Genomic DNA, 72,089 nt, shown 5'->3' on the forward strand with positions numbered 1-72,089 from the left:
CACATCTATTCTTTATGTGTATCTGTTATCTATTATATAAACTGTTAGATATGTAAACATACGATGTTCACTGCAGCATTACTTATAACTACAAAGCTCTGAAAACAAACTAAATGTCCATCGATATACTTTGGAATCCTTCAAAGCACTTAAAAAAGATGATAAAAATTATAAACAGTCACATGCAAAGAGGTCCGTACTGTTGAATGAAAAACAAAAGCCACGTGTAGTGGCACATGCCTGTAATCCCAACACTTTGGGAAGCTGAGGTGGGAGGATCTTTCGAGCCTAGGAGTTCGAGACCAGCCTAGGCAAAATAATGAGACCTCGCCCCTACAAAAAATAAAAAGAAGCAGGGCATGGTGGTGCATTCCTGTAGCCCCAGCAACTCGGAAGGCTGAGGTGAGAGGACTGCTTGCACCCAGGATGTTGAGGCTGCAGTGAGCCATGATTGTGCCACTGCATTCCAGCCTGGGTGACAGAGTGAGACCTTTTCTCAAAGCAAACAAACAGCCCGGGTGCAGTGGCTCATGCCTGTAATCTTAGCACTTTGGGAGGCTGAGGTGGGTAGATCACCTGAGGTCAGGAATTCAAGACCAGCCTGGCCAACATGGTGAAATCCCATCTCTACTAAAAATACAAAAATTAGTTGGGCATGGTGGCAGTGCCTGTAATCTTAGTTACTTGGGAGGCTGAGGCAAGAGAATCACTTGAACTGAGGAGGCGGAGGTTGCAATGAGCCGAGATCATGCCACTGCACTCCAGCCTAGGTGACAGAGTGAGACTCCATCTCAAAAACAAACAAACATGAACACAGAGCCAAACAGAATATGGGTAAGAGGTTACTTCTGGGGAGGGAAGTGGAATTTGGAAGAGTGAAGTAAAGGGGAGGCTTCTGTTTATTTTGTTAAATGTTTTATCAAAAAATATAAATATATTACTTGCATATTTTAAAGAAAATTTTAAGATAACCTAGCTCAATGGTTTTTAAATGATTGTACCTGATGAGACAGATAAAGTGTCAAGTAGCTCAGAGATAAGATGACCTGATAAAAACAGATCTAATGGAAGCTTAAGGTGCTATCTCTGCAAACAAGTCTAAATGACATCCTTTATTTTGCTGTACATGGTTCACATAACTTTACTAGTCACAATTTTAAATTACTATTAAATAAAGTTTGTAGCAATATCTAAAGCAAAGCATGAAAAGATAAGAAAATATTTCTTCTAAATAAATTTGTCATAGGCACATAGACCAATGGAATAGAATAGAGAACCCAGAAATAAACTCAAATGCTTACAGCCAACTGATCTTCAACAAAGCAAACAAAAACATAGTGGGGAAAGGACACCCTTTTCAACAAATGGTGCTGGGATAATTGGCTAGCCACATGTACGAGAATGATACTGGATCCTCATCTCTCACCTTATACAAAAATCAGCTTAAGTTGGATTAACAACTTAAACCTAAAACCTGAAACTATAAAACTTCTAGAAGATAACATTGGAAAAACCCTTCTTGACACTGGCTTAGGCAAGCATTTCATGATCAAAAACCCAAAAGCAATTGCAATAAAAACAAAGACAAATAGCTGGGACCTAATTAAACTAAAGAGCTTTTGCACAGCAAAAGGAACAGTCAGTAGAGTAAACAGACAACCCACAGAGTGGGAGACAATCTTAACAATCTATGTATCTGACAATGGACTAATATCCAGAATCTACAACCAAGTCAAACAAATTAGTAAGAAAAAAACAATCCCACCAAAAAGTGGGCTAAGGACATGAATAGACAATTCTCAAAAGAAGATATACAAATGGCCAACATATGAAAAAATGCTCATCATCACTAAAGATTAGGGAAATGCAAATCAAAACCACAATGTGAGACCCCCTTACTCCTGCAAGAATGGCCATAATCAAAGAATCAAAAACAGTAGATGTTGGCATGGATGCGGTGATCAGGAAACACTTCTACACTACTGGTGGGAATGTAAACTAGTACAGCCACTATGGAGAACAGTGTGGAGATTCCTTAAAGAGCTAAAAGTAGAACTACCATTTGATCCAGCAATCCCACTACTGGGTATCTACTCAGAGGAAAAGAAGTCATATTCGAAATAGATACTTGCACACGCATGTTTATAGCAGCACAATTCACAATTGCAAAATCGTGGAACCGACCCAAATGCCCATCAATCAACAAGTGGATAAAGAAACTGTGGGCCGGGTGCGGTGGCTCACGCCTGTAATCCCAGCACTTTGGGAGGCTGAGGCGGGCAGATCACGAGGTCAGGAGATTGAGACCACGGTGAAATCCCATCTCTACTAAAAATACACACAGACACACACACAAAATTAGCCAGGCGCAGTGGCAGGTGCCTGTAGTCCCAGCTACTGGGGAGGCTGAGGCCGAAGAATGGTGTGAACCCAGGAGGTGGAGCTTGCAGTGAGCCAAGATCGCGCCACTGCACTCCAGCCTGAGCGACAGAGCGAGACTCTGTCTCAAAATAAATAAATAAATAAATAAATAAAAAATAAAAGAAACCGTGGTATGTATGTATGTGTGTGTATGTATATATATATTATGAAGTCAGTACCCTTGAAGGCAAACAAGTGAAAACTTTCCACATTGTTCCCACCCAGCAACTGTAACAGTCAGAAACAAAAATATAATGAAACTCAACTACTGAAACTTGATTTTCTATAGTAAGACAGTAAACTTAATTATCTAATAACAGAGCCAATCACTGGGTGTTTGCTTTACCAAGGAATACTTTTTCTTAGTAACTAAGATGAAAAGTCTTACTTATTTCATTTGCTGATATGTATGGTCCATTGTACCGAGCAGATGAAAAGCAAGAACTGGCGTATGCATCAAGTAATTTCCCCTTGGTTGTGGCTCCTTGGCATAAGGAGATTTCACTCACCCACACACAGCCTTGGACATGCATGGCCTTGCAGTTGACTTCTTAGTACTGCTACCTCTTATAAGATTTTGAAATAATGCTGTCAACCCTGCCTCATTATTTCGTATCCACAACATGGGAAGAGCAGAATTTGTGTAGGCCACTAGACTATCATAGAGCATAATGTAAATGTATTTTTTTTTCTTTTTAGTTGAGACAGAATCTTGTTCTGTCACCCAGGCTGGAGTGCAGTGGCGCGGTCATAGCTCACCGCAGCCTCCATCTCCCAGGCTCAAGTGCTCCTCCCGCCTCAGCCTCCTGAGTAGCTGGGACACAGGTGCACGCTGCAAAGCCCAGCTAATTATTTTTTGATTTTGAGTGGACATCAAGTCTCACTATGTTGCCCAGGCTGGTCTCAAACTTCTGGCCTCATGTGATGACCCTGCCTTGGCCTCCCAAAGTGCTGGGATTACAGTTGTGAGCCACCATGCCCAGCCTTACTATGTTTTTCTGACATTCAATGAGGGTTGGCATTGAACTCAGGTACTATGATTTCAAATTTAAACATATTTACTGTAAATCTGTGTGTGTGTGTGTACAAATTATATGTACGTGTATATATAAATTGTATATATGTATGAAACTCCGTCTCTACTAAAATATACATATTTTGTATATGTTATACATGTAGAAAATGTCATTTGCAGCTCACAGGCCACTTTGGAGGCATCTTGGCTACCTGCCCATGACTGCCCAAACTGCATGTGCTTTCTGCCAAGTAGAGCATCATTTTGAAATACTTGATATGAAAGTTTTGACTGGATTTCACCCATGCATGTGTGTGACTAACAAAGACTACAACGGTTCTGACGAGTCCAACCACACCTGGGTGTCAGCTCCTACTGGATTCCCTGTGGAACTGAGACTCAATTTAAATCTAGATTTATCAAGCTAGAGGAATCCTTAGAGAAAATTGGATCTAAACCCTCATTTTACAAAGGCAGATATGGGGATGCAAGGAGTTAAGTCATGTGTCACTGGTCACCCAGGCTGGTGATGAAGCAATGGAAACAATGAGAGATTTGTTATCTTTTGGCCTGTTTGTATGTCGCAGTACATACTGAAAAGGATAGTGTTTGTAAACGAGAAGGGATATATGGACTTGGTGAAAAATTCATTACATTTTCTTTACATGAATTATGAAATATTTAAGTAATGAACAGAAGATAAAGCATCAGGGGAGATATTACACATAAAAAATGCAAAACTATAGACTTTTTTTTTTCTTTTCTCTTTTTTGGACAGAGTTTGTTGCCCAGGCTGGAGTGCAGTGGCATGGTCTCGGCTCACTGCAACCTCCGCCTCCTGGGTTCAAGCAATTCTCGGGCCTCAGCCTCCTGAGTAGCTGGGATTACAGATGCCTGGCACCTTGCCCAGCTGATTTTTTGTATTTTAGTAGAGACAGGGTTTCACCATGTTACCCAAGCTTGTCTTGAACTCTTGAGCTCAGGCAATCCACCCGTCTCTGTCTCCCAAAGTGCTAGGATTATAGGCATGAGCCACAGAGCCTGGCCATTTTCTTAACATGTTTTTATAACCTGTTTTCTATTTGAAATCGTTATACACAATTCTTGGCCAAGACTTTACGAACTCCTCAAATTTTTGAAAAATCATTAAGGATCAATTTGTATGCCTAATTGAGTGATGCATTTAAAGCAGTGTTGTACAAGCATTCAAGGATTTACAGAAATTGGAATTATATTTGAAAACTAATTTTTTTTTTTAACTTTCATTGATACATGTACTACTAAATTATTTTGGGAAGAGTTTTGAATTCAATCAAAATTGCCGTATCGGCCAAGCGCGGTGGCTCATGCCTGTAACCCCAGCACTTTGGAAGGCTGAGGCGGGCGACTGACTCCCTTGAAGTCAGGAGTTCGAGATCAGCCTGGCCAACACAGTGAAACTCCATCTCTACTAAAAATACAAAATTTAGCTGGGCGTGGTGGTGGGTGCCTGTAATCCCAGCTACTCTGGAGGATGAAGCAGAATTGCTTGAACCTGGGAGGTGGAGGCTGCAGTGAGGCGAGATGGCGCCACTGGATCACTCCAGCCTGGGCAACAGAGCATGACTCTGTCTCAAAAAAAAAAAAAAAAAAAAAAAAAAAAAAAATTCCAATCAAGTATTTTAAAATAACGATGCCCTATTTTGCAGAAAGCACTGCAATTGTTACAACAGTCATAGGCAGCCAGCTGAGATGCCTCCAAATTGGCCTGTCAGCTACAAATGGACACAGGAATCAGATACATGTGAAGTAAATGTTTGGGCTGCTGTCTGGAGCTGAATCCACCAGGAGCCCGCAGTGCCTCTGCGCCTCCCTCCCACCTCTGCAGCGGGGCTGTGTGCTGGGCTCTGCGCACCTGGAACATAAACTCCAGTTGTGCCACAGGCCGCTCGCCTGTGAGATCTGCAGGCCAGGTGCTATTGCTCAACCTTGCAATGGGAGCAACAAGTTCCAGGTGTTATTGCTGCCACTGAGGACCGGGACGACCAAGCCAAGTTTGGGTCTTGGTGAAAAACAATCGGGAGGGCCCCCAATGAGGTCTGAATGGTTAGGTTTCTTTATGTGGATTTTGTATTTGACAGAGGCAAAACCTAGTTGGCTCAGGTCTCTTCTGGTCCACAGGGCCAGTGATTTTTACTAACTTTCTCCATACCTCGCATGCCCCACACCTCCCTTCCCAGCCTGTGAGACCACAGACGGGTGCAGTCTATCCCGCTGTGTCTATATTAGTCCGTTTTCGCACTGCTAAGTTATAAAGGAAAGAGGTTTAATTGACTCACAGTTCTGCATGGCTGGGGAGGCCTCAGGAAACTGACAATTGTGGCAGAAGGCAAGAGGGCAGCAGACGACGCCTTCACAAAGCAGGAGAGAAGCAAGTCGGAGAATGAGGAAGCGCCACACTTTAAAACCATCAGCTCTCGTGAGAGCTCACTCACCATCAGGAGAACAGCATGGGGGAAACCACCCTCATGCTCCAATCAACTCCACCTGGTCCCTCCCTTGACAAATCGAGACGCGATTTGGGTGAGGACACAGGGCCAAACCATATCACTGTCCCAGTCTGCCCTTCAAGGAGCCCCAGAGGAAGCCGGGGCTGTGGGAGGCAGCCTGGGGGCTGGCATGCCTAGACCCTGCCCAGCTGCCCCAAGGCTGAGGCACTGTGAAGGGCCTGAGATTTTACCCTGCTTGCAAGCTAATGACCAAGCCTGCCACAGCTTCCTGGATGCTGGCAGACTCCTGGGTCAAAGGCAAAGGACTGTATTACTCTGGGAATGCCATTTGCCACCCCCCCCAAGTCCCCCAAGGAGGTGATGTGTGACAACCCAATTTATGATGTATCATCTGTATCACAGCTGAGGAACCCCAAGCTCAGGAAACCCCTCGAGTTATAAGACGGGCTGCTTGTCCAATCAACTCATCCAACCTTTGCCCTGCAGGTAGACGATGATCTTTATTACCGTAGTCAGGAAACAAATCTGTCCTCTGCCTAGACAAGCATCCTTGAAGATGTCCAGAACCGCCACAGAGAACTGCCCAACACACACCAGTCTAGTATCCCCTGTGCCACCTGGCTGGGAAACCCACTTTATCAACACAAGAGGGAGGGAGTGCCCTAGGGAAAAAGAGAGGACTGATTTTCATGTGAGCTGAGCAACCTCCACAAGGTATGAAGGTTGAGGAGCCCAGCCACACTTCCCCAGGCTTGTAGACGGGGCCAGCATGCAGCTCAGTGTGGTCTGGAGCCTGCTGTCCACATCTGTTATATGTGATGCTAAGCTGGCAAGTATTTTATAAATTGTCACCAACAAACAAAAACTATCCCTCACTTTGTGAGACTAACTTAAATAATGACTGTGTGAGGTTTTATAGTGACTTTTTATAAATTTTCTAACTGTTCATATTTTTCACGTACTCCTGGGTCACAGCCACAGAAAGACTGAGGAGCTCTTAACGCGTTGCCCACAAGCTGAGCACGATTCAGACTCAGGGTAGTCAAAAACAAGTGACCAGTCAGCTCCTAACACCAAAGGGTTTCTGATCCCTATGGGAACACTAAGAATTGACACAGAACAAGTAAAAGGCAGTGACACAGTGGTGTCCAGGCTCAGCACGGTAGCCTGGTCCATGACAGCAGAAGTGTGGGTCTCACAGGACAGAGCTGTTTCTCAATCCTACTTGTAAGTTTAAGAATTCAGGTGTCATAAGAGCACAGGAGTTGGACAGACCTGGCTGAAACCCTGGTTCTAAGCCCTTCTGTTAATGCAACTTTCAGCAAGTTACCCTTTGTTCCGTGGTTGGCAAGTGTGATTACAAGTGATACCGGGGTTTGCTGAGGAGGTAATCTAGGTCAAGCGTGTTATCAATCACGAGGCCTGGTACATAAATGGATAAGCAGGAGCTCTAATTAAGATGATTGACTGAGGAGCTCGATGTGTGAAGGAATACAGGTAGGATTCAGCCTTCCATTCAAAATCAAACTCCTGAAAACTTTGCAGGGAAATTAGATACAGCCCATGGTTTGGATCCAACCTGGACCTTATTCTTGTACAGTATTTCTAAAAATAGAGTCTCATTAATGTCCAATGGCTACTAAGTTTTGTCCTCTCAAAATTAAAATAGCACTTGCCATTATCCAGTAGGAATTACAGTCAGCATTTTGGTTAATATCCTCCCAGTCATCTTTTGATATTCTAGATGTGTATCTAGTTATGCATAAGTACATGTATAAAGTGTTATATAAATAGGCTCATCCTGTATATCCTATTTTAAAACTGCTTTACCACTAAACAATTACTTCCTAAAATCTTAATACCTGTTATTTCTTGTAAACTTTGATTTACTCCTGAGAAACCGGTCTGAAACAATTAGCATCTCACCTCTTTATTATCAGGCATATCAAAGGTTATTACATTAACAAAAAAATACATCAAGTTTACCTGACTTCATTTTTATAAGAGGTAGAAAATCTGAGTAAAGTTTTTTTTTTCATTAATTGAATCCTATTTTAATGTAAATCCTCTAATAATTCCTCTTGTTTCACTAAAGTAATCTTGGAATCACTAAAGTTTTGTGGAAGCACCACCTATCTGGGGGAAAAACTGCCTTAAACACCTGCAAATTGGGTTGATAGTATCTGGTTAAGAGGTGGTATTAGTCATCTAAGAGTAAGATTGTGACCGTTTAGTCATATTTAATAACCCACTTACATAACCCTTGTTATTTAATTCAGATACGATGTTCAGCTTGTATTTCTTGATAATAACCCCCCACCTCCAAACCAACACAGATGTACACACCCAATCAGCGTGCATGACTGCTGACTGGCACTCTTTCCAATGACTGTTTATTGAGTGTCAGGAACACAACTGTGATTATACAAAATGAAGTGGACACATGGTCTTGCACAAATGGCATACATTTCACAGTTAATCGTGAAGGTTAGAAAGGTTAACAAGTTCTATTAGTAATTTTCATAAGTAGTTTGATTTCTGAAAAATAAAGTAACATAATTTTAGTAACTACTAAAATTTCTTTAAAACTACCTATCAATCTGAAGAACAAACTAAAAACCTGTTTATTACATGAATGCTACTTATGAGAATTTAAAATATGAGTTCACTTCCTATTTTCCACAAGTCTTTGACTTGTTTATGTACTAAATTCACAGAATCTGGGATGCGGTTTTTTAAGTTAGCAACTTCCTTAGGGTTACTGGGAGGTAGAGTAATTATGAAAAAGGGAACACTTCAATTATTGTATAAAAGACTGCTTTGCATACTGATTACTTCTTGAACCCCAAAAAGTGCTATTTAGAGTCAAAGGCCCATTCTGTGCCCATTAAAAGAAATATACAGGTGAATGTCTGTCTCATCCCTCTAATCATATGTAATAAAATTATATTGCCGTCAATAACAGCAAAGATAATGACATATTAATTTTAACAGTAGTTAGAATCAGAAGGAAAAGGCTGTTATACAGAAAAACATACAAATAGTAAGTAAAAGTGAAAAACTGAAGAATGTGGAGTGTTTACTGTTCCGTTACTCACACAGATGTGCTGGATTCAATACCCACGCTGAATCTCCATTTATTCCACGGAGGTGGAGCTCACCATGGTTCGACTGCCCACCAGATCCCCAAATGTCAAAGTGAAACAAAACTCAATGAATTCTAGATGATTGTTTTACTTCTCCTAAAGAAGTATCTGTAAATAAGAAAAATCAACTGATGGGGGGAAAAAAAAAGTCTGTCAATTGTCAACAGATGGAGGAAGACAAGCTTGTGACTCAAAGAGAACCTGCCCTGAGTCTTAGTCTTTGGAAGGTCAGACAGCTGCAGTGTTCGGTCACATGGAGATGGTGTCTTCATGTCTCAGAGGCCGCATTCTGTAGGCCAGATGTGTGCTCACCACCCTATACAAGGGTCAGGGCAGTCCCGCAGGTAAGTTTCGAATTGACCTTTGGTAACATCTATCAAGGTTGTGAATACGGTCAGCTGAAAGAAAAGTTATTTTTACTTTAAGGACGTTTTCAATTCAGAGATGTTCTGATATATATTAGCATTTCTATACTTGTAGAATTTGCTTTAGAAGTTATTTAATATTAAAAAATATAATTATGTTAATATATGCAAAGCATGTTACATAATGTATATATTTATATTACTATAGTATAATCATATAAAATTAGCTATAGTCTCATCAAATAATTAAAGCAAACAACTTCAACAGGATCACTGTTTCAGGTAATGCATATACACAGGCTCAGGAAAGAATCTCCAACTCCTTATAGGAGCTTATCCCTGACAGCACATTGCTTCATCCCCAATGCTTTAGGACTGCCCTAACCCTCCTTGATGCACAGCTGGCAGTCCTGGGAGGCCTGCCGGTGTCCTATGGAGTAAAAACCGTGGAGCTTTGGCTACCCCTATCCTTAAAGCATTTCCAATACAGCGGGGGAAACTGCAGGCACCCAGATCACAAGGCACACACCCAAACACAAGTCACAAGATTGTGACTTGCTCAAAGATGGTATAGGCAAAACGCAAGTATGGCAGGGCCCGTGAACTGAAGGCAGGCTTCCTGTGAGAGCCAGGATGACCCGGATGCTAAAGGCCAGAGGGATTTGTCCTGGCAGGGTAAAGGTGGCATGTTTACTTTAGGGAGAGCTGTGGAAAAGGACCAAGAAAAGAAGGAACAAATGGGATAATTAGGGGGGCATATTCAGAACGTTCAGGGAATGATTGTTAGCGAGTGGTGGGATGATTAGGAAACTTTTTGTATTTTTTTAAATCTATAGTGTAGGGAAAAGATAAACAGATGTAGTAAAGTTTAAGGGAAACCCTAACCCACCAAGACACAGAGCTCTGTCTGAAAATGGACTTCAGGCTTTGTTTTGTTGACATTTAGGTGTTAGTTATATAGTGTGAGATTTTTAATAGATACCAATAAGAGTAAAATGCTAGACTTAATTCAAATGCTATGTAAATAAAGCTATAAACAATACTCCGACCTATCAAGCCTCAGTGATCAATTTCTTTCTTGTATTCCAAAATACAGTTTTAGCCACACAAAAACATTTTTTAATAAGAAATCAGTCCTAAGCTGAACATAACTTCTGTGCTCAAACTGATCAAAGATAACAGAGAAAGATAAAACGTAGGGCCAAATTTTTTCCCTAAAAGGCAAATATACATATAACATTTAAAATACCTTGTTGAGGACAGGTTTTGTTGACAGGACATCATACATGGTTTCAAATGAGATATTCTAAAACACAAGAAAATAGTTTTGTTCAGTAAGTTAAATACAGAAGCCAACAGCCTTATATACACACATGGGTCACTAGAAACCAAGACATTCTTTAATCAACCTCCCCTCCATCCCCACAGCAGAGTTTCCATGGGAGTCACTGTTAGAAACACAGGTAACAGTTTTAATGGATTACTTTCCTCTCTCTCCTTCCCCTTTTTAAATTCTTGCCTGTTTGTTATTCAACTTCAGAGTGGTATCCAGCATTAGAACCAGAAAGGGAAAGTACAGCACAATTTTGCTCTTTAAGTTAAAAAAAAACAAAACAAAAAATCAGTGGAGAGTGGCTAGAGATACTATGAAAAATAGGAGGTTTATAAATTACTTGAAGGCCAAAGAAAAATGCCAGAACCAAGAGAATCTTTCATAGCAACAGTTTCTTTCTAAAGATGACCCTGCAAAGGTACCTCTTGGGTGGTGCGGTTCAGACACATCTTGACAGGCGTTCTGCGATCATCAAGGAAGAAGGGATGTTTCCAACGGTCATAATTTGTTTGTACCACATACCATCTACCCTGCTTAGCATCGAGTCTAGATACAAAAAGAGAGGTTCCCTCTTAGGCTACATGCCTTAAAACCTGAAGTTTATCAGTGTATGCTTTTGTTTCCACTTCTTTTGCTTTAACAAACCTACTCACTCATATACATCCAATGATTCCTTTCTGTCTCGTGTAATCACACAACCTTCCCCCGACTGGTTGCCTCCCAGGATAAAGTAGGCTGGGGCCAATATCTTGGTCTTGGTCAATAAATTCTTGGCTTCTTCATAACTATACAGAAACATTTAAAAAGAAAGATAAAGCGTTTTATTTTAGTAAATAACTTTATTTTTAAATTTTACTTTAAGTCCTGGGATACATGTGCTAAATGTGCAGGTTTGTTACACAGGTATACATGTGCCATGGTGGTTTGCTGCATCCATCAACCCATCATTTAGGTTTCAAGCTCTACATGCATTAAGTATTTGTCCTAATGCTCTCCCTCCCCTTTCACCCCACTCCCCGACAGGCCCTGGTGTGTGATGTTCCCCTCCCTGTGTTCACATGCTCTCTTTGTTCAGCTCTCACTTATGACTGAGAACATGCAGTGTTTGGTTTTCTGTTCCTGTGTTAGTTTGCTGAGGATGATGGTGGGAAACATTTTTAGATGACTTAGAATGGAAATGTTTAGCTCTGTAGAAACTAAAGGAAAACAAGTATCTAAGGAATGTGTTATTTACTTATTTTTATTTTTAGAGATGGGATCTCACTCTGTTGCCCAGGCTGGTCTCGAACTCCTGGGTGCAAGCGATACTCTTGCCTTCGCCTCCCAAAGTGTTGGGATTACAGGCATGAGCCAACACGGCCAGCCACAATGTGTTTTTTAAAAAAGGATGGTGAGCAATGACACTGGGAAAAGCAATCCCTGACTGTGTATGGTGAACACGGAGATGGGAAGTGGGAATCTTAGGAAGCCCCTCTAATCTGAAGGAGAAACAAAGTGGCCTCAAGAGATCATTTTCCACCCTCACTGTCCATGCCTTTCACTCAACAACAGAACAAAGGGAAATAATATTACAGTATATAGGACTTAGAGAATAGAAAGTAAACCTTCTTGAAAATTAGGACTATTCAAAATTGAAGTGGGTTATCAAAGAACACTGCTAACATTAAATCTTATTCCCTGGGAAGTATTAAAAACAGGATTGATGCCCATTTATTTGGACGCAGTGCTGGCTGAATGAAGGAAAGGCAGTTTTGCTATTGTAAGATTTCTATACCAAGGCAAGATATAACTTACAGGTTAATATGTACTACATTTTGTATTTATTTATTTTGTTTTTTTAAGACAGAGTCTCACTCTGTCACCCAGGGTGAAGTGCAGTGGATTGATCCCAGCTCACTGCAGTCTCTACCTCCTTGGGCTCAGGTGATCCTCCCACCTCAGCCTCCTGAGTAGCTGGGACTACAGGCACGTGTCACCATGCCTGGCTAATTTTTCTATTTTTTATAGAGACAGGGTTTTGCCATGTTGCTCAGACTGGTCTCACACCCCTGGGTGCAAGTCATCTGCCCATCTCAGCCACCCAAAGTGTTAGGATTACAGGCATAAGCCACTGTGCCTGGTCTGTACTACCATTTAAATGAAGATTTTACTGTATGATTGTTCTTTCGTGTGTGGGTGATTTTTTTTCTGTACACCAAAAATATTCACAGGTGCCTTTCATAATGTCAGTATCCCTAGTGCTTTTTAAGTAATTCATTTATTTGCTATAAAACACACAATCTGCACAAAGAAAACATGAATAATTCCACATGAGTGTCAGAGGTTCACCTAAGAAATTCTGCAGTAGTTCCTCAAAGGATTGTTAAGCTGGAGCTTGACAAACATTTTTATTTTTTAATATGAGTAATTTAAAATAAATATTTAATAGTAAAGCAACGAAACACTTTACCTTGTGCTATTTTCCAGAACTGTTCTAGTGAGGAACCCTATCCACATGGCATCTTTCTTTCCCAAAATCCATTCTAGAACACCTGGAAGAGATGAACACAATGTCAGGAACCGGAAGAGGTTACACTATGTAACCAGTCAGGACCCGGAAGAGGCTGGACTAATATAACCAGTCAGGAACCAGAAGAGGTTAGACTTTGTAACCAGTCGGGAACCGGAAGAGGTTGGAATTTGTAACCAGTCAGGAACCAGAAGAGGTTAGACTTTGTAACCAGTCGGGAACCGGAAGAGGTTGGACTTTGTAACCAGAAGGCACAGTCCAGCCTTCCTCATAAAAAAGCTCTGAGATTCCCATTTCACTTGAGAATGCTCTACTTACCCAGATAACCACCATTTATACTGAAACGTTCATTCAGTGTAAGACTGAACAGTCCCTGAGAAAAAGACAAAGCAACGAAGTCAGAAACATCAACCATGCGCTTTAAGGCCCTGTCGCTCACTGTACTTCGGAGTGGGATATAAAGGCCTAGCTTGGGTAATGGGGAAGGCAAAAATAAATCAAAACCATGCAAAGCTTTTTAAAAAGTTCGAAGCATTTTTGATTGTAGTATGTGAGATAAGTAGGTGGGGTACCACTGGCAACGCTTTTTGGACAGGAAACTGAAGGGCAGAGAATGAACGCCTGACTTGCCTAAGTGAGCGGAAGACCCAGGACTAGAAATCAGATTGTGACTCCGAGCCCTTGACACCCGGCCACATGCTCTTTATCCCAGAACAGGCTCAGAAACCTCCATTTCCTTTCTACTCTTCTCTACCACGAGATCTCATACTGACAAGAAGTACAAGGGGGTGAAATGGGGCTTCATATTCCCTTTAGGTCCTCATATTCTTAGATTTCAACTTTTACGTAACAGTAATAGGACAAAAAGCTACCCGTATAATTATGTAACAACAGACTCCTTACTGGTTTGAATCCTGTTAACATGCCCACATAGCCAGCAAAGCTTGAAGCCTTGAAGACAGTTTTGTTGTTTCTTCGGAAGTCCAAATTCACTGTTAAAGGTTTTAGTTGCTCAGTTATGACCCAGGTATCATTATTTATGTTCCACCTATAAAAGACACGTTTCAGTGACATTTCAGAAACACAGTGATAATAATGATGAACATGATGATGAGGGCCAGGCATTACACTAGGAGCTTTATCTACCGAGTCACCACGATCAATCCTAACAAGATCTTTACAATATGGTACATTTATGCTGTTTTCCAATGATAAAACTGAGGCTCAGAGAAGTCGGGTAACTCTCCCATTATCACACAGCTTATAAATAGTGAGCCTCAGATTCAAACATAGAATGCTAATTACAACATTCTTATTTTTTCAGAAAGGTAAAGATGGACACATAAAATAGAAGAGCATGTCCCTCTTGTCTCAACACTCAAGTAATCCATTTATCTTCACTTATGATCACATTTTGGGTGTGACTTGGGACTTACTTATCATCAATGTAATACAATCTACTCTTCCTACAGAACGAAACAGTTCTGTGTTCTTTCTTTTTTTTTTTTTTTGAGATGGAGTCTGGCTCTGTATCCCAAGCTGGAGCGCAGTGGCACAATCTCGGCTCACTGCAATCTCCGCCTCGCAGGTTCAAGCAATTCTCTGCCTCAGGCTCCCGAGTAGCCGGGATTACAGATGCCCACCACCATGCCTGGCTAATTTTTGTGTTTTTAGTAGAGACGGGGTTTCACCATCTTGGCCAGGCTGGTCTTGAACTCCTGACCTCGTGATCCACCCGTGTCAGCCTCCCAAAGTGCTGAGATTACAGGCGTGAACCACCATGCCTGACCCTGTGTTTTTTACTTACCCAAGAAATACTCCAAAATCCATGTTTCTCCCGTGTATTAGATGACCTTTTTGAAGGTAGACAGAAGAGACGTGTAATAGCAGTTAAGATTCTAAATCAAAGCTGGACAATTAATTTTGATTAATTAATTTATTTTTGAGACAGAGTCTCGTTCTGTTGGCCAGACTGGAGTGCAGTGGTGCAATCTCAGCTCACTGCAGCCTTTGCCTCCCAGGTTCAAGCAATTCTTGTGCCTCAGCCTTCCACGTAGTTAGGATTACAGACACGTGCGACCGCACTTGGCTAGTTTTTTTTTTGTTTTTTTTTTTGTATTTTTTTTTTAGTAGAGACGGGGTTTTACCATGTTGGCCAGTCTGGTCTCAAACTCCCAACCTCAGATGATCTGCCCGCCTCGGCCTCCCAAAGTGCTGGCATTACAGGTGTAAGCCACTGTGCCTGGCCTCTAATTTTGATTAATTTATATTCACAACTGTTTCTTCAAACAATAAGAAGTTAAGAAACATCCTAATATCCTAAGCCTTCACCAGATGGGACTGTTGTCACTGTCAATCTGCCAGATAACCCCACAAAATCTGAGAGCACGGGTTTCCAGGTAAGATCAGAATATGGGAAAAGGAATCGATGGTGATGTTTTAGTTCACTATCACATGGTTCTACCAGGACAGAGAAATCTGAGCCTCAATTACTGTGATTCATCAAATGTTTCCGTTCAGGCATTGTCCCCTAGAGCAGGACATCTCAAGGGTAAGGTACAGGCAGATTTATACCCAGAGTATATGTCGAAGACCAGGGTGAGTTAACGAAGTTGTCCTGTGCTTTGTACTCTGGGAACCAGTCAGGAAAAATACGGGAAAGTGAGGCTGGTATCCATTGGGTTGCCTGGCTGGGAAAGGATGGGAGAATGTGTGTTCTGGGCCTCAAGAAAAGGACAGCTGTCATGACATACACGAAGATAAGGAAGTACCTCCTGCGAGCACTTCTATCAAATCATGTGGATGGGTATAAGTAGACTATGAGGAAAAGAAGAATGTTTCTAGCCCTGAAACATTTCTTCCAGGTTTTTTGCATGTCTGAAATCAACTTTAATAGGCAGTATAGTAGTCTGAAAATAAGGAAAATTTTCAGTACAATCACAAAAATTTACCAAGAAATAAAAAGCCGTATGCAACACAACACAGAATTTACATAGCAAGCCCAAATTTTAGAAGTTCTAATTTTATTTAGAAGATTTTTCTTTATGTAGTGCTTCATGCTGCCCACCCTCCCTCAGTGCACAATTACCTTTTTTGTCTTCTGCTACTATTGAAGTACAAATGGTAAATAATTCATAAAAAATATTGAATGAAATAATCTCTCCTATGAGAAAAGAAAAGAAAATTTTGTGTTAATATACAGAACCATGACAATGGGAGAAAAATTTGTTTTAAGAAAAAGTTTAAGTGTTTTCATTGTGTGAGTGTGTGCTTTGGCCAGTGGGGCTGTGCTAGAACGGCCGGCTGGATGTGGTTTTCTTCCCCAAACCGGACTCTCTAGACTCAAGATGAAACAAGTCACCAAGGAGGCAGCCTCTGGGCGAGCTGAACATCTGGGCAGGTTGCAGTTGTTCTCCAACATCACGTCCAAAATGTTTATCAACATGCTTCATTTTGAATTTTCTTTTGGGAGCGTAAATATGATCATTTAATACATCTGGCTCTTGGCTGTTTGCTGGAAATATATTTTGCCCAGATTTTTAAAGTGTGACTAAAATTTCTAAAGTGAAAAAGGAGATTCAAGAACTATTAAAATTAGTACAGAGGTGCCAAGAAACTCCATTCTAGGGTATTTTATTTTTTGAATATTTTCCCAAAATGTATAATACTGCTATTTAGCATTTAATTCAAAGGTAGGAACACATTGTATTTCTGTCCCACTTAACATTAACATGTTAAGCTCAACATGTTTTTTTCACCCAAATCCAATGTTTATTTTATTTCCATTAAATTTCTAATTTGGTGAAATTCTAGTTATTTTATTATAAATTTACAATAATTTATAATAATCCTATAAATTTACAATAATTTATAATAATTCTATAAATTTACACCACTTATACATCATGTTATTCTTCTTAATCCATAAGGTATTTCTATTTGGTATTGAGTTGCTAGAGTTCTTTACATAATAAAGGAATTAGACTTGCTTTTCATAAAGGCAGCAAGTATATATTTCCAGTATGCTATCTTTTAAATCATATTTTTAAAGAAGCAGCACACAAAACTAGCCACTTTTGTTGATAAATACTACTGATTTTCACAAATTCTCAATCATCTCTCTTATAAAATGAAGGTACTATTGGCTATTTAAAATAATGACACTACTGCTTTGCTACGTTAAAGATAAGACTTTTGAGGTCGTGGGGAAAATCTTTTTCATTACACGCCATAAAGCTTAAATTGAAATTTTAAAAATAACTTCCCAAACCATCAATATCTAAGAATAATTTTAATGAATGACATGCAAGGCCTTCTCCCTGAAAATAAAAGATACTGCTCAGAGAAATCAGTAACTTAAATAAATGTTGAGAAAAACAAAGTTGGAAGAATTATACTACCTAATTTGAAGACTTACTATAAAGCTTTAGTAACTGAGGTAAAATAGTATTGATACAAGGGAAGACAAAAAGACAAATATGTAAATGAAACTTAATAATAGTTCCCCAAACAAAACAACATATATACTATCACCTGATTGTATATACAGATACACATTGTGTGTGTGTGTGTGTGTGTGTGTGTGTATATACATGTATTGTATATTTATATCAAAGACACCACTGCAATTTGCTGAGGAAAGGATAGCCTTTTGAATTAATGGTGTTTAACTAACTGGATATACCATATGAGAAAAACCTGAAGCTTGACCCGTAAGTCACAGTATATACAAAAATATTTCAAAATAGATCATAGGCCTAAATGTAAAAAGTAAACATTAAACATCTAGAAGAAAATATGTAAGCATATATATGACTTTGGGGTAGGCCAAGATTCCTTAAATGGATACAGAGGCACTACTCATAAAAGAGAAGACTGAGATATTAGACTTCACTAAAATTAAAAATTTCTGTTCATCAAAAGACACCAGTAAGAGAATAAAAATGAAAGTCATAGACTGGGAGCAGATATTCAGAATCCATATATCTGACAAAGGGCTTATGTTCAAAGTATGTAAAGAATTCCTTCAGTCTAATTTTTAAAAGGGCAAAAGACCTTCACAAGCCCTTCTCCAAAAGAAACAAAGAAACCAAAAAAAAAACAAGTCAAGTCAATAAACTGTTCAATCTCATTAGTCATCAAGGAAATGCAAATTGAAACTAAAATGCGACACTGTGACACTCAACAAAAAGGCTCAAATAAAGACTGACACTATCAAAAAAAAAAAAGGAAAAAGAAAACACTGACACTACCAAGAGAAGAATTTATCAAGTGGAGAAAACTGAAACTCTCATACTCTGCTGATTGTCAACTGCTGGAATCATTTGGAAAACCGTTTGGCAGAATCTACATGGCTAAACATACAATTACTCTATAACACAACAGTTCACTTCCTAGGTATATATCCAGAAAAATGAGTACATAGAACACCCCCAAATGTACTACAATATTTATAACTCCTTTATTGTTAATATCGCAAATCTGAAAACAACCCAAATACTCCGTTGATACAATAGCACACCACCCATAATGAAATACAAGAAATCACACAGGACAGTTCATATTGTTCAGTTCTATTTATACAAAGTTCACAAAGAGGCAAAACTAATCTATGATGACATCAGAATAGTGTTTACTGGAGGAGGCAGTATTTTCTGCAAAGGGGCATGATGGAGCATTGTGGAGTGCTAGGCTCTTCCGTATCTTGATCTGAGTCATGGCTACATGCATGCATGCATTTCTGAAGCTTCACTGAACTGTACACCTAAGACCTGAGCACTTTGCTGTATGTATATCACACCTCAATGGAAACTTATAAAAGAATTTAATTACTTTTTTTTTAAAGCTTCTAAGTGAACTTTACCTAAAGGTATATCAGTAACAGCGGCAATACCCTTCATTTCCTCTTCAAAAGGGCCAGGAAAGTTGCCAAGTAGGCCAGGCTGGAAAACAAATATATTAATAAAAGCATTTAATATAATAATAATAAAATATATACAATATAATATAAACAAATATAATAATAAAAGCATGTTTTGAAATCTAGTTCTTTGACATATCATTTGTTCTAGATACTGCTATCACAATAAGTGATAGGAATTATTTTTTAAAGCATTTTTACATCACGTATTTATAAAAAGATTCTATGTAATACTGAATATTGGGCCCCTATACAGAGACCAGATTCTCAGATTGTTTTTCCTCCCTTATTTTTCCATCATTCTCCAGAGAAGGCAGGAACGAGAGTAATTCCACTTGGATGACCTAACCTGACCCACACCACAAAAACATCATAACAAGCATTCCTTGTCTCTCTGCCCGAATTCACCCTCTAGCCATTGGCATATACTCTTCTTACCATTTCCTTCCCACACTCACAGAGATAAACCTTAACTATTGTATCCATAGCTCTGTGTCATGGTTAATGGCTGATCTTCAGCTAAGATGAAGTAACTGCATTCTTTTAGCAAACCATAGACATTGAGCAAATTCAGTGGTGGACATCATATATTTATTCTCAATGGCAACTACTAACATCTAGACCACAACTTCAGTTCACAGCCTTTTGCTGAGATAATGTGCTTAAAATTCACGAATCTCATTTTTTTAACCAACTTGGTAATTATATGTAATGTCACCTAAACATATTATTTTTTTTTCCCCTAGGAACTCAAAGCATTCCCCAAGTGGAATGTTCCAGCCATTTAACAAACAAATGTGATGTAATGGGTATTTATTAAACACTTATTACATCCAAGCACTATGCTTTATACACAGTATGTCATTTAACCCTTACAACCACCATATGAAATATATATTAGTAATTATTATTCTCCCTGATGAGAAAACTGAGGTTTCATAGGTTAAGAAACTTTCCCTAGGACACACGGCTAGTATGTGACTGATCCAGCCTTAAAACCCAGTATTGTCCGATTCCAAGGCGTGGCACAAAAACACTCTGCAATGTTGCCCTCCCTGATAACATTCAGAGTAGAGGGGAGATTAAGGCATATGGGGAACGTGGGGACCTCATCCTCTTTCGCTCCTGCCAGCATTTTTTGTTTTGAGGAAGTCCGGTAAGTATGAACATAAAGGATAGCCTGAAACAAAAGCTCCGAGAGCATGAACATGAGGAATAATGGGTTTGGTGCTTGGCAGGTACAAGTGTCATAGGGAGGATGTGGCCAGAGCACTCAGCCGCTAGGGCAATGATTCTTGACCACGGGAGATTCGGTAATATCTAAGGACATTTTTGGTTGTCACAACTGAGAGGGTGTTACCAGCATCCAGTGGGTAAGGGCCAGGGATGCTGCTAAACATCCTGCAATGCACATGACAGCCCCACAACAAAGAGATACCCACCCCAGGCTGGGCATCCTGAAATGTAGAGGACAAGCCCACGACAAAGAAATATCCAACCCAGGCCGGGCATGGCAGTTCACACCTATGATCCCAACACTTTGGGAGAACACTTTGGGAGGTTGAGGTGGGAGGATTGCTTGAGCCTAGGAGTTGGGAGACCAGCCTGGGTGACATAGCAAGCCTCCGTCACTACTAAAAATTCAGAAAATTAGCTGGGTGTGGCGGCACGTGACTATAGTCCCAGCTACTCAGGAGGCTGAGGCAGAAGGATCACTTGAGCCTGGGAGATCAAGGCAGCTGTGAGCTATGATCACACCACTGCACTCCAGCCTGGGCGACAGAGTGAGATGAGGTCTCAAAAAAAAAAAAAAAAAAAAGCTGCCCAACCCCAAATGTCATTAATACCCAAAACTTGCCATCAAGAGCAATGAGGATCCCTTTAACAGTTCTAGGGGCCAGGCCCTAGGTGTTTCATTGGTTCTGCGTAAACAAAAACGGGGCTGAGAAATGGAGTCTTCCTGCATGATCAGGATGAAAATGAAATGGTTTTGTGATTGCACAGAAACACTCAGCCCAAATGAGTTTCAGGGTCAGAGCTATTGAGGAACTCTGCAGAATATGGGGCCAGGCTGAGTATGTCATTTGATCACATCTACAAAAAAAAATCTCTGGATGTCCCTGAGATACTTAAGAAAAAAAACCAAGTCTTCAATAGTGAACTCACATAAAGGGAAGGAAATACGACACTCCCAGATGAAATATGTTTATCTGCCCAATGTCGTAATGTAGTCCCATCCCCTCTTACAAACCCATAATTTGCTATGCTGTTACCCTAATATTACCAATTCCCCAAATTTAAGTCCCTCTGAAGTTCTGACAGTGAGCTAGATTCATGCAGGTTTGCCCAGGTCCCTGCAAAGAGGTTGCTGAATTCTGCCTTTAAATAAATACCAGTGCATTTTCTATGTGCTTAACATTTATTGTGGGAAATAATATTTCTTACCAATTTTTCATCCACCACCTGCACAATTTTTCCACTTGGCACGAATGTATTTATCATATTCTTCAGAGAATTCACTATAACCTTTAGCTGAAAAATAAATAAAATGCTTACTAAAAGACATAATGAAATGCTGTCAAGATTACCTTTTGGCTTACCCATATTATATACATATATATATATTTTTTAAAACAGAGTCTCGCTCTGTCACCCAGGCTGGAGTGCAGCAGCACCATCTCAGCCCACTGCAATCTCCGCCTCCGAGGTTCAAGCGATTCTCCTGCCTCAGCCTCCCAAGTAGCTGGGATTACAAGCGTGCATCACCATGTCCAGCTAATTTTTGTACTTTTTTTTTTTTTAAGACAGAGTTTTGCTCTTGTCGCCCAGGCTGGAGTGCAATAATGGTACGATCTCGGCTCACCACAACCTCCGCCTCCCAGGTTCAAGTGATTCTCTTGCCTCAGCCTCCCAAGTAGCTGGGACTACAGGGATGCACCACCACGCCTGGCTAATTTTTGTATTGTTAGTAGAGACGGGGGTTTCACCATCTTGGCCAGGCTGGTCTCGAACTCCTGACCTCGTGATCCACCCGCCTCGGCCTCCCAAAGTGCTGGGATTACAGGCATGAGCCACCGCGCCTGGCCTAATTTTTGTATTTTTAATAGAGATGGGGTTTCACCATGTTGGCCAGGCTGGTCTTGAACTTCTGACCTCAGGTGATCCGCCTGCCTCAGCCTCCCAAAGTACTGGGATTGATTACAGGCATGAGCCACCGTGCCTGGCCTCGATTAATATACTAATACAGTAAGTCTAATTTTATCTTTAAAGTGAATTTGATTCTCAAATATTTACATGAAGGGAGATGACATAAAGGGAAAGAAACAAAGGTAAAGTTTACAAAAAAAGAACAAAGGCTATAGAGGAATGAACTCTTTTCCTCTGCTGTCACTTAACGTATACGGCAGAAAGGTATCAAAAGCACAATTTTAAACTATTCTGTGGGTAATTTCATGAAGTGTTCTTTTAAAAATACAATAATATTTAATAAAGTTAGAAGTAAAAGATTTAATACAGAATCTTCACGGTCCTTGGGGGGAAAATAAACAAATAAAATAAAAAATATGGCCAGGCATGGTGGCTCATGCCTATAATCCCAGCACTTTGGGAGGCCGAGGTGGGAGGATCACTCGAGGTCAGGAGTTTGAGATCAGCTTGGACAACATGGCAAAATCTTGTCTCTACTAAAAATACAAAAATTAGCCGGCATGGTGGCAGGTGCCTGTAATTCCAGCTACTCGGGAAGCTGAGGCAGGGGAATTGCTTGAACCCAGGAGGCGAAGGTTGCGGTGAGCTGAGATTGTGCCACTGCATTCCAGCCTGGGTGACAGAGTGAGACTCTGTCTCAAAACAACAACAAAAAAATCAATCAATCAATAAAAATAAATAAATAAAATAAAAAATAAAAATAAAGAAATAAAAGATTTAAGCATCATAGCATACCATTGATGCCTTGTCAACCATCAATTCATGCCATCTTTTGTAGGGTGGTAAATCAAGATTTATGGTGTACCATGGAACTGGACCTCTGTACCTGTAATGAGAGGTGTATCATCTTGAAATGATGAAAGGGTTTTTTGTGAAGGTCAGTTAGATACATCTATAAGGATATATGAGAGGCATAGTCTTAACAACAGTGTACAATTTGGTTACCCAAACCAAAATTTGGAAAGAAAGTTCATTCTCTACCTAGTGCTTCTAGGTTGAGAACACAATCATAAGTGGTCACAGAAATCTTGGAATAGAATGATCTACTAGGGAAGGTTCATGTGAATTGGTTTTCTATGAAAAAATCAACTATGGCTTAAGAGCTCTAACCTGATTATCACTGACGGGAAATACCTGCCATTTTTTTTCTCCTAAATATCTGCAAAGATTTAGTCTAGGCTCTAGACAATTCTCCAACTGGTTTCCAGTTTCAGAATTCTCTCTCAGAGAATGTAACACTATTGCCCAACCATTGTCTCCAGTGTTGCCTTCAGGAGGATCACCTTCTAAGCCCCAGATGGCAACATATATTATCTTCCCATGATCAGCTTCAAGAACCTTCATGATTCTGTCAGCCATCCTAATCTTCCCTACTATACACCTCTTCTCTTCTCATTTTTCTGTACAAAGTCCAAGCCCAAGCTGTATTCTGTCATATCCTTTCTCTCCAACTTCCTACTCTTTAACTTACGTGCAGTAATTTCTGAGGATAAAGCAACATCCAGTCACTTATCAGTGGAGCTGGGTCATATTTCTGGTGGATGAATTCTACAACTATTTTTGTTGCTATAGGAACATTATTTTCTGGCCCCGGTTACTAAACTGAAATAGCTTTTAAGGGTGTGCCATTTAGTGGTTTATCAGTATAAACCTATGCCTAAAAATAACCATCATCTGTTCCACTGATCTGCTCCTGAGACTGGCAGGGTGACTCTGCTATGTGCCACAATGATACCAGTCTCCTAAATAGAAATGTTATCTAGACTTATGTCCATAGCTGGGGATGGGTTATGACCTAAGTCATGAACTGTGGTTCTATTTATATTTCCACTGTCATAAATAATTACTTGGTTCTCTAAATAATGCTGTGTAACTACGGGCCCTGGTATATGTATGAGGTTTTATGAAACTGCTAACTAGCAGACATTCAGGTTGTGATTTAGACAGAAAAGAAAAGCATACTCAATTTTGGAAACGTACATTTAAACAAAATCATAGTGAACGAATTTTGTTCTTCTCAAAGCATTTTCAAGTTCCCCATTTTCTTAGGAGCTGACATCTACATGAAATACTACAATACTTATATTCTAGAAAAAAGCTTTTCATCACAACAAATTAATTCCATTTCTGACGGACCATAATTTCACATGTATAATTTTGTCCCACAATTCAGTAAGTAATTATTGTTCCCCATATTATGGGCAGGTGTTACTAGTCTCCCCTCTCCCTTCAAGTGTGCATTTAGATTTCTATGTCTAGTAGCAAAGATAACTCAGTGGCCTGTTGGAGCTATGCGTGTCGTACCTATGAACTCCAGTCAGCTGCTCCTCACCTCATAACATCCAACCAATCCCAAATCATGCCTCTATATCCGCCATAAATTCCTGATTCTGTTTCAGCCTAGAGTCTTGGGTAGGCTCATGGATCTCAGAGAGGCGATGAGAGGGAATGAACACAACACAACAGACAATGAAGGGATTACAATGAAGTGGGGATGATGAGACCCCACAAACCTCTCTACCATCAAACCTGCGCTAATTAGAACTCGAGAGAACTAGTTTATCTAATAAACCAAATTATTTTAATGACTAAAGCTTAGCCATAATTGCACATTTTACCTCTTGTTAAACAGTTTTCTAAAACATTTCAGTATTTAACTTGTGTGCCTCAATATCCCCATAAGAATAAAAGAGTATCCACCTTATGACAGCACGGAAGACACTATATGAAAAATGCAAAAATAAAAAAAACACTTAGCAGCATTGGTATTCAATCAATGGCAGTTATCACAGTTTATTTTCCTACTTCACTGCACACAAGAAATATCGTTTCATCATTTTTGAGACTTAGCGTTTGCAATGTCCATGCCATTCATAATATCAGCAACATCGCCTGAACCCACATGGCTACCCAGGTGGCATGGAAACTAGTCCAAGTGACACAACACACACATATACAAATAAGAGAGCAAGTGCTAGGCACCCCGTGAGCAGTGGGAAAGAAATGCTGAATAGGACTCAGATGGATTCAGGGGTGATCTGGCTATCAGTTCCTTTATCTCCAGCACTGATTTGACTAGTCATGCTGGCCAAACAGGTTCTTTTTCTTTCCTCATATTTGCGCACGGATGCTGCCCAAATCTACGCACTTAATTGAAAAGGATGATCTCAAAGGAACAGGACGTCTGTTTGTCATTCAAAGGTACACAAATACCACACTTATCTCCTAAATCTCAAGATCCATTGATAGAGTTGAGAGAGGAGAAGGATAAGAGCAAAGCTGAGGCTTTTTGTGTAGGAAAGCAGGCTAGTGAGGTAAAAAGAAACCTAGCGAAAAAATGAAGGCAAGGAAAGAAGCATACACGTTATGTCCATGTATACATGTGTATGTGTTTAGGAGTATATATGTATGTATACATGTGGGTATGTATGCACATATGTTGACACACACTCATATGCACATGGCAATAAGGAATCAGTGAAATGCCCAGTCAGGAAAGGTTTATGGTTTGCAGGGCATTCAATTTATAGACACACGTAAAGTGCACCTAAACGGGAGTAGAAACGGCCTCAAACATGGAAGGCACCTCATTAAATGTTCAATGAATCGGGGCAGTGAGACCAGCAGAAAGACATAATCAATCAGTAAGGCAGACATGTCACTGAAGGCCAGAATGATGCCAGTGATGACGGAAAAGAAGACTTTCAGACAGCAGGCCATTGAAGAAAGAGCTGGAATGAACACTGGCCCCAAACAACATCCAAACTGGTTACCTCTAAATTGCTTCCTACCAAATACTGGCCTCTTTCTACATAAAGGCGAGTAAGTCAAAAGAATTTAGTTTATTACAGTTTCACGCTATCTGGGACAGAGGCTATTTAAAATACATCGTTTAGACAACAGCGTACAACGTAAGTAATTTGGAACGTTGCAGAAACTGAAAATGTCATCTTGATATCACTAGATAGAGTTGTACTGTTTCCCCCTACAAACAGCAGGCTACTTTCAGTGAAAGGGCAGTGTAGGAGAAAAAGATCACCACTCCCTATACCTGTTCCTTCTTTTCTCTGTTCTGTACCCTCTGGGTCTGTGAGCTGTTATTATGGCTTTCTCACAGGCTCATTTAAACACTGAGGATTTGGAAAGACCAAAATCTAGACTAAAAATATTAATGTTAAACACACTGAATCATGACATTGGTCTTCCTCTTAGGTGTTCCAATCCTGTTTTATCCTCGACAGCTTTGTCGTGCCAAGGTTTATTTTGAGAACATTTCACATATGAGGTCCTATGCTTTTTTGTTACAATATAATTTGGTGGTTTATATCCAGGCACCATAGAGAATCACAGGTCATTTCAAATACAGCCCTTACATTTGTCAAAGATGAGAAAAACACTTCGTGGTAGACAGGAGAATTTAGTGGAGAATGAAAATCCTTTTCTTTTTTTTTTTTTTTTTGAGACGGAGTCTCATTTTGTCACCCAGGCTGGAGTGCAGTGGTGCGATCTCAGCTCACTGCAAGCTCCGCCTCCCATGTTCACACCATTGTCCTGCCTCAGCCTCCTGAGTAGCTGGGACTACAGGCACCCGCCACCACGCCCGGCTAATTTTTTGTATTTTTAGTAGAGACGAGGTTTCACTGTTAGCCAGGATGGTCTCTATCTCCTGACCTCGTGATTCACCCGCCTTGGCCTCCCAAAGTGCTGGGATTACAGGCGTGAGCCACCGTGCCTGGCTGAAAATCCTTTTCTTTCCGATGATTTTGATAGTCTAGCGACAGGCATTTGAATCAGAAGATATTTTCATATTTGTCCAAGTTCTCAGCCAAATGCATAATACACAAATCTGAGAAACAAGCCTCTGTCTCGGAATGGAAAACATAACTTAAGATTTTATTCACTATCATTAGTTTATGAGCAATTATTACATACAGAAAAAACTTCACAAAGGTCAAAGGCAGTTTTGATCATCTGATGTTTACTCACGTTGGTCCTGAAGGAGGATAGGTTGATTTTCTGCAGTCCTCTGTCCACTAAAAAGCAAAGAAAATGAAGTTTCAGAAAATAACAAATGCTTGCTAATGGAATAAGCAATTTCAAAAGTAGTTAACAATCTGTGAAGACAACATCAAGTCTGATTTTGCTGTTTTATACCATTTCAATGCCTCTTAAAATAAGTTTTTTCCTTCCAAGAAAACTTCTAAAATCCTAAACCATTAAGTGGATTTTCAGTTTCAATTCAATTTGCAAAAGTGCTAGGTGTTATAATTTGGCTCTAATATTGCAAATATATAGAGTAACGAACAAATATAACAAAGTAGATGGAAAATGTTTGTGTTAGAGAGGGTGACTTAGCACTAAAAGTAAATGACCTGATAGGATGTGAACTTATCAGCCATGTGTATTGCAACCTGTCCTGGGATTTGCCTCCCAAACCAGATTTTCAGGGCACACAGCACAGGGCCCTTCATCATCTTTCCGTAACTTACCATCCCAGCCTCATCTCTTGACACTCCCCTTAGTATTTATAGCCATATGCAGGCACTTCCTGTCATCTCTCACCCTTCCATGCCTGTGCCTGTGCTATTCCCTCTTGCTAGAATGCCTTTTCCCTACCTGGTGAACTGCTGGTTCTAACTTCCAAGATTCAGTTCAAGCATTTTCTTTCTTGTGAAGTCTTCATCTATCTTCCATATGAAAACAGTCATGCCCTCCTTTATACTCCCACAGCATTTGTGCACATGCTTATCAACATGTTTATGACAATGCTTTATAATCATTTGTTTGTGTTCCTCGTCAATACCAGACTCTGTGCTCCTTGAGGTGAGGACGGCCCCCAACACTGAGGTCACTGCCTGAGACAATGAATGAACAGACTCTTTTAGGGGGAGTTGTCCAAGCTTAGTGGCAAAATGGAATCTTCTCCTAAACTTCAAAAAAAGCCCACACAGATTTATGATTCTTTTGTTACTCATTCAACATATCAAGTGTCTTTATCTCTTTTCCTCTGGAGAACCAGTTCTGTGAAAGTTAAATAATTGTTTTAAAAAAGTACAAATCCAAAATAAGATAAAGTAGAGTAGGTAAGAAAACTCTTGGAACTGTAGCTTGAGCTCAGAAAACTCTTGGAACTGTAGCTTGAGCTCAGAAAACTCTTGGAACTGTAGCTTGAGCTCAGAAACTGTAGCTTGAGCTCAGAAAACTCTTGGAACTGTAGCTTGAGCTCAGAAAATGTATCTGATGCAAAGCTGTGTAAGAATGGAGGTCTAGCATCTTGTTTTAACTTTTGGTAACAATGGGAATATATAAAGTAGGTTGACATTACCTGTGATTCAAACACTAGCGTCAAATTTGCCTTACCACACTGTAAGTTTCTCATAGATGTGTGGCTCTGTCTTGTAATTTTGGGTTGAATTCATTAAGAAACAATATCAAGTCTGTAGCAAAAGCTAATTACCAAAGCCATTCGTCTTCAATAATAGTGGCTGCGGGCAGCTCTTGTTTAGAAAAACTTCAGTCTCAACTGTGAACTCAAAGACTGCAAAACTTTATAGCTATCAAGCTATCTAATGGCCCTGTCACAAGAGACATCAGGATATCCGGCCTCTATTTCTGATAAAAATTCACAGAAATGATGATGGTTATATCCACAAGAGCAAATGAAGTTCATGGTTTATACTGCTGGTTCAATAACACATGTGAGATTCCAATATTTTCCACAAAGTATCTGAAAAGGAATACTATAATAAATAACCATGAGCTTTAAACATCTTGCATGTTCACAAGTTTTGTGAGTTTGCTCAACTCAGCCTTTTTCTACTCACAAATATTTTTACCACTGTCAATTTTTATACATCTTAGCAGATTCCATTCCAGGTTATACTGAATCATTATTTTCTCAACTTCTTTGAAAACATCCATGCCTATAGTTGTTTTATACAGATGATTCAGAGGCTAACTCTTCAGTCACTTCAAACTTGGCACTGATCATCTAATAAATATCAACAACTGATCAGTTATCGGTATGTTGAGAGTCAAGAAAAATCACTCAAAATCACATGCCTTGTTCTTTAATTGATATTGATGTTCCTCCCAAAGTCCAGGAAAAGGGTTCTCATTTAATGACACATAAAATAATTTCATTTTCCCTGGACACAATACTTCTGCTGCTACAATTGAATACAATTTAGTAAACCCACCATTGGTAAATGGCTTTCCTTATTTTGCTAATAAATGAGCTACTTAAGAGACTTATTTGGGTTGCAGCTTAATTTTACTTTGTAAAATTCATAAATAAATTCTGCTGTGAGGAGATACTCCGTTTTATATTTTCTTGTTTATCTGACCATTGTTTTCCTATGAGTTGGGAATACTGTGATGGGTACTTAACCCAAATGCTTAATTTTATAATCATGTTGTGGACGTAAGACCCTGCTCCATTAGTGACTTGCAGAAAGTTACACAGCTGTTGACAGAATCAGAGTCAATGGCTTTCCCTGCTCTATCAAACAGCTTCCCACAGAGATAATAAAACCAATGCCTCAATTTAATTCCTAACAGAATAATCTGCGCTTAGTTCAGGGCTTCTGATGATCACTAGAATCAACTTGGCAAATTAAGTGAAATGTAATGACTCCTATCCCTCCCTAATAATTACATTTGCACGCCCTGGGTTCCAAAGCCAAAATAAACATCAAATTACAGGCACATTTCTTACTAGACAACTGTGAGCAAACTTGAAAATGCTCTGTCTAGTATTAGGAGAGAATGTGACCCGCCCCAGAGGTAAGAACTAAAGAGCAAGCTAGCAACAATACATCTGGGAGTCTGAGGTTGATAACCACTCTTGGTTTCAATAAACAAACGTGAAATTGGCATAGAACCTGGCTGCAAGAAAATAGGATAAATGTGAGAGAAAATAAGAAAGTTAGCAGCTATGAGACTACAGTATTTCAGGGGCTCACATGGCATGAATGCCTAAGTCATTTATGCAAAAAGTTTAGTTTTAGGGGTAGGGTAGAAAAAAGAGCTACTTCCTGCCCCTCAAAAAATAATTCTACAGGGAGACACAGCTTCAAAACCCAGGAGTAGCCCTAAAACAGAATTATAATGAATTTATTTAATGTTATTTAAAGTTTCTTACTATCCCCAAGTTTATACACAGTTTAATAACAGACAACTCTATTAAGGTAGGTAAAAACTTAAATAGATGATAGGTAAAGATTAGAAACAGATAATAGGAAGAGAGATTATGTGGTCTGGATGGTATACTATGTTACACCCTATCACAGGAAACAAAATCCAACTTAAAATCAATTCTCTCTAACCCTCTCCCCACAGTACCTCTCTTTCTCTCTCTCTCCCTGCCCTTCCCTACCTTTCTCCCTGCCCCCCAGTGGTCTCCTAAGAGTGAAGATAAGTGGTAAAAATCTGATATTTCAATGCATTTGAAACTCTCTGGGCCAGGCATGGTGGCTCATGCCTGTAATTCCAGCACTTTGGGAGGCTGAGGTGGGTGGATCACCTGAGGTCAGGAGTTCAAGACCAGCCTGGCCAACATGGCGAAACCTGTCACTACTAAAAATGCAAAAATTAGCTGGGTGGCATGTGCCTGTAATCCTAGGTACTCGGAAGGCTGAGGTAGGAGAATCGCCTGAACCCGGGAGGTGGAAGTTGCAGTGAGACGAGATAGTGCCACTGCATTCCAGCCTGGGAGACAGAGCAAGACTCCATCTCAAAAAAAAAAAAAAAAAAAAGAAACTCTGGAAAGTGCTTTTAAAAGACTGCTTGGGTTAGCAAATTCTCTAATTTTTCTGGTTATTTGATAGAAACTTAAGCCTCTTTGAATGTCCTCCCCATTCATTAAGAGAAATTAATTACAGAGCTACTGAACATAACATTCTACAAAAAACAAAAATATAAAGAGAACATTATTAAGGTTTCAATGAAAGCTCCATAACCTTAAAAAATGGCATAACCTGTACAGTTCCTTAAAATATTTGAGCCCGAAAGAATTAGGAGACCCTCAATGAAATAATGTATGCTTCGAATAATGAATTTTAAAAGTCCAGAAAGCCCTTGTGTGCTTGTCTTATTGAAATACTGAGAAAGAGACAATGAAAGATAATCTAAGATTACATACCTCATGTCAGTGTTCATACCCATCAGAAGCCAAACAACTCTAGCAAGACAATTTTTCATTCATTCAATTCTTGAATTCATCAACAACTATTTTGCAGACAAGTTTTTCCTATAATGTCCTCTCATGTACAACTCAGCAGAAACACTGAATACAAACAGGCATGTTTCTCACGTGTATAACAATTCACATAAGCTTGAAAATGTTTTCACTTGTCTTCTGGGCTTTGATGGGATGGCATCCTAATACGCTACTGATACTTAGGTCAAAGGAATGTGAATAAACCCTCCATGAGAGGAAGGACCTCATCTATCTCATTGGCTGACGCATTCCCAGCATTTAGGAGTCTGGCACATAGTAGGCAAGCAGTATTTGTTGAATAAGTGAATGGATTACACCTGTGTGTTCCTTCTTTGGGAGAAGTAGGGAAAAGCGGATGAAGTGCAATACATTCCTAGGCCAGACGGGGTCTATGAGATTTCTGGCAACTGCGTGAAAATTATTGCTAAAGCTGATTCAATAGCTAATGTCAACAATGTTGACATATGCTGTTAACTTGTATGAGAAGCTGATGCATAAAAATGAGTTGACAAGTTTACTTCGGCAATTAATTACTAAGCCATTATGTTTCATCTTCGCACATCTTATGAAGTGGGTCAGACTTATTACGCAGAGCAGCCATCTCTCCCCTCTAGTTCCTTTCCTGCCAATCACCCTTAGCCTACTGCAAGCTATTTTCTGCCCCCAACACTGCTCTAGCCGAGGTGACCAATGACCTCCAGTTGCCCAACATCATAATACTACTGACATCTCAATAATATTCAACATAGTTAACCTGTCCCAGTCTCTTCCCTGAGCTTCCTGTTCCACTTACTCTCCTGTTTTTTTGTTTTTGTTTTCTGTGACGAAGTTTCGCTCATTGCCCAGGCTGGAGTGCAATGGCACGATCTTGGCTCACTGCAACCTCTCCCTCCCAGGTTCAAGCAATTCTCCCGCCTCAGCCTCCTGAGTAGCTGGGACTACAGGCGTGAGCCAGTATGCCCAGCTAATTTTTGTATTTTTAGTAGAGACAGGGTTTCTCCATGTTGGCCAGGCTAGTCTCAAACTCCTGACCTCACATGATCTGCCCACTTTGGCCTCCCAAAGTGCTGGGATTACAGGCATGAGCCACCGCGCCCGGCCTGTCCTGTTTTAACTTTGGCAATTTCTCCTCTTCTTGACACATACATGTGCAAGTTACTTAGCCTTTGCCTAGTTCTCTTTTCTTCTCTTTCTCTATCCTATTTCTAGGTGAGTTCATCTGCTCCAAGGGCTTCAAATATAATATCATTATGCCAGTGACTCTTAGTGTCTCTCTTCTGAGTGCCAGTCCGAGTGGCCTGCTGGATGTCTCTCTGCCACCTGAAATTTAACATATACCCCAAATGAAAATGATCCTCATTCTTTAGCCCCCAAGCTTTCCCCTCCCCATGTTCCCTGGAACTGATGCCACCATTCGCCCAGCGAAGCACTTCAGCAATGTGTAGGTCACGCTGACACCTCACTCCCTCATCCTCACCCAATGATTCCTTCAGCTCATTCACCCTCCTGATTTTTTTCTAGAACATCTACTTCTCTCCCTCACCCCTGGTGCCACATCCTTCAATGCACCCTGTTTTATTTTCTGGACTAGTCTCCTCATATCTACCCTTGCTGCCCTCCAATCCAGACTCATCTTTTTAAAGTAAAAATGTTATCTTGTCTAAAACTATCTAATGGCCTCCCATTGGCTGGTTCCAGATCCTCCCATTTTTTAGGATAAATTTCTGAATCCTTAATAAGAGTCTACAGAACCCTGGATGATGTCATCTGGCGCTATCTCTCCAGACATTTCTTGTGCCACTGTCTTCACCACCATCTCTTAATAGACTCCTAAAAAATTCAATAATGAAGAATAACTCAGGAGGACCTTAACACATTAATATTGTGAAAAGCCTCAAAAACAAACACACAAAAAATCCTTACAGATGTTCTAAATCAACCGACTTGTTTCCAATTTAAAGCTGGTTCTCATTATTAATATTTATAGAAAGTACTTTTGAAATATCTTTTGTTACCATGAGGCTCTAGTTTATTATATAATGACTCCAACTGAAAAACTGCTTATTCTTCTCAGAGAATGAAGTCACTGAACTTCTGTAAGGTTCTGAAGGTCCTCCAGTCCATGGATCCCAGGATTTTCCAGGCCAGTAAAAAAAATTAATGAGGCCTTGGTACAGGACGGTCCAAATTTTTATTCTGCCAAATGGAGACGTTAAAACAAAACAAATTCCATGCACATAACATCTACCTCTGCCGTTAATTTTTAAGAACATGTTAGCAACAATGAAAACTTGAAGTCCATACAGTCAGACTAAAGATTAACATTCTAAATTAATAATTTTAGTTTTGCATTCTTATTTTTCCAGTTTCACTGAAAACCTGTGAAAACAGCTTCCCAAACTGACACCAGTGGCCAGACTAGACTTTGATAATCGCTGTTCTAGATAAGAACTATTATATCCATTGAGAGGTTGTTGATTCTTCTTCTGAAAATAGCTATCAAAATACTTTTGCTAGAATAAATAAAGCTATGGAGAAAGAAGAAAAAACAGCCTCCAACACCTGAAACTGCTCTGAGTCCCATAGCTATCCTTCAATATTATTACAAGCCGATCTGACACTCACAGCCAGGTAAGCTCTGTTTTCCTCCTGGACATCAACAATCTCACAGATACCTACCTCGGATAAGATTATTCTGAGACATGACACCATAAGACAAAGCAATGCCACTTGAGGATTTTGTCTAAGAACAGACAAAAACAAGGGCACCTGCAACGCACAAAACACCAAACATCCCCTTCTCTTGCTAAACAGAATGGCTGTTCCTTCTTTACTCAGTCATAGAATTGCCCCACCTTCTAACAGCATTCTATCTACAGCAAAGCCCGGTTCCTCAGTCTTACCCCAAATCATGCAACCAAAGTTCAAATTCTGTAACGGGTTTTTTTCTATAACCTACCGTCACTCATGGTGTGTGTTCTCCTTTGCCTCAAAGAACACTAAACCCAATTTGTTCAGCTCATGGTGTGTTCCTGGTGGTCTTTGAATGAAGGGCCTGACAGTATCAAAGTATCAAATTCTTTCAGAATTCCCAAAATACCAACTACCCTCAAGCAAATTAATTCCCTACCCACAATAGAGCAATTTTATTTTAAGGCCTTTCAATAGTGTCCACATATATCTTCTGTGTATTTTCCCATTACAGGAAAAACTGTATATACTACTCTGGATTCTACTTTTATCTGCTGAACATTATATCAATTTTAATGGCTAAATCATATCCCACCATGATTTTAAAGAATTTCTCCTTACAAGTGTAAAAGAAGAGAATGTACATCTTGCTTCCACTTTCAATAACCTACCTAAACTATTCAAGACCATCACTATCTAGCCTCAGGCCAGACGCGCCAGGTTCCTACTTATCCGATCTGTTGGCAAAGACAAACGCAGTCTGATTGCTTTATAAAGAAATGAATTATGAAAGAGTACTGGGCGTCAAGAGGCTCAGGCGTTACGCATGTTCAGTAAACAATAGTGTAACCTCTGGCTAAGTATTTTCTCACTCTAGGTCTACTTCCTCTTCTATAAAATGAAAGAGTCACGCTCGTCCCTCACTGTCTCTTGCAGTTAGGAAGTCCGTAGCCCTGTGACTTGCTCGTGGGAAAGAGCCACGGGACAGGCGATCCCATGACTTGGGTGCAAAAGGCCACAGGGGGCCCTCTGGGGCCTGCTCTGGGCTGCTCGCACCGCCCAGGCTTGGGACCACTCAGCGTTTCCCAGGGCCCTGCAGTATCCTGAGCTGAGCTCCTGAACTTCTTCGGGAGAAAGCACCTGACCATCAGGCAGTCTGTCCTTGATTGAGTAATGCACACAAGTCCACCGGAACATTTTATTTAAACACTTCAAAATGTTTTATTTTGAAATGTTTTATTTGAAGTGTTTATTTTATTTAAACACTTCAAAATGTAACCAGCCTGGAACTGGTTATTCAAGTTCACTCACTCAAATTTGAGAATGTGCGAATCACACCCAGGTATCCTGCAGAGATTAGGATTTCCTTTAAAGGTGTTCTAGTTGCAGATAGCACCGAATCTACCGAGGACGGGGTTCGCCAGCCCGCTCTGCACCCACACCCCTGTGCATGAAACCACAGACCCCCTTAAAGACGCTGCCCAGCACGAGGTGTTCCTTGTACCCACTCGCGCCGCCACACCTGCGCCTCCATCCGCGCCCGCACCTGCACGCCCCTCTCCGCGCCTCGGCTCAAGCTCACTCACCGGCGGCGCGTGCTGCGCGACGGCACAGCTGACGGCGGCAGCCAGGAGGACTAAAGCGACGCGACTCCGGCCCAGCATCGCTCCAGCAGCCAACGCCACTCCCCGGACTCCAGCAGAGGCAGAGAAAAGCCGGCTGGGCCGGGGGCAGGCCACGCCCCCCTCCGTCGCGTGACCCGCGACCTGGGACCGCACCATTCCAGGCAGTGGGGGGAGCGCTCGGAGGAGGCGGGACTGGGAGGAAAGGACGGGGCTTTTCAGTGCCATGAAAAGGGTGGCGTAGAGAAAGAGAGAGAGCCTTCCAGGCTACCCGCAGAAGGAGAGTCGCGCTCGCCTTTGGCGCGTGGCGTGATCCATCCCCCTCCCCCACCGCGGGCAATGGTCGGACCGAGCCGGAGCCCCGCCCCGTGGGTGGGGCCGGGAGCTTCACCCGAACCGCCTCGCTGGGGCGCCTCTAACAGGCGGGTGCAGTCTGTCCCGCGTAACCAGGCGTCCTCGGTACCCACGAAACGGATCCAAAGAGTCTCAACACCAATGTAACGTCCCACCCTGACCCATCTTTGCCCTCTGAGGAAAGCGGCCCGAAATGAGTTGAGTTATTCATCCCCACCGCGGGGTCAGGGACAAGGAGCAGTTGAGTGGCCGAGGAGTGAGAGAGAATCGAATCCACACGGGTCCTCCAGGCTGTTGGTTACCCACTTGGGCTTTCACAGCAAAGCTGCCAAATCCCAGAATTGAGGCCTCGGTGAAAAGCGCGCTTAGACTTGGGTAGGCGGCCCGGTGGGACCCGCGAGCTTTGTCTCCTAGCCTGATGCAGCCGTTCTTTAAGCGGCTGTGTTTCCTCCTAACTGGCGAAGGACTCAGGTGGGCGGAGCAGAGCTCAGCTTTGGAGGAGGCGGACGCGAGTAGCTCGGCAGGGGGACTCGCTTGGCTTTCGTGCCATCCGTGGACACAGTCGCGCGGGTAGGTGACCGGGTTGGATTTCAAAGTCCAGCAGGAAATCCTGCCCTCTGGGTTGCACTTCCTGGTTGAGCCTCTGACGCCTCAAGCAGCATAGTTTTAATGCTTTGATGAAGCTCAGCACGCTGCCGAAATCTCAGTGTATTTTTTCTTTTTCTTTTCTTTTCTTTTTTTCTTTTTTTTTTTTTTGCATGTGAGAGAAAGGACAACAAATTGCAGTTTTATCCATTTGTATTATTTCTTTAGAAAACTCAACACTCTTTTTGTTGGAGGTGGGGAAATGAGAAGGTGATGTTTTGTTTTGCTTTTTTTTCCTATTTTTTTTTTTAAAGGAGAAGATGACAGTGTTCTCCTTGAGGAAGTTTGACTTTTGAAACATACCACATGCTTAAAGCACATTTGAGCTCCTGCATGAACAGTAAGCTAGCAGATGGTAGAAATATTCGTTATGAATTCAAAAAATCTTTACTGCGGACCTACAATGTGCCAAGCATGTCTCCTGACACTGGGGATAAGCAGTGAACAACAACAAAAAGACAGACTTCTTCCACCCCGAGGCTTATGTTCTAGGTGAGAAATGGGCAATAAACATAATACCTAAGAAAATTACATGGGATGTTAGTGATAAATGCTGTGGAGAAAAAGGGAGGCCAGGGGCATCAAGTGTGGAGATCTGAAGTGGTAGAGTCACAATTTTAAATAAGAGGGACAGATATGATTAAGGAGGTGAAGTTTGAGCAGACATTTGAGGGAGGCCAGGAAGCTAGTTTTGTGTGTGCCCAAGTAAGAGTATTCTAGGCAGAGACAGCAGCTGTTAAAAGGCTTTAAATGGAGAATGTGCCTGGCATGTTCAGTTACAGCAGACGTGTGTGGGTCTGGCACAGAAAGAACAAGGGGAAAAGAAGAAAGAAGTATTAATAGATAAAGTATTTAGTTAAGGAGAGCAGGGCAAATTCTGTAAGGCATTCAGACCCATTTCACTACAGAAAAAAATGTGTAATATTGAATATACGTGTTAAATGTTGAATCTATGGAATTACCTTGGAGCTTAAAATAAGTGTGCCAAGAAGAGGATTCCCATCTTTTAGTTGTTATTACTGAATCAAATAGCTACTTGATTGGAAGATCGTTCATCTTCAGTACTCTTGAGAGCGATTTAAACATGTCACCAAGCATATTTTTTTCCCTACTGGAGGATGTTAATTGGTGATTAGGTAGTCTAGCAAAATCAGATTCTTTATGGAAAAAATTTGTCAACTGACATACTATTCTTAGGCACCACTTTCGTAGAACTATGCATCTAACTTTCAAAGGTCTATTATATATTATTGATACTCTTTTCAGATAAAATGTAAATCTACTTCCCTAAAATTAAACCATTTCATGCATGTCTTTTTTTTCTTACACATATATCTTTTTTTATTTTGCCTACACCATTCTTTAATACTAGAAATGTACAGAAAGTCAAGGCAAGGTGTGTGTAGGGGACTTTGCAGTGGTTTTTGGCATACTGATCTGTTCATAGAAAATGGTATTTAAATGTACAAATGCATGATTATGTCCACGGAAAGGGTGGTTCATACTGCACAAAAGCATCAAGACTTGGATAACCTGTTTAGCGTGCAAGAGTCGGGATACATAATCAGATTGTTTATGGAATAGCTGAAGTTCTTGGCAAGCTGTGGACTTCCTAATCTCCTACCTAACATTCCTAGGTTCCTGAGGTGGAGCCTTGATTTAAAAGTATTGCAACTTAGCCACCCCAACCTAAATGAAACCTATCATGTATAACATCACATTACCTGGAACAGGTTTGACTTGATTTAGTAAAACCGAATACACAAAAATGTGTACTAAAAGGTCAAGAGATAGATAAATAATGTTTCAGTTTGAGAAATAAACATTTTTTTAACTTTAAAAATGGACTTTTTTATGAATAAGGAAGCTTTTTAGTTTACAGGTCTTTGTGGGAAGAAACAAATCACAAAAGCAATTAAGAGAGCTCAAATAATGGGTAAGAAAGAGCACCTCAACAACTGAATTGAGCTAGCTGAAATTTTGCTCATTATGCTTTGTCAAGAACTTTAATTATCTCTTTATAGGGTTTATGCCAGTTACATACAAGGATCCTGCATATTTCAGGGACCCTAAAGTTTATAACATCAGATATAGGGAATAAATTCTATCACATTACCACCAGTAAACTTATTTTATAGTAAGTGGTCATATGATGCCAATACTGACTTAAACCAACCTTTGGATAGAAAAGTGTTTCTGGAGTGAGGTAAAGAATGACACTTCCCCTTCATACCAATCAATGTTCATTAAGCAGATCGCTTATTTAAAATGTTAACACTCATCACATTTTACATATGTTGAATAGAAGTGGTTCTGTGTGATTGTCATTAATATCTGGTCCACAAATAGCTCATACAATGTAATACACCATTCAACTGAGTGGAGTTAAAACTGCTCAGAATGGTTTTCTAACTAGCAAATTTAAGTATGCCTGGTTAAGAGATCTTCCCTTTGTAGGAATGTTACATTGGGATGCATAGTGATGCTGTCACAGGAGGACAAAATATTCCTAGACAAGTCTATCCTCAAACCAGTAGTGTCTTTTACATAAAAAGATGATTTACACCTAATAGACATTGAATATGATAGACATGTATGTATATATGTATCAGTTCTGAGTTCCACCAGCCTATCCCAAACACACTGGACTACCAGGCTTGTACTGTACTCAAAATTAAGGATTTGCTAAATTTCGTGCAAAGGACTCTAAACTAGGGGAGAGATTACTGTTTGTGTTGCATTATAGTTGTGTAATAATTAAGGCTGCCAGATTTAGCAAGTACAAATGTAGGACAAATTTAAATTTTAGATCATGTTTTGCAAATGTACTGCGTGAGATCCAGCATTTTATCTGGCAACTCTAGCCATAATGTACATCTAAAAAATTATCACTTAAGGATAATTTTAATGACGCAGATAAATTTCATATAAATTTATTTCCACATTGCGAAAATAAGGCTATTCTAGCTTTTCTAATACTTTTCTTTTTTAATACAGATGGGTCTCACCATGTTGCCCAGGCTGGTCTCTAACTCCTGGCCTCAATCAATCCTGCCTTGTCTTCCCTAAGTGCTGGGATTACAGCTGTGAGCCACTGTGCCTGGCCTCACTTTTCCAATTCTAAAGAATGTGTGTAAGCCTTTCCCTCAACATCTTATTGAAAGGTGAAAAAAGGTTTGGAAATAAAAGCATCTGATATTTGAAAAAGTACTTTGTAAAATAAATGCACTAAGACTTATCTGTGGATTACTGCAAACAGGTGAACATAGTAAAAACAAATGAACTTACCTGTATTACTGCAAGTAGCTCAACCTAGTAAAACAATGGAAATGTTTGGCTTTACCCATCAGCCAAATTAAAAAAAATCTCCTTTTAAGGTTAAAAGGATCAAGATGTAGGTGACCGTGAGTATTCACCAAAACCTTCACCTTTTCTATCTCTTCATCTGTTTCTGGGCTGCTTATTTTGGATGCTTTTTTATTGGTTACTACTATCAGTACCTGTTTTAGATGGTTTGTCTTGTGTGTCTAACAGCCGTGATCACTCTTTTTTTTTTTTTTTTTTTTGAGTCGAAGTATTCCTCTGTAGCCCAGGCTGTGATCTCAGCTCACTGCAAGCTCCACCTTCTGGGTTCACACCATTCTCCTGCCTCAGCCTCCCAAGCAGCTGGGACTACAGGCATCTGCCACCATGTCCGGCTAATTTTTTGTATTTTAATAGAGACAGGGTTTCACCATGTTAGCCAGGATGGTCTCTATCTCCTGACCTCCTGATCCGCCCACCTCGGCCTCCCAAAGTGCTGGGATTATAGTCGTGAGCCGCCGCGCCCAGCCAATTTTTTTGTATTAGAGATGGGGTTTCACTGTGTTAGCCAGGATGGTCTCGATCTCCTGACCTCGTGATCCGCCCGCCGTCATCTCTTGAATTGCCATCTGTCAGCTAAGTCTAAGGTTTTATGCTTAACCATTTGTGGTGTACTAGCTGGACTAGCTTCAGGAATGTCAGTGTTTTCTACCATTAAGGTCAGATTGTCTACTACATCGAGATGGTGGTGGTTGTTAGAGCTACCTTTAGAAACATGTCTATTTTTTTAAAGACATAACACATGAATGAAGAAATTCAGAATCTGGAAAAAAGGTCCATAATTCTTGACAAAGAAAAATGTTCTCCTGAGGGTCTTTTTTGGATGCTCTTCTCTCGTGCTGCCGGAATCTGGGCTCATCTCCTTTTTTCAATTTCTCGTTTTAATCTGTTTACATCCTTTACTAGTTCATCTACTGCTTGTTCACTGTCTTCCACTTTTTTGCATATACTCTTTAATTCCTCTTACAATGAAGCATACATTTCATTTATCTTATGTACCTCCTTTAAGGATCCATCTTCTTCAAAAAATTTAGAGCTGTATGTTTGTACAGCTCAGCTAAAACCAGTGGACATACAGGAACCTGATACAGTTTTATAACCTAGTTGTTCAGACATGCCCAGATTGGCAACCACTAAAGGTACCCTGTGAAAAAGTCCTTTTCGAGGTTTATATAAGGCATGTTCCAGTCAATGAGTAGAGCGGCTTTCTGTTATTATACTTGGTGTTCATAGCAGAAAAACAAGGTCTTGGTTTGAAAAATGCTCCTGCAAGCTTTTGTGAAGCAGCCTGTCTCTAAATGTCATGATCTGATCTGAATGACGACGGAATTTGTACCAACCTACCACATTCTTTGTGAATTTGATAATATTTTCTTCAGTGCTTGCTCATTTACTTCACCTGAAGAATTATAAAAACTAAAAAACTGATAGCATGGAATATATTTCTGAATGTCAGTTGTATAAACAACTTCAACATCATCCATTTGGGAATCAGTAATGCTTGCTCATTTACTTCACCTGAAGAATTATAAAAACTAAAAAACTGATAGCATGGAATATATTTCTGAATGTCAATTGTATAAACAACTTCAACATCATCCATTTGGGAATCAGTAATGCTATTCTTTGTTTTTTTTTTTAAATTTTTTGAGATGGAGTCTAGCTCTGTTGCCCAGGCTGGAGTGAGGTGGCCCAATCTTGGCTCACTGCAACCTCTGCCTCCCAGATTCAAGCAATTCTCCTGCCTCAGCCTCCCAGGTAGCTGAGATTACAGGCGCCCACCACCACGCCCAGCTAATTTTTTGTATTTTTAGTAGAGACGAGGTTTCACCATGTCAGCCAGGCTGGTCTCGAACTCCTGACCTCAGGTGATCCACCCGCCTCAGCCTCCCAAAGTGCTGGGGTTACAGGCGTGAGCCACCATGCTTGGCCTTGTCTTCTCTCTTCTAATATGAAAGAGGAAGCTAGGAATCCCCATTGCTGCTGGCATGCATGCTATAAACCTGAAGGGAGCCGCCTAAGATGAAATTGATACTGTGGACTACACAGTGGAAAGATGGAAAGAAACTGGGTCATTGATGACATTGTCAAGATGCTAGATCAACCAACCACAGATCCTGTCCAACAGCTGGACTCTTCATTTACATCAGCCACTACTCTGTTATTGAATCTTGGACAAGTTGGTTTGCTTACAAGTTAAATTATTGTATCTGAGAGCATCCTAACTGATACACACATGAAAATAGACATTTCTCCTTTGTTGAGAAGAGGATGTACAACAAATCTATGAAGTTTAAGTTTTAGTACCTTCACTTGCTCATGCCCCTTCCCAGCCTTTTACTAAATTTTATACTTGTAATTTTGTATTCTTTTCCTTAAGGAGGACCACTCAAATTGCATAAGATTCAGGTGTCACAAAACCTGGATCTAGCGTCAGATGTTTTTGGGAGAAAACGTCCACGTTTCTCTGCAATCTCCTCCATTCATGTCTCCCTAGGGAAGGAGAGATGTATCTAATTGGTAAATAGTTGAAAAGGTCACAGAACGTGCGGGGCCTGGCCTCTCTTCTGGCGCTCTCATTCAGATCTGCCTACCCACAGTAGTAGATCTGCCTGCCCACAGTGGTAATCTTACTGCAGCAAGCCTTGGATGACAAGAGTGGACGTGAAAGTAGTTGCTGCCTTTGACCACATCTTCCCAAAGTGGCACATCACCAGCAGACTTTCAAATCATGACGTTATAACGTAATGGCTGTGAAGATTTGGAAGAAAGCACTCTAAAATGAGAGCTCTGGGAGATGTAGAGAGAAGGTAGTCAAGGAATGGTGCCTATAAGCACCTCCTGCCACCAGGGTGCACATTCGATCCCTACGCCTCCATCCTCACCCTGCCCTCAGCTCACTCCCCTCCTGTTAGAAATTGGCTGTGCCCCTAAAAAGTCATTTGCATTTGCCTAATGACTGAGTACACAAGCTCATTCCAAAGTAGAAGGTGTTGAAATTCCATTTTGGCCTCAGGTCAAAATTGTTTTCTCTGTTTCAGCTTAATGAGCAAGAAAGCAGAATCTAATCTGTGTATATTTCTAATGCCTGTGTATATTTCTCAACTGTTTCCCAGCTCAGAAAGGTGAGGAGTATAACAGTCACCCTGAAATGACAACAGAAGCCAACAATAACAATTATAGTAATAATGTGTGTATAGAAAGTACTAAATGACCATTAAATGAAGAGCAGATTACTAGGTGCTATGGAAGATACACATGCAGTGAAATACAAATTCCAGATCTCAGGGAGTTTGCAACCGAAAAAGAATATAACACTAATATATATACAAGGGGACTTCAAAACGTTCATGGAAGATGAAGTTAAAGGATAAAAAGTATAAACTTTTTTTCTTTTTTTTTTTTTGTGAGATGGAGTCTCGCTCTGTCGCCCAGGCTGGAGTGCAGTGGCGCGATCTTGGCTCACTGCAAGCTCCCCCTCCCAGGTTCACACCATTCTCCTGCCTCAGCCTCCCGTCATAAGCACCATCAAGGTCAAGACACTTTTGTCAGCGATGACACCAGCCATTTAGTCCATCCTTAAAAAAAGAGGGTCCTGGGAATTTAACGATGTCAATGCAGTCTTTATTAACTGAAGAAAAATGGGTGCCCTTTACAGAATTTTTAAGATTAGGAAACAAAAAGAAGTCAGAAAGATTTCCTGTGGAAGCTCTTGCAAAATTGCCCTTGTTTGATGAGAGGAATGGGCAGGAGCATTGCCATGGTGAAGAAGGACTCTCTGGTGAATCTCCTGGGCATTTTTCTGCTAAGGCTTTGGCTTTCTCAAAATACTCTAATAATAAGGAGATGTTATCATTTTTTGGCCCTCCAGAAAATCAACAAGCAAAATGCCTTGAGCATCACAAAGAAATGTTGCCATGATCTTTGCTCTTGACTGCTTTGTTTGTTTGTTTTTGGAGACAGAGTCTTGTTCTGTCACCTAGAATGGAGCACAGTGGTGCAGTCTCGGCTCACTGCACCTGCACCCTCCACCTCCCAGGTTCAAACAATTCTCCTGCCTCAGTCTCCTGAGTAGCTGGGATTACAGACATGCACCACCACTCCTGACTAATTTTGTATTTTTATATTTACATTTTTATTTTATTGTTATTTTTTGGATACGGAGTCTCGCTCTGTCACCCAAGCTGGAGTGCAGTGGTGTCATCTCGGCTCACTGCAACCTCTGCCTCGCAGGCTCAAGTGATTCTCATGCCTCAGCCTCCAGAGCAGCTGGGATTACAGGTGTGTGCCGCCACACCCGGCTAATTTTTGTATTTTTAGTAGAGACAGGCTCTCACCATGTTGACCAGGAGGGTCTCAAACTCCTGACCTCAAACGATCCACCTGCCTTGGCCTCCCAAAGTGCTGAGATTACAGGTATGAGCCACTGCACCTGGCTTCATTTTTGTATTTTTAGTAGAGACGAGGCTTCACCATGTTGGCCAGACTGGTCTGAAACTACTGGCCTGAAGTGATCCACCTGCCTTGGCCTCCCAAAGTGCTGGGATTACAGGTGTAAGCCACTGCGCCTGGCCTGGTCTGCTTTTGCTTTGACTGGACCATTTGCAATTCTTGGAAGCCATTGCTTTGATCGTGCCTTGTATTCAGGATCCTACTGGTAAAGCCATCCTGTTACAGTTCTTCAAATAAATGCTTCAGCATCCTGATCTCACTTGTTTAAAATGTCCATTTAAAAGGTCTACTCTTGACTGCAGCTGATCTGAGTGTAATGGGTTTGGCATCCATTGAGTGCAAGGTTTGCTCAACTATAATTTTTCACTTGTAATTGTGTAAGCTGAACAAGTTGAGATGTCTGTGCTGTTGGCTGTTATTTATGCTGTTGTTAGTCTTCTTCAATTAGGGCATGAAGATGATGAATTTTTTTCTCACAACTTGATGTATTGATCTGGCACTGTGGGTTTCATCTTCAACGTTGTCTCATCCCTTTTTAAATTGAGTTATTTGTTTGTAAACTGCTGATTTCTTTGGGGCATTGTCCCCATAAACTTTTTGTAAAGCATTAGTGATTTCACTGTTCTTCTACCCAAGCTTTACCATAAACTTGATATTCTTGCTTCAATTTTACAGAATTTGTGTTGCTTAGATAGGGACTTTTTTCTGACTGACAATTTATCCTTCCTATTACCTCCAGCTAGATCCTTTGAGACATATTACAGTAAGATAGTATGAGTTTATTTTGGTGCAAACAAATTTGGAAATCATACATAGTTATTTTTATAGCATGCATTTTCCATGGACTTTTTGAAGTCCCCTTATATATATAGACTTATAAAGGCAGCTTTAACTGAAGCATATTTTACACATGTTCTATTTGGCTGAAGATATGAAATTACCATTTTCGTAGATAAAATGTATTTGAATATTAACACTTTCATATAGCCAACCTAATTGTTACCAACACCCGAAACATTCACAATTACTTGACTTAGAAACTTCAGCATTCCAGAACATTCACAATTACTTAACTTGGAAACTTCAAATTCCAGAACATTCACAATTACTTGACTTGGAAACTCCAACATTCCAGAACATTCAGAATTACTTGGCTTGGAAACTTCAACATTCCAGAGCATTCACAATTACTTGACTTGCCATCACACTGTAGTTATCTGTAGACCTCTGGGGTCCCCTGCTTCTCCTCACTCTTTGCAGGTTTTGACACCTGACTCACTGTCACTCTTTTAAATGTGACTCTTGGCAACATTCTTGGTGATTTCAGCATCCACAAAGACAATCTTTCCAATATTCTGGTTTCCTGACTTCTGAAAATGTTCTTGGATGCCATTTTACCTCAAATACCCAGTTCCGTGGTCATATCTTACACATTGGAATATTTACATCATTTTGCTTCTGGGGTACCACTCTATTGATTCTTCCATTACTCATTAGCCACATTTTGAATAGCATCTGTTGGTTTCTCCTCATCAACTGATCTCTATATGTAGGAGTACCCTAGGGCCTGGTCATCAGACATTGTTTCTTATTTATCTATGCTTACCACTTAATGTGACCTCATTCACTCTCATGACTTTAGTCCCATCTGAATATTGATGACAACTATGGTTTAAATGTGTCCCCTCCAAAATTCAGGTGTTGCCAGTGTGCTGGTAGTAAGAGGTGCCTTCTTTAAGAGGTGATTAAGTCATGAGGGTTCCTCCCTAGTGAATGGAATTAAGGCCTTTATTAAAAAGGCCTCGCGGCCGGACACGGTGGCTCACGCCTGTAATCCCAGCACTTTGGGAGGTCGAGGCAGGCAGATCACAAGGTCAGGAGCTGGAGACTAGCCTGGCCAATATGGTGAAACCCTGTCTCTACTAAAAATACAAAAATTAGCTGGGCGTGGTGGCACACACCTGTAGTCCCAGCTACTCGGGAGGCTGGGGCCGGAGAATCGCTATAAACTGGGAGGCAGGGGCTGTAGTGAGCCAAGATCATGCCACTGTACTCCAGCCTGGTAACAGAGCAAGATTCCGTCCCCCCACCAAAAAAAGAAAAGAACAAGGCTTTACAGCCATCATTCTCAGCAAACTAACACAGGAACATAAAACCAAACACTGTATGTTCTCACTCATAAGTGGGAGCTGAACAATGAGAACACATGGACACAGGGAGGGGAACAACACACACTGGGGCCTGTGAGGGTGGGGCGAGGGGAGGGAGAGCATTAGGATGAATAGATAATGCATGTGAGGCTTAATACCTAGGTGATGAGTTGATAGGTGCCGTAAACCACTATGGCACATGTTTACCTACGTAACCTCATTCTGCACATGTATCCTGGAACTTAAAGTAAAATAAAAAAGAGAAAACATAAACGGCTAATTAACAAATAAAATTGTGTTTCACTTCAAAAAATAAAAATAAAAAGGCTTCACCAAACAGTTGGCATCTTTTGCTTTTCTTCCTTCTACCAGATGAGAACACAGTAAGAAGGCTGCACCAGAGGCTGTGGTCTTGATCTTGGACTTAACCTCCAAAATTGAGAAAATAAATATCTGTTCTTTATAAATTACCCAATCTCAGGTACTGTTATAACAGCACAAATGGACTCAGGCAGTGATTCCCAAATTTATGTCACTAGCTCAGACCTGTCCCCTGAATTTAGATTCTTATATGTAGTTGCTTCTCAGACTCATCTACTTTGGATACCTAATAGGCATCTTAATATGTCATGTCCAAAAAGGAACTTATGTTCTCTCTGTCCCAATATACACTGTCCCTTTCCCAAATCTTCCCCATCTCAGTAAATGGCAATCCCATCTTTCTAGTTTGCTTAGGCCAAAGAATCTTACAAGTCAATTTGATTTTTATCTTTCTTACCACATACTCAATGCACCAGCAAATCCTATTAGATTTACCTTCAAAATATACGATACCCAGAATCTGACCACTTCTCACCACTTTCCACTTCTGCTTTCTTCCAGGTTACTCTCATCTGGATTATTGTAGTCACCTTGTCACTGGTATCTCTGCTTTCTCCTAACCCCATCTAATCTCCAAAAAATCAGAGCATGTCACTCCTGGCCCCCAAATCCCCCCAATGACTCTGCCCTCCCCACCCCACTCGGAATTAAAGTCAATGATTTTTTTTTTTTGAGATGGATTCTTGCTCTGTCGCCCAGGCTGGAGTGCAGTAAGTAGTGCGATCTTAGCTCACTGCAACCTCCTCCTCCCAGATTCAAGCGATTCTCCTGCCTTAGCCTCCTGAGTAGCTGGGATTACAGGTGCACACAATGCCTGGCTAATTTTTATATTGTTAGTAGAGTTGGGGTTTCACCATGTTGCCCAGGCTGGTCTTGAACTCCTGACCTCAGGTGATCCACCCACCTTGGCCTCACAAAGTACTGGGATTACAGGCATGAGCCACCATGCCCAGCCTAAAGTCAATGATCTCACCACAGACCACAAGGGTACTTTGATCCAACCGGCCCATCTTATATACTACCACTTTCCTGTGTTCTCACAGTGCTCCAATCACACTGGCCTTCTTTCTGGACTTCAAACGTGCCAAATATACTGTCCCTGAGGGACATAGTACTTACTGCTGCCTTTGTTTGGAATGTTCTTTCCCAGATACCCATGTGGCACACCCAAATGCTTGAGTGGTCCCTTATTAGTGAGGCCTTCCTATAGCATTATATATAAGATGGATATAAGGTAGGACTCAGAACATAATCCCTATCCTCCTTACTCTACTTCACCTGACTCCAAACACTATCACCACCTGATGTAGTACGTATTTTATTTTTTATTTGTTTAGCATCTGTCTCCCTCTAACTAGAATGCAAGCTCCATGAGGACAGAGATTTTTGTTTTGTTTACTGCCATATTGTCAGCAGCTAGAGCAATGTCTGGCATGTAGTAGCACTCAATGAATATTAATTGAATAAATGAGCTACCTAAAAAATAACTGCATTGATATCATAACCCAAGTAGTGTCTGAAATAATGTAATAAGTTACCAGAATGCAAATGAATTATTTTCCAGATGTCTTTAAGTTGGGTGTTAGAAAGTCAATATGCATTTTTCCTACAAATATAAAGTAAGTGCTGTTATTATTCCCATCTTATGGATAAGAAAGCTGAGACTTAGCTTATGCAACTATGCCTGTTTTCTAATTTTGAGGCGTGTACCTCACCACTTATACTAAATTTCCAGGTCAGATCATAAAACCTTACATAAGCCATAAAATTCAGATATAGTCTATAAAAAGGAAAGACTAGAATGGAAGTTACCTATCTTACACACAAACAGCTGTATCTAGAGTATAGACTTCTTAGCTTTCTAGATGTTTCACCCAATTATATCTGTTCTTTGATAGTGATACAATGATAGAGGCAAGAGGCAGAGAAATTCTAGGCAGACGGGAAGATCCCTGGCGAAGCGCCACCCTAAAGCTGAAAAGCTTGAAACCACTGCCTAAAGTGAGAACTTATATTCCCGTTTTCCTGCTTGAATGTTGTCTTTTCCTAAACTACCCATAGCCTGCCTCACCCCATCCTGTGCCTATAAAGACCCCAGACTCAGCCAGCAGAGGGGAGAAACAGCTGGACATCAGAGAGAAGCAGCTGGATTTCAGAGGGACAGCTTGATGACATAACTTTGGAGAAGAATGCAGCCAGAGATGGGTGGACTCCAGGGAAAGATTACCTACCGCCCCATCCTCTTTTCAGCTCCCCTTCCTGCTAAGAGCCACTTTCATCGGCAATAAAATTCACTGCATTTGCCATCCTTCGATTTGTTTGTATGACCTTATTTCTCCTGGATGCTGGACAAGAGCTCAGGAACCAGCAGTGTGATACAAAAGGCTGTCACACTGGCCCTTTGCCCTCACCGGAGGAGGGCAGGACCTCATGCAAAAGAGCAGAGGGCCCACTGAGCTTTTAACACTCAAGCTGTCCATGGGTGGCAGAGCTGAAAGAGCACTGTAACACCCTCTGGGACTTCAGGAGTTGCAGGCACCCTGCTGGGATGTTGCTGTGGGGTCTGTACAGAGTTTGCTTCTGCTGGTGCCCAAAAGCGCTTTCTCTAGCTCCTATACCTACTTACCTGTGTGTTCCCTCCTGTGGGGTGGAACACAGTGGGTCCGAGTGAGTGGAGTTTGATCCTGCTGGTGCCAAAGTGGCTGGCTGGTTCCAGTGCTTGTGCACTCCAGTTCCTGCCTTGTTTGCTGGTGCACTGCCTCCCATGAGGAGTTGAGAATGGCAGGCAGAGTAAATGAGGCACCCCTGTCGTGAGTCCTGCAAAGGGGTCAGGGAAATATTCTCCTCCAATAGATTTTTCTATTTACATCAACCTATCTGCTTTCTTCCTCTCCTCTCCTCTCCTCTCCTCTGCAGCTTAGGTTCCATGGGCCACCATTTTAACCACTTACTTCCCAATATATTAAACTTTCTCCCTTTTTGTCCTTTCATTGCCCATTCTGTAAAACCCCAACCCTGGATGAATACAACTATCTATATCCTCTATATACATACACCTGGACTATTGACTTCTACTCAGCAGATTTGGTGTCATTATAAATTTATGGCAGACAATCTACTGGGCCCTCAATACTATGCAGCAAATCTGTAATTCTCAGGCATGTTATCTCTCTTAACTCTTTGAAATCTTCTCGAAACTTTGTCTATTATTTCTTCTGTTGCTGTTAGATTACCATGTCTTCTTCTTCATGGAGAAAATGTAAATTTCAGAAGGGAATTGCCTCAATTTTCTGCCATCAAGTCTACGTATGGTCTACATCTATCTCTATACTTTTCTATTTCTCTCCTGCTACAATGCAGAGGTTGCCCCTTCTGTTTTAGCCGAATCTCTTCTTCCTTTTATGGAATACCATGCCATAAACTATGACTTCTCTCTCTTGCATCTTCAGCCTCTTCTTTTCTATTGGCTTCTTGATATTAACATTTACATATATTCAAGTCTCTCCTATGTTAAGAAAAAGTCTTCCTTTGATCCTGTTATTAACCTCACTCTCCCTGATTCATAGCCAAAGTTCTGAAAAGAAAACTACACTGGAAATTCCCAAATGCTGATCCATGGACTATAAGACCATCGGGAGATATTTTTAGGTGTCTGTGGCGAAATAAGAAAAAAATAGGCTAATGTAGTCCATGTTTACTCATATAGCAAGTTACAGATATGAGTCAAATTAAGGTTACTATTTTCTCCCGAAGAGTGTTCATTATTCTTTTATATCCTTCCTATTTTTCTGAAATTGAATGCTTTTTAATAAAATAATGGCACTAGTAGGTAGAATTAAAAAAATTCTGCTTGGCAAAATAAAAACTTACCCTGTCTATATAATACAAAAATATTTTGCATTTATTACTGTTGCTTTAAGTTTAAAAGTGTTAAATTGACTTTATTATATTTATTTCCTCACCTCTAACTCACCCACCAATACTTCTCCATCTGGATATTGCGCCGACAACTCTGCCAAAAATGATCTTGCTAAGGTACCCAGTGAGCTCTGTAAGGCAAAAGATTATTTTCATTTTATTAGATCCTTCAGTACATTGGATAAAATTGACGACTTCCTCTTCCTTAAAAAGCCTCCCTTTTATGGCTTCCATTATGCTCCAGCTACTGGTTTTCTGCACCCTTCCTTGACTTCATTTCCACAGTCTTTCACCACCTCCTCCTCTACTAAATCACAGTAGTGTTGGAAATCCTTGGTCTCTGTCCTCTCTAACTTGTACTAGTCTACATTGTCTCCCAGGGTAATTTCATTCCCTCCCAAGACTTCTGTGTCCAGATTCTGTGTCTGATTTCTTTATGTGGCATTTGATAGGTGACTTGAGACAAGTCAGAAACTGAGTTCATCAGTTTTCCCTCCTTTCAAATCTGCTCATCCTCCATCTCAGTAGATAGCATTACCATCTACTTTCCTGCTCAAGCCTGAAATTTAGAAGTTGCCTTGACTTCCTTCTTTCCTTTATCACCTGCATTTAATTCTAATCATTAAGACAGTTAATTGTTTTAAACAACTCTCAAATCTGTCATGTTCTTTCCACCCTCCCTGCCGACACCCTAGTCTAGCCTACCATCATTTCTTTCATCTACCACTGCAGTAAATTCCTACGTCGACCCTCTCACTCTTCAAAACGTCCTCTAAACTGCAACCAGAATGATCTTCTAGAAATGCAAATCTGATAATATCACTTCCATGCTTAATGCCTTTTAATGATATCCCCTTACTCTTATGGGCTTCTCAACCTGGCTCCAAAGGCTCTGCTGAGAAGGCAGATTGGGTCTGACTTCCTCTCTGGCTCTTTTTTCTTTTTCTTTTTCTTTCTTTTTTTTTTAATCACTCTTCATCATTCATTCCCTTCCAGCCAAAAAGCAGTTCCTCCAAGACACCCTGCTGTCTCCTATCTCAATGTTCCTGCTCACAGGATTCCAATGCATGGAATATTTTCTCCTATGTGAGTCTTCACACTTATAACTCCTACTCATCCCTCAGAGTTGAGCTTAACTCCTGTCCTCCTTAGGGAAGACTTCCCTGGCCTACATTTCTTCAAACCAAGTTTGTTCACCCTATTAGTCAATTCTCAAATATCCTGTAATTTTCCTTTTCAGTATTTTGCACACTTAAAATTATTTGATTGATCATTTATGAATTGTTTAATGTCCGACTTCCTTAATAATCTGTAAACTCTATCAAGACAGAGATCATGTCTATGTCATTTATCACCACCTTTGCAATATCTAGCACAATGCCTGACATAGCTTAGGTGCATAATAAACACATTGATGATTGATTTATTGACTATTTTTAGAGCTGAGAAACTGACCTCTCTAAATAACAGTGCTTTGTGGAAAAATGCGTTCACATTCTAACATGACTTTTTCTTTCCTCAACCACACTTCTTTCATTTTTTTCTTTCTCTCTCTTGCTGTCTTTATATACATAGAAATGGTACTCTCACTCTCCGGCCTATATTTAAAAAGTCTCTAATGTGATGGGCATTGCAAAAAGTGTGGGTTCTGGAAGAAGGGTTAGGTCAAAGACCTAAGGGTGAGATACCTTGGGGATTAGGTTTTTATCTCAGACTATGTCCGAGATAGGTTTTCTCTCTATTCTCCAGGCTCTAAAGTTTCTGGAGTTTTGTTTTTGCTCTAGTAAAGATACAGGAAGCACAGCTAAGCCAACCACAACCCTTTACTTTCTTTTACCAGAATCACATAGGAAAGATAAAATCTACTCTTGGATACCAACATTGAGTCCATAACTTAAATGCAAAAGTCTAAAAAAGTGGAATCTATGACTTGTGGAGTATTCAGATAATCAACCAAAGTGATGACTCCCACTTACTACCACAAACAATGGATGAGAGTTCCCATTGTTTCCTATTCTTGCCAACTCTGGTTTCAACTGACTTTTAAATTTTTACCAGTTTGGTGACTGCAAATGCTATCTCATTGAAGCTTTATTTTGCAGTTCCCTAGTTATTAAAGTATTGGGTGTTGAAGTTGGCTCTTAACACTAGTAACTTGAATAGTCTATGATATTTACTACACAGAAATAAGCAAATACTACAAGTCAGGGCTTTCCTCACATTGGAGGACCGGTTGTTAAATATTACCAGTCCACAGCTGTTGATAAGGCTGAATATTTACTTATATCTTTATGGGCTTTCATGTTTTCTCTTGTTAAAACACCTGTTTGTTTTGGCCTATTTTTTTAAATTAAGCTATTTTTTTCTTTGTAACTCATGCACAGTTGCTCTTTATGTATCATAAATACTAATCCTTTACCAGTTAAATGTATTGCCAATATCTTCTCCCAGAATGCGGCTTGTATTTTCAATGCCTCCTCATGTCATTTAAAAAATAATCCTTAAAAAGTTATTTTGGACATGTGAAAATCTTTACATTATTAATGTATATAACTTGGTGAGTTCAGAGATTAGCATATATCCATGGCACAATCACTATAATCTATGCCATAAGCCTATCTGTCACCTCCAAAAGTTTCCTCCTGACCTCTTATTTAGTAGTAGTATTTTTGTGATGACTTCATATAAGATGTACCATTTTAGCGAAATTTTAAGCATACAATATAGTATTGTTTCTATAGGCACTATGCTGTACAGTAGATCTCTAGGACTTATTTATCTTGTATGCACAACATTTTGTACCTGTATTAGTCCATTTTCATGGTGCTAATAAAGAAATACCTTTATTATTTCCATATAAAGGAAAGAGGTTTATTTGACTCACAGTTCTGCATGGCTGGGGAGGCCTCACAATCACGGCAGAAGGCAAAGAGGAGCAAGTCACATCCTACATGGCGGCAAGCAAGAGAGTGTGTGCAGGGGAACTCCTCTTTATAAAACCATCAGATCTCATGAGACTTATTCACTGTCACGAGAATAGCACGGAAAAGACCTGTCCCTATGATTCAGTTACCTCCCACTGGAGCCCTCCCATGACATGTGGGAATTATGGGAACTATAATTCAAGATGAGATTTGTGTGGGGACACAGCCAAACCGTATCAGTACCCTTTGACTAACACTTTTCCATTTCCCCTTCTCCCAGCCTTTGGCAACCACCATTCTACTCACCTTCTATAAATTGGATTGTTTTAGATTCATCATATAAATGTGATATGGTTTGGATGTCCTGCCCAAATCTCATGTTGAATTGCAATGCCCAGTGCTGGAGGTGGGACCTGTGGGAAGTGTTTAGATCATGGGGCCAGATCCCTCATGGCACGGTGCTTTTTGTGATAGTGAGTTCTCATGATATCTGGTCATGTAAAACTGTGTTGCACACCCTCCCCCCTTTCTTTCCCTCTTGCTATTACTTTCACTATATGAGATCCCTACTCCCCCTTTGCCTTCTGCCATGATTGTAAGCCTCCTAAGTCCTCCCCAGAAGCTGCTGCAGGTGCTATGCTTCCTCTAGAGCCTGCAGAACCATGAGCCAACTAAACCTCTTTTCTTATAAATTACCTAGTCTCAGGCATTTCCTTATAGCAATGCAAAAATGGCCTAATACATAAAATTGGTATCAAAGAGTGAGGCATTGATATAAAAATACTATACCTGAAATTATGGAAGCGACTTTGGAATTGGGTAACAAGCAGAGGTTGGAAGAATTTGGAAGGTTCAGAAAAAGACAGGAAGATGAGGGAAAGTTTAGAACTTCTTATAGACTGGTTCAATGGTTGTAACCAAAATGCTGGATAGTGATAAGGACAGTGAAGTCAATGCTGATGAGGTCTCAGATGGAAATAAGGAATTTATTGGGAACTGGAGCAAAGGTCATGCATGTTGTGCCTTAGCAAAGAACTTGGCTGTATTCTGTTCATGCCGTAGGGATCTGTGGAAGTTTGAACTAGAGGGTGATGATTTAGGGTATCTGGGGGAAGAAATTTCTAAGCAACAAAGTATTCAAAATGTGGGGGAAGAAATTTCTAAGCAACAAAGTATTTAAAATGTGGTTTGGCTGCTTCTTACAGCCTATGCTCAGATGCAGGAGCATAGAAATGATTTAAAGTTGGAATTTACATTGTAAAAGGGAAGCACAGTGTAAAAGTTTGGAAAATTTGCAGCCTGGACATGTGGCACGAAAGAAAAAGCTTTTTCTCAGGAGAGAAATTCAAGCAGGCTGTGAAGTAACCGCTTCCTAGAGAAATTTGCCAAGAGAAAGGGAGCCAAGTGCTAATAGCCAAGATAATGGAGAAAAGGCCTTGAAGGCATTTCAGAGACTTTCATGGCAGTCCCTCCCATCACAGGCCTAGAAGCCAAGGAGCAAAGAATGGTTTCATAGGCCAGGCCCAGGGTCCCACTTCCCTGCTCAGTCTGAAGACACTGTTCCCCACATTCCCACTGTTCTGCCTCCAGCCTTGGTTCAAAGGAGTCCAAATATAGCTCAGGCCATAGCTCCAGGGGGTGAAAGCTCTAAGCCTTGGCAGCTTCCACATAGTATTAAAGTTGTAGGTGCACAGAATGCAATAATAAAAGAGATATGGCAGCCTCTGTCTAGATTTCAAAGGATGTATGGAAAAGCCTGGGCGCCCAGGCAGAAGTCTGCTGCAGGGGCAGAGACCTCACAGAGAGCTTCCTACTAGGGCAGTGCCAAGGGGAAACATGAGGCTGAAGCCTCCACAGAGTCTCCAGTGGGGCAATACCTAGTGGAGCTCTTAGAAAGGGGTTACTGTCCTCTAGACCCCAGAGTGGTAGAGCCACTGGAAGCTTATACCCTGCATCTGGAAAAGCCGCAGGTACTCAACAAACCATGAGAGCAGCTATGGAGGCTGAACCCTGCAAACCACAGGGGCAGAGCTTCCCAAGGCCGTAGGAGTCCACCCCTTTCATCAGTGTGCCCTAGATGTGGGATATGGAGTCAAAATAGATTATTGTGGAGCTTTAAGATTTAATGACTGACCTGCTGGGTATAGAACTTGCATGGGGCCTGTATTCCCTTTCTTTTGACTACTTTCTCCTTTTTGGAATGGAAATGTTGACCCAGTGCCGATATTCCCATTGTATCTTGGAAGTAAATAACTTGTCTTTGATTTTACAGTCTCATAGGTGGAATGGACTTGCTTTGTCTCAGATGAGACTTTGGACTTTTGAGTTAATGCTGAAATGAGTTAAGACTTTGGGGGACTATTGGGATGGCATGATTCTATTTTGCAATGAATGTGAGAAGGACATTTGGGAGGGGCCAGGGAAGAAATAATATAGTTCGGATGCCCTGCCCACATCTCATGTTGAATTGTAATCTCCAGTGCTGGAGGTGGGACCTGGGTGGAGGTGCTTAGCTCACAGGTTGGATCCCTCTTGGCTTGGTGCTGTCTTCATGACAGTGTGTTCTCGTGAGATATGGTCATTTAACAGTGTGTGGTACTTCCCCCAACTTTCTCTCCTTTTTGCTCCTGCTTTCACCATATGAGATGCCTGCTCTCCCTTTGCTTCTGCCATGATTGTAAGCTTCCTGAGGCCTCCCTAGAAGCCAAGCAGATGCCAGCACCATGCTTCCTGTATAGCCCACAGAACTGAGACAATTAAACTTCTTTTCTTATGAATTACCCAGTCTCAGGTATTTCTTTATACCCATGCAAAAACAGCCTAACACAAATGGCATTATGTAGCATTTGTCCCCCTGCATCTGGCTCATTTCACTTAGCATGACTTCAAGGTTCATCCATAGTGTAGAAAATATGCAGGATTTCATAATTTTTTAAGGCTGAATAATATTCCATTGTGTTAAATTCATTCATTTAAACATTTAGGTCATTGCCATCTCTTGGCTATTGTGAAAAATGCTGCAATGAACATGGGAGTGAAGATATCTGTTTGAGATTTTGATTTCAATTCCTTTAGTTATATGACCAGAAATGGGATTGCTGGATCATATGTAGTTCCATTTTTTGTTTTTTTAAAGAACTTCCTCACTATTTTTCATAGAGGCTGAATCAATAATATATTTCCACAAACAGTGTACTAGGATTCCCTTTTCTCCACAACCTCATCACTTATTATCTTTTTTTTTTTTTTTTTTTTTTTTTTTGAGACAGAGTCTTGCTCTGTCACCCAGGTTGGAGTGCAGCGGTGCGATCTCGGCTCACTGCAAGCTCCACCTCCCAGGTTCATGCCGTTCTCTTGCCTCAGCCTCCCGAATAGCTGGGACTACAAGCGCCCGCCACCACACCCGGCTAATTTTTTGTATTTTTAGTAGAGACGGGGTTTCACTGTGTTAGCCAGGATGGTCTCGATCTCCTGACCTCGTGATCCACCCACCTTGGCCTCCGAAACTGCGGGGATACTTATTATCTTTTAAAAAAATTTTTATATATTTTTTGAGACAGGATCTTGCTCTGTAATCCAGTCTGGAGTGCAGTGGCGTGATCATGACTCACTGTAGCCTCGACTTCCTGGGTTCAACTGATCCTCCTACCTCAGCCACCCACCTGATTTTTGTATTTTTTTGTAGAGAGAGGGTTTTGCCATGTTGCCCAGGCTGGTCTGAAACTCTTGGGCTCAAGTGGTCCACCTGCCTCAGCTTCCCGAATTGCTGGGATTATAGGTATGAGTCACTGTACCCAGCCATCTTTTTATTTTTTACTGATAAAAGCCATCCTAATAGGTTCAAGGTGATACCTTATTGTGATTTTATTATATTATTTTTTATTTTTATTTTTGAGATGGAGTCTTGCTGTGTCACCCAGGCTGGAGTGCAGTGGTGCAATCTCGGCTCACTGCAACCTTTGCCTCCCGGGTTCAAGTGATTCTCATGCCTCAGCCTCCTGAGTAGCTGGGATTACAGGCACCCACCACCATGCCTGGCTATTTTTTTTGTATTTTTAGCAGAGATGGGGTTTCACCATTTTTGCCAGTTTGGTCTCCAACTCCTGAACCCAGGTGATCCACCTGCCTCGACCTCCCAAAATGCTAAGATTACAGGCATGAGCCACCCCGCCTGGCTCATTGTGATATTAATTTGCATTTCTTGATTAGTGATGTTAAGCACCTTTTCACATACCTGTTGGCCATTTGTATGACTTCTTTAAATAAATGTCTCATCAGTACCTTTAGCCATTTTTAATCCAATTATTATTATTATTATTTGCAATTGGGTTGCAGAAGTTTCTTATATATTTTAGATATTAACCCTTTATCCAAGATACGGTTTGCAAAAAAGTTCTCCCATTGTGTACATTGTCTTTTTGTTTTGTTATTTCCTTTGCTGTGCAGAAGCTTTTTAAATTTTGATATCCCAGCTTCTTTAAACAAACATGTGCTTTTTTTCTCTCAGTGAATGGAATTGTTTTTCAGAGAGAAAAAAACGTAATCAGGTGTTTGGAACATACTTTCGAAGGATGTTTCTTACCTTTGTTTTTAAGACCTAATTTTGATGGGTTTCCATATACACATTTAAAAGCTAAATCTAAAAATGCTTCTTTGGAGATGCATTGTATACTATTTTCTTTCAATGAATAGAGCTATCTCCAAAGGAGAACTCTCTAAGCAAGTGTTTACAACATGCTTTTGAGGGATGTTTCTTACCATTGTTTTGTAGGTCTCAATCTTAACTTCCAGTTTAATGGAATCTTTGTTGTGTCTCCCGGGGGCAGCATTCCTTCCTCTGGAACTAAGACCTCTAGGCCAGCAGAATGTAATGTGGGAACAGGAAGCAAAAATTTTGCTAGTGGATCACCAGGGGTGATGGTGAGTGGTGCCACTTCCATTTCCACCCCTTGATTCCTGTACCTGTGAATCCTGGCTATGGGAGAAACAGTATCATATATTGGACGCTGATTCAGAGCACACATGACCTTCTGGACAACTTTACCTGTGAATCCTGGCTATGGGAGAAACAGTATCGTATATTGGACGCTGATTCAGAGCACACATGACCTTCTGGACAACTTTGCCCCAGCCCTGCAAAATATTGTCACCTAGTTGGCATGGTAATTGTGACTTCAAAAGGCCATTCCACCGTTCTGTTAACCCAGCTGCTTCAGGATGATGGAGAACATAGTAAGACCAATGAATTTTATGAGCATGAGCCCCTGCTGCACTTCTTTAGCCATAAAGTCAGTGCCTTGGTCAGAGGCAATGCTGTGTGTAATACCATGACAGTGGACAAGGCATTCCATGAGTCCACAGATGTCAATGTTGGCAGAAGCACTGCGTGCAGGATAAGGAAACCCATATCCAAAGTAAGTGTCAATTCCAGTAAGGACAAACCTCTGCCCTTTCCATGGTGGAAGAGGTTCAGTATAATCAATGCGCCACCAGGTAGCTGGCTGATTACCTTGAGGAATGGTGCCATATCAAGGGCTCAGTGTTGGTCTCTGCTGCTGGCAAACTGGGCACTCGGTAGTGGCTGTAGCCAGGTCAGCCTTGGTGAGTGGAAGTCCATGTTGCCGAGCGCATGCATAACCTCCATCCCTGCCACTGTGGCCACTTTGTTCATGGGCCCATTGGATGATGACAGGGGTGGCTGGGAAAAGAGGTTGAGCGGTGTCCACAGAACAGGTCATCCTATCCACTTGATTATTAAAAACTTCCTCTGCTGAGGTCACCCATTAGTGAGCACTCACATGGGATGCAAATATCTTCACAGTTTTTGACCACTCAGAGAAGTCCATACACATATCTTTTCCCCACATTTCTTTGCCACCAATTTTCCAATCATGTTTCTTCCAAGTCCCTGAACAACCAGCCAAGCCATTGGCTACAGCTTATGAATCAGTATATAATTGTACACTTGGCTATTGCTCCTTCCATGCAAAGTGCACAACCAGGTGCACGGCTCAAAGTTCTGCCCACTGGGAAGATTTCCCTTCACTGCTGTCCTTCAGGGATATCCTAGAAAGTGACTGTAGTGCTGCAACTGTCCACTCTCGGGTGGTGCCTGCATATCGTGCAGAACCATCTGTGAACCAGGCCCTAGTCTTCTCTTCCTCTGTCAACTGATCACAGGGAACTCCCCATGAGGCCATCGGTGCAGGCTCGGGGAGAGGAGGCAGCGTGGCAGGAGTGGAGACCATGGGCACCACTTGATGAGGAGTGGAGTCACTTCCTCATGTAACTTACTTGTGCCTTTGGGACCTGCTCAAGTCCAATCACGTATATACCACTTCCATTTGATGATGGAATGCTGCTGTGCACGACCCACTTTATGGCTAGATGGGTCAGAAAGCACCCAGTTCATGATAGGCAGTTCAGGTCGCATGGTGACTTGATGACCCAAAGTCAAACATTCAGTTTCCACCAAAGCCCAGTAACAGGCCAAGAGGTGTCTCTCAAAAGGAGATAGTTATCTGCAGAAGATGGCACGGCCCTGCTCCAAAATCCAAGAGGCCTCCGCTGTGATTCACCTATGTGGGCCTGCCAAAGTCTCCAAACAGCATTCCTATCTGCCACTTACACCTCAAGCACCATTGGATCTGCTGGGTCATATGGCCCAAGTGGCAGAGCAGCTCACACAATAGCCTGGACCTGTTGCAGAGCCTTCTTCTGATCTGGACCCCACTCAAAACTGGCAGCCTTTCAGGTCACTCGATAAATGGGCCAGAGTCACACACCCAAATGAGGATTCCGTTGCCTCTAACCCACTAGGCATTGTGCCTGTTTCTTGGTTGTAAGAAGGGCCAAATGCAGCAACTTATCCTTCACCTCAGAAGGAATATCTTGACAGGCCCCACACAACTGGACCCCTAGAAATTTTACTGAGGTAGAAGATCCCTGAATTTTAGTTGGATTTATTTCCCGTCCTCTGGCACACAAATGTCTCACCAATAAGTCCAGTGTGTTTGCTACCTCTTGCTCACTGGATGCAGTCAGCATAATGTCATCAATGTAATGGACCAATGTGATATCTTGTGGAAGCAAAACATGATCAAGTTCTCTCCAAATAAGATTATGACACAAAGCCGGAAAGTTGATATACCCCTGAGGTAAGACAGCCAATGTATATTGCTGGCCTTGCCAGGTGAAGGCAAATTGCTTCTGGTGGGCCTTCTCGACAGGAATGGAGAAAAAGGCATCTGCCAGGCCAATGGCTGCATACCACATACAAGGATATGTGTTAATTCGCTTAAGCAATGAAACCACATCTGGTACAGCAGCTGCAATTGGAGTAACCCCTTGATTAAGCTTACGATAATCTACTATCATTCCCCAAGATCCATCTGTCTTCTGCACAGGCCAAATAGGAGAGTTGAACGGGGATGTGGTGGGAATCACCACCCCTGCATCTTTTAAATCCTTGATGGTGGCACTAATCTCCACAATCCCTTCAGGGATGTGATATTGTTTTGGTACCAGTAGAGTGGGGCACTGCTGAAAAGATACCCAAAATGTGGAAGTGACTTTGGAACTGGGTAACAGGTAGAAGTTGGAACAGTTTGGAGGGCTCAGAAGAAGCCAGGAAAATGTGGGAAAGTTTGGAACTCCCTAGAGACTTGCTGAATGGCTTTGACCAAAATGCTGATAATGATTTGGACAATGAAATCCAGGCTGAGGTGGTCTCAGATGGAGATGAGGAACTTGTTGGGAACTGGAGCAAAGGTGACTCTTGTTATGTTTTTAGCAAAGAGACTGGTGGCGTTTTGCCCCTGCCCTAGAGATTTGTGAAACTTTGAACTTGAGAGAGATGATTTAGGGTATCTGGCAGAAGAAATTTCCAAGCAGCAAAGCATTCAAGAGGTGACTTGGGTGCTGTTAAAGGTATTCAGTTTCAAACGCGAAATAGAGCATAAAAGTTTGGAAAATTTGCAGCCTGACAATGTGATAGAAAAGAATATCCCATTTGTATTAGTTATTCTTTAACTGTTTGGTAGAATTCAGCAGTGTAGCCATCAGGACCTGGGCTTTCATTGGACCAGAGGTTTTCTGTTATGGCTTAATCTTGTTACTCATTATTGAAATCCTCAGATTTTCTACTTCTTCATGGTTCAATATTGGTATGTGTTGGTTGAATGTGTCCAGGAAGTTTTCTGTTTTTTTCTAGGTTTCCCAATTTGTTGGTGTGTAGTTGTTGATAATATTCTCGAATGCTTCTTTTTATTCCTAGGTATTAGTTTTTAAGTTTCCTTTTCTGTTTCTGACTTTGGCTCTTTTCTTTCTTCCCTCTGTTGGTCTAGCTAAAGGTTTGTCAATTTTGTTTGTCATTTTAAAAAACCAACTTTTATGTTTCATTGATCTTTGGTATTTTTGTAGCCTCGTTTTCATTTATTTCTGCTCTAATTTTTATTAAATATTTTCTTCTGATAAATTTGGATCGGGTTTGTTCTTGAATTTCTAGTTCCTGGAAGTGCATAATTAGGTTGTTTATTGAAGTTTTCTTTTTTTTTTTTTGAGACAGAGTCTTGCTCTGTCACCCAGGCTGGAGTTCAGTGGCATGATGGTGGCTCACTGCAATCTCCGCCTCCAGGGTTCAAGCAATTCTCCTGCCTCAGCCTCCCTAGTAGCTGGGATTACAGGCATCTGCAGCCACGTCCAGTAAATTTTTTTTTATTTTTAGTAGAGACAGCGTTTCTCCATGTTGGCCAGGCTGGTCTCGAACTCTTGACCTCAAATGATCCACCCACCTTGGCCACCCAAAGTGCTGGGATTACAGGTGTGAGCCACCACGCTCGACCTTTCTTCTTTTTTGATGTGGGTGTTTATTGTTATAAACTTCCCTCTCGGCACTACTTTTGCTGTATTCCACAGATTATGGTATTTTGCATTCTTATACTCATTTGTAATAATTTCTCTTTTAATTTCTTCATTGACCCATTGATTATTTAGGAGCAGGTTGTTTAATTTCCATGTGCTTGTGTAGTTTTCAAGGTTCTTCCTGTTACTGATCTCTAGTTTTTTTCCATTGTGGTCAGAAAAGATAATTTATATGATTTTGACTTCTGAATTTGCTGAGACTTGTTTTGTGGCCTCACAACAGTCTATTCTAGAGAATGTTTCATGTGCTGATGAGAAGAATGTGTATTCTGAGGTGTTGGGCTGAAACGTTCCATAAATGTCAGTTAGGCCTATTTGGTCTCATGTGGAATTTAAGGCTGATTATTTCTTTGTTAATTTTCTATCTGGAAGATCTGTCCATTACTGAGAGTAGGGTATTGAAATTCTCTACTATTATATTGTTTTACACTCTCCCTCTCCTTTTAGATCTATTAATGTTTTCTTTATATGCTGGGGTGCACTTGTGTTGGGTGCATATTTATAATTGTTCTAACCTCTTGATGAATCAACACCTTTATTATTACATAGTTACCCTTCTTTGCCTATTCTTATAGTCTTGGACTTGTAGTCTATCTTACCTGATGAAAGGATAGCTACTCCTACTCTTTCTTGGTTTGGATTTACATAGAATATCTTTTCCTATTCTCTCCCTTTCAGTCTATGTGTGTCTTTACAGGTGAAGAGGATTTTTTTTTTTAAGACAGCATATAGTTGGGTTTCTTTCTGTATCCATTCAGTAACTCTATATCTTTTAATTGGAGAATTTAGTCTATTTACATTCAGTGTTATTACTGACAGGTAAGAACTTATTACTGCCATTTTGTTACCTCTTTTCTTGTTGTTTTGTAACTCTTCTCTTCCTTTCTTACCACTTAACCATTGTGGTTAAGTGGTTTTCTCTAGTAGTATGGTTTGTCATTTTTTATTTTTAGTGTATTTCTTTTTATTTATTTATTTATTATTATTATTATACTTTAGATTTTAGGGTACATGTACGCAATGTGCAGGTTAGTTACATATGTATACATGTGCCATGCTGGTGTGCTGCACCCACTAACTTGTCATCTAGCATTAGGTATACATCCCAGTGCTATCCCTCCCCCCTCCCCCCACCCCACAACAGTCCCCAGAGTGTGATATTCCCCTTCCTGTGTCCATGTGTTCTCATTGTTCAATTCCCACCTATGAGTGAGAATATGCGGTGTTTGGTTTTTTGTTCTTGCGATAGTTTACTGAGAATGATGATTTCCAATTTCATCCATGTCCCTACAAAGGACGTGAACTCATCATTTTTTATGGCTGCATGGTATTCCATGGTGTATATGTGCCACATTTTCTTAATCCAGTCTATCATTGTTGGACATTTGGGTTGGTTCCAAGTCTTTGCTATTGTGAATAATGCCGCAATAAACATACGTGTGCATGTGTCTTTATAGCGGCATGATTTATAGTCCTTTGGGTATATACCCAGTAATGGGATGGCTGGGTCAAATGGTATTTCTAGTTCTAGATACCTGAGGAATCGCCACACTGACTTCCACAGTGGTTGAACTAGTTTACAGTCCCACCAACTGTGTAAAAGTGTTCCTATTTCTCCACATCCTCTCCAGCACCTGTTGTTTCCTGACTTTTTAATGGTCGCCATTCTAACTGGTGTGAGATGGTATCTCATTGTGGTTTTGATTTGCATTTCTCTGATGGCCAGTGATGGTGAGCATTTTTTCATGTGTTTTTTGGCTGCATAAATGTCTTCTTTTGAGAAGTGTCTGTTCATGTCCTTCGCCCACTTTTTGATGGGGTTGTTTGTTTTTTTCATGTAAATTTGTTGGAGTTCATTGTAGATTCTGGATATTAGCCCTTTGTCAGATGAGTAGGTTGCAAAAATTTTCTCCCATTTTGTAGGTTGCCTGTTCACTCTGATGGTAGTTTCTTTTGCTGTACAGAAGCTCTTTAGTTTAATTAGATCCCATTTGTCAATTTTGGCTTTTGTTGCCATTGCTTTTGGTGTTTTAGACATGAAGTCCTTGCCCATGCCTATGTCCTGAATGGTAATGCCTAGGTTTTCTTCTAGGGTTTTTATGGTTTTAGGTCTAACGTTTAAGTCTTTCATCCATCTTGAATTGATTTTTGTATAAGGTGTAAGGAAGGGATCCAGTTTCAGCTTTCTCCATATGGCTAGCCAGTTTTCCCAGCACCATTTATTAAATAGGAAATCCTTTCCCCATTGCTTGTTTTTCTCAGGTTTGTCAAAGATCAGATAGTTGTAGATATGTGGCGTTATTTCTGAGGGCTCTGTTCTGTTCCATTGATCTATATCTCTGTTTTGGTACCAGTACCATGCTGTTTTGGTTACTGTAGCCTTGTAGTATAGTTTGAAGTCAGGTAGTGTGATACCTCCAGCTTTGTTCTTTTGGCTTAGGATTGACTTGGCGTTGCAGGCTCTTTTTTGGTTCCATATGAAGTTTAAAGTAGTTTTTTCCAATTCTCTGAAGAAAGTCATTGGTAGCTTGATGGGGATGGCATTGAATCTGTAAATTACCTTGGGCAGTATGGCCATTTTCACGATATTGATTCTTCCTACCCATGAGCATGGAATGTCCTTCCATTTGTTTGTATCCTCTTTTATTTCCTTGAGCAGTGGTTTGTAGTTCTCCTTGAAGAGGTCCTTCACGTCCCTTGTAAGTTGGATTCCTAGGTATTTTATTCTCTTTGAAGCAATTGTGAATGGGAGTTCACTCATGATTTGGCTCTCTGTTTGTCTGTTGTTGGTGTATAAGAATGCTTGTGATTTTTGTACATTGATTTTGTATCCTGAGACTTTGCTGAAGTTGCTTATCAGCTCAAGGAGATTTTGGGCTGAGACAATGGGGTTTTCCAGATATACAATCATGTCGTCTGCAAACAGGGACAATTTGACTTCCTCTTTTCCTAATTGAATACCCATTATTTCCTTCTCCTGCCTAATTGCCCTGGCCAGAACTTCCAACACTATGTTGAATAGGAGTGGTGAGAGAGGGCATCCCTGTCTTGTGCCAGTTTTCAAAGGGAATGCTTCCAGTTTTTGCCCATTCAGTTTGATATTGGCTGTGGGTTTGTCATAGATAGCTCTTATTATTTTGAGATACGTCCCATCAATACCTAATTTATTGAGAGTTTTTAGCATGAAGGGTTGTTGAATTTTGTCAAAGGCCTTTTCTGCATCTATTGAGATAATCATATGGTCTTTGTCTTTGGTTCTGTTTATATGCTGGATTACATTTATTGATTTGCGTATATTGAACCAGCCTTGCATCCCAGGAATGAAGCCCACTTGATCATGGTGGATAAGCTTTTTGATGTGCTGCTGGATTCGGTTTGCCAGTATTTTATTGAGGATTTTTGCATCAATGTTCATCAAGGATATTGGTCTAAAATTCTCTTTTTTGGTTGTGTCTCTGCCCGGCTTTGGTATCAGGATGATGCTGGCCTCATAAAATGAGTTAGGGAGGATTCCCTCTTTTTCTATTGATTGGAATAGTTTCAGAAGGGATGGTACCAGTTCCTCCTTGTACCTCTGGTAGAAGTCGGCTGTGAATCCATCTGGTCCTGGACTTTTTTTGGTTGGTAAGCTATTGATTATTGCCACAATTTCAGCTCCTGTTATTGGTCTATTCAGAGATTCAACTTCTTCCTGGTTTAGTCTTGGGAGTGTGTATGTGTCAAGGAATTTATCCATTTCTTCTAGATATTCTAGTTTATTTGCGTAGAGGTGTTTGTAGTATTCTCTGATGGTAGTTTGTATTTCTGTGGGATTGGTGGTGATATCCCCTTTATCATTTTTTATTGCATCTATTTGATTCTTCTCTCTTTTTTTCTTTATTAGTCTTGCTAGCAGTCTCTCAATTTTGTTGATCCTTTCAAAAAATCAGCTCCTGGATTCATTAATTTTTTGAAGGGTTTTTTGTGTCTCTATTTCCTTCAGTTCTGCTCTGATTTTAGTTATTTCTTGCCTTCTGCTAGCTTTTGAATGTGTTTGCTCTTGCTTTTCCAGTTCTTTTAATTGTGATGTTAGGGTGTCCATTTTGGATCTTTCCTGCTTTCTCTTGTGGGCATTTAGTGCTATAAATTTCCCTCTACACACTGCTTTGAATGCATCCCAGAGATTCTGGTATGTTGTGTCTTGGTTCTCATTGGTTTCAAAGAACATCTTTATTTCTGCCTTCTTTTTGTTATGTACCCAGTAGTCATTCAGGAGCAGGTTGTTCAGTTTCCATGTAGTTGAGCGGTTTTGAGTGAGATTCTTAATCCTGAGTTCTAGCTTGATTGCACTGTGATCTGAGAGATAGTTTGTTATAATTTCTGTTCTTTTACATTTACTGAGGAGAGCTTTACTTCCAAGTATGTGGTCAATTTTGGAATAGGTGTGGTGTGGTGCTGAAAAAAATGTATATTCTGTTGATTTGGGGTGGAGAGTTCTGTAGATGTCTATTAGGTCTGCTTGGTGCAGAGCTGAGTTCAATTCCTGGGTATCCTTGTTGATTTTCTGTCTCGTTGATCTGTCTAATGTTGACAGTGGAGTGTTAAAATCTCCCATTATTAATGTGTGGGAGTCTAAGTCTCTTTGTAGGTCACTCAGGACTTGCTTTATGAATCTGTGTGCTCCTGTATTGGGTGCATATATATCTAGGATAGCTCTTCTTGTTGAATTGATCCCTTTACCATTATGTAATGGCCTTCTTTGTCTCTTTTGATCTTTGTTGGTTTAAAGTCTGTTTTATCAGAGACTAGGATTGCAACCCCTGCCTTTTTTGTTTTCCATTTGCTTGGTAGATCTTCCTCCATCCTTTTATTTTGAGCCTATGTGTGTCTCTGTACATGAGATGGGTTTCCTGAATACAGCACACTGATGGGTCTTGACTCTTTATCCAATTTGCCAGTCTGTGTCTTTTAATTGGAGCATTTAGTCCATTTACATTTAAAGTTAATATTGTTATGTGTGAATTTGATCCTGTCATTATGATGTTAGCTGGTTATTTTGCCCTTTAGTTGATGCAGTCTCTTCCTAGTCTCGATGGTCTTTACATTTTGGCATGATTTTGCAGTGGCTGGTACCGGTTGTGCCTTTCCATGTTTAGCGCTTCCTTCAGGAGCTCTTTTAGGGCAGGCCTGGTGGTGACAAAATCTCTCAGCATTTGCTTGTCTGTAAAGTATTTTATTTCTCCTTCACTTATGAAGCTTAGTTTGGCTGGATATGAAATTCTGGGTTGAAAATTCTTTTCTTTAAGAATGTTGAATATTGGTCCCCACTCTCTTCTGGCTTGTAGAGTTTCTGCCGAGAGATCCGCTGTTAGTCTGATGGGCTTCCCTTTGAGTGTAACCCGACCTTTCTCTCTGGCTGCCCTTAACATTTTTTCCTTCATTTCAACTTTGGTGAATCTGACAATTATGTGTCTTGGAGTTGCTCTTCTCGAGGAGTATCTTTGTGGTGTTCTCTGTATTTCCTGAATCTGAATGTTGGCCTGCCTTGCTAGATAGGGGAAGTTCTCCTGGATAATATCCTGCAGAGTGTTTTCCAACTTGGTTCCATTCTCCCCGTCACTTTCAGGTACACCAATCAGATGTAGATTTGGTCTTTTCACATAGTCCCATTTTTCTTGGAGGCTTTGCTCGTTTCTTTTTATTCTTTTTTCTCTAAATTTCCCTTCTGGCTTCATTTCATTCATTTCCTCTTCCATCACTGATACCCTTTCTTCCATTTGATCGCATCGGCTCCTGAGGCTTCTGCATTCTTCACGTAGTTCTCGAGCCTTGGTTTTCAGCTCCATCAGCTCCTTTAAGCACTTCTCTGTATTGGTTATTCTAGTTATACATTCTTCTAAATTTTTTTCAAAGTTTTCAACTTCTTTGCCTTTGGGTTGAATATCCTCCCATAGCTCGGAGTAATTTGATCGTCTGAAGCCTTCTTCTCTCAGCTCGTCAAAGTCATTCTCCATCCAGTTTTGTTCCGTTGCTGGTGAGGAACTGCATTCCTTTGGATGAGGAGAGGCGCTCTGCTTTTTAGAGTTTCCAGTTTTTCTGCTGTTTTTTCCCCATCTTTGTGGTTTTATCTACTTTTGGTCTTTGATGATGGTGATGTACAGATGGGTTTTTGGTGTGGATGTCCTTTCTGTTTGTTAGTTTTCCTTCTAACAGACATGACCCTCAGCTGCAGGTCTGTTGGAGTACCTGGCCGTGTGAGGTGTCAGTCTGCCCCTGCTGGGGGGTGCCTCCCAGTTTGGCTGCTTGGGGGTCAGGGGTCAGGGACCCACTTGAGGAGGCAGTCTGCCCGTTCTCAGATCTCCAGCTGCATGCTGGGAGAACCACTGCTCTCTTCAAAGCTGTCAGACAGAGACATTTAAGTCTGCAGAGGTTACTGCTGTCTTTTTGTTTGTCTGTGCCCTGCCCCCAGAGGTGGAGGCTACAGAGGCAGGCAGGCCTCCTTGAGCTGTGGTTGGCTCCACCCAGTTCGAGCTTCCCAGCTGCTTTGTTTACCTAAGCAAGCCTGGGCAATGGCAGGCGCCCCTCCCCCAGCCTCGGTGCCGCCTTGCAGTTTGATCTCAGACTGCTGTGCTAGCAATCAGCGAGACTCCGTGGGCGTAGGACCCTCTGAGCCAGGTGTGGGATATAATCTCCTGGTGCGCCGTTTTTTAAGCCCATCGGAAAAGCGCAGTATTCGGGTGGGAGTGACCCGATTTTCCAGGTGCCGTCTGTCACCCCTTTCTTTGACCAGGAAAGGGAACTCCTTGACCCCTTGCGCTTCCCGAGTGAGGCAATGCCTCGCCCTTCTTCGGCTTGTGCACTGTGTGCGCACCCACTGACCTGCGCCCACTGTCTGGCACTCCCTAGTGAGATGAACCTGGTACCTCAGATGGAAATGCAGAAATCACCCATCTTCTGCGTCGCTCATGCTGGGAGCTGTAGACTGGAGCTGTTCCTATTCGGCCATCTTGGCTCCTCCCCCTAGTGTATTTCTTGAAGGCTTTTGATTTGTGGTTACCATGAGGCTTACAAAAACATCTAAGATATAATAAATTATTTTGAACGGCTGATTGTTGATCACAGAGAAAAGAATAAAAACAATCAAACAAAGAAAAAACTTCAAAACTCTAGGCTTTAATTCCATCCACCAACATTTTCACTTTCTGTCATCTCAATTTACAAGTTTATATTGCCTGTCTCTTAACAGGTTGCTGCAGCTATTGTAATTTTTGATAGATTTGTCTTTTAGTCTTCATGCTAGAGTTATAAGTGGACTGCATACCACAATTACAGTGTTATAGTATTCTGAGTTTGTCTGTGTACTTACTATTTTTCTTTCTTTTTAAAATATTTAAAATTTTTTAAAGTTTTAAAATATTGACACATAATAATTGTTCATTATGGGGTACAAAGTGATGTTGTAATACATGTAATATATAATGATCAGATTAAGGTAATTAGCATATTCATCATCTCACATACTTATCACTTCTTTGTGTTTGGAAATTCAATATCCTCCTTCTAGCTATTTGAAACTGTATATTATTGTTAACTAACTATAGTCACCCTGCAGTGCCATAGAACACAAGAACTATTCCTCTTATCTAGGTGTAATTTGTGTCCTTTAATAAATCTCTGCATGTCACCCCCTTCCCTCCAACATTTTCTGCCTCTAGTGTCCTCTGTTCTATGAGATCATCTTTTTTTTTTTTTACAGTTTCTACACATGAGTAAGAATATGTGGTGTTTAACTTTCCATTCCTAGTTTATCCCACTTCACATACTATCCTCCAGTTTCATCCATGTAGCCGTGAATGTCAGAATTTTATTCTTTTTTATGGCTGAATCGCATTCCATTATGTATATATGACACATTCTCTTTATCCATTCATCTGCTGGACACCTAGGTTGATTCCATATCTTGGCTATTGTGAATTTAGTGCTGCAAAACACATGGGGGTGCAGATATGTTTTTCATATACTGATTTCCTTCTTCTTGGATAAATGCCCAGTAGAGAGCTGGATCATATGGAATTCTTTTTTTTTTTTTTTTTTTTTTTTGAGACAATGTCTCACTCTGTCACCCAGGCTGGAGTGCAGTGGCACGATCTTGGCTCACTGCAAATTCTGCCTCCCAGGTTGAAGTGATTCTCCTGCCTCAGCCTCCCGAGTAGATGGGATTACAGGTGCTCACCACCACGTCTGGTAATTTTTTGTATTTTTAATAGAGATGGAGTTTCTCCATGTTGGCCAGGCTGGTCTAGAACTCTTGACCTCAAGTGATCCACCCGCCTCAGCCTCCCAAAGTGCTGGGATTACAGGAGTGAGCCACTGTGCCTGGCCCCTATTTGTAGCTTTTAAAGGAACCTCTATACTGTTTTCCATAGTGGCTGTACTAATTCACATTCCTACCAACAGTGTGTAAGAATTCACTTTTCTCTACACCCTTGCTAGCATTTATTTTTTGTATTTTTGATAATAGCCATCCTAACCAGGGTGAGATCATATCTGATTGTGGTTTTGATTTGCATTTCCCTGATGATTAGTGATGTTGCTGAGCATTTTAAAAATATATTTCTTGGCCATATATAGGTCCTATTTTGAGAAATGTCTATTTAGATCATTTGCTGACTTTTAAACCGGATTATTTATTTGCTGTTTAAATGATTGAGTTCCTTGTATATTCTGGATATTAATCTCCTGTCAGATGAGTAGTTTGCAAATATTTTCTCCCATCCTTCGTGTTGTCTTTTCACTTTGTCAACTATTTCCTTTGCTGTGCAGAGAGGCTTTTTAGTTTGCTATAATCCATTTATTTTTGCTTTTTTGCCTGTGCATTTTTTTTTTTTTTTTTTTTTAAAGATGGAGTTTCGCTCTTGTTGCCCAGGCTGGAGTGCAATGGTGCAATCTCGGCTCACTGCAACCTCTGTCTCCCGGGTTTTCCTGCCTCAACCTCCCAAGTAGCTGGGAGTACAGGCACGTGCCACCATGCCTGGCTAATTTTGTATTTTTAGTAGAGATGGG

General features: G+C 40.8%; 1 protein-coding gene and 1 pseudogene across 2 annotated transcripts; both read right to left on the reverse strand.

The window, feature by feature from the left end:
• Window positions 1–7,839: 7,839 nt before the first annotated feature.
• Window positions 7,840–36,016, reverse strand: ASAH1 (N-acylsphingosine amidohydrolase 1). 2 transcript variants are annotated; one of them, XM_054560814.2, is made up of 15 exons: window positions 35,903–35,968; window positions 28,022–28,260; window positions 27,392–27,438; window positions 23,141–23,231; window positions 21,644–21,730; window positions 19,142–19,220; window positions 16,367–16,441; window positions 15,086–15,131; window positions 14,182–14,326; window positions 13,597–13,651; window positions 13,219–13,300; window positions 11,423–11,554; window positions 11,192–11,315; window positions 10,686–10,742; window positions 8,302–9,469 (listed from the first exon to the last, which is right to left on the reverse strand). In XM_054560814.2, the coding sequence occupies exons 4-15, from the start codon at window positions 23,159–23,161 to the stop codon at window positions 9,380–9,382; spliced, it is 993 nt and encodes a 330-aa protein (XP_054416789.2). In that variant the 5' UTR covers window positions 23,162–23,231; window positions 27,392–27,438; window positions 28,022–28,260; window positions 35,903–35,968; the 3' UTR covers window positions 8,302–9,379.
• Window positions 36,017–40,324: 4,308 nt separating this feature from the next.
• Window positions 40,325–41,777, reverse strand: LOC100938181 (BRCA1-A complex subunit Abraxas 1-like; annotated as a pseudogene).
• Window positions 41,778–72,089: the final 30,312 nt, after the last annotated feature.

The sequence above is a fragment of the Pongo abelii genome, chromosome 7 (assembly GCF_028885655.2).
Source record: "Pongo abelii isolate AG06213 chromosome 7, NHGRI_mPonAbe1-v2.0_pri, whole genome shotgun sequence".
NCBI classification, from domain to species: domain Eukaryota; kingdom Metazoa; phylum Chordata; class Mammalia; order Primates; family Hominidae; genus Pongo; species Pongo abelii.

Coding starts and splice junctions, on each gene's coding strand:
- ASAH1 (XM_054560814.2), bottom strand. CDS start 23,161: ATGGTTGACAAGGCATCAATG. Junction 13,301..13,596: donor TATAAATGGTGGTTATCTGG/GTAAGTAGAGCA, acceptor CATCTCTTCCAG/GTGTTCTAGAATGGATTTTG. Junction 11,316..11,422: donor GAATCATTGGATGTATATGA/GTGAGTAGGTTT, acceptor TTTTGTATCTAG/ACTCGATGCTAAGCAGGGTA.